The 72,089-nt window shown below is 42.5% G+C and overlaps 1 protein-coding gene across 7 annotated transcripts; it reads right to left on the bottom strand.

Moving 5' to 3' along the window:
• Positions 1–29,305: 29,305 nt before the first annotated feature.
• LOC147612218 (uncharacterized) lies at positions 29,306–58,487 on the bottom strand. 7 transcript variants are annotated; one of them, XM_086784106.1, is made up of 5 exons: positions 57,774–58,487; positions 57,433–57,512; positions 56,462–57,165; positions 56,154–56,245; positions 29,306–29,708 (listed from the first exon to the last, which is right to left on the bottom strand). In XM_086784106.1, the coding sequence occupies exons 1-5, from the start codon at positions 58,398–58,400 to the stop codon at positions 29,547–29,549; spliced, it is 1,665 nt and encodes a 554-aa protein (XP_086640232.1). In that variant the 5' UTR covers positions 58,401–58,487; the 3' UTR covers positions 29,306–29,546. The 7 variants fall into 7 exon arrangements, with proteins under 7 accessions (XP_086640232.1, XP_086640233.1, XP_086640234.1 ...); XM_086784107.1 differs by having other exon boundaries at positions 29,306–29,705; XM_086784108.1 differs by having other exon boundaries at positions 56,462–57,160; positions 57,437–57,512; positions 57,774–58,486.
• Between the last annotated feature and the right edge of the window lie 13,602 nt (positions 58,488–72,089).

The raw sequence follows: 72,089 nt of genomic DNA, 5'->3' as shown, positions 1-72,089 counted from the left end.
GTTGTTTTCTGAATTCGGGCATGGATCTAGTTGATTGACCTTGCTGGTCCTCAACAATGGATGAATCCATGGTTCTTTTATATGGATCTATTGGTTGATCTTGCTGATCTTCAATGAAGATTCCATTTTGATATGTGAATATTGTCGAGTACTATGAGCTAGGAACCATCGAAAAGGCCCCTGAGTAGACAGGTGGTGAGTGTTCTGGTTGCCAATGATGCCATAGGTACACCGATGAAAGAATATTTGGAAATAAGGATTCAATCGGAGATTTTGAGGATTATGATTAGTGACACAATGGTTTCATTAAATGATTGTTTTTAAAGATAGCTGATTTTGTGAAAAAGGCAATCTCATATTGGGTGTGTAAGTGGTGTGACTAGTTTTAAGTTTGCATGAATATCCGGCTAGGGGGCCTGGGAACTCTTTTTCGTGGTACCGAGATAACCAAATTCTTAATTGGATCCCATCACTATAGTGGTTGGGCGGTTGGCTAACCCACGGGACTAGATGGGGTTAGGCTAGACTGATGGATCCCTAATTTGAGACTCAATTCTGTTATAGTACGATAGATGAAGTAAATCCCAGACAAAAATTGTTCTATGGAAAAGAATCAACGGTTGTGCCTCTCAATGAGGAAAAAAGTGTTGGTCTCTATGATCCAAGTGCAATCTTTCCCTGATCTGACTATGGGACTTATGGGTTTGGTCAAATCAGTTCAGTTAGTTCAAACTTTTTGACTACGTTAGAGAAAAATTATCTTGGAGGAATCGCCCGTGCTTTTCGGGCAATGGGAAGTTTTTCCGGGTTGTTCTGGAAGAACCGATGGATTAGTCTCTTGTCCGGATATCCGTGGGCAAGGTCCCGAGTGAGGGACCCTGGCCCGTGTAAGAAGTGCTACTTCCACTGCTAGCGACCCTGAATTCATTGTGCAGTGGGGATAGGGACCTTACAGGAGGAAGAAAGAGGATAGATTTATGTGGCCATTGAACATCAAGGGTAAAATTGTCAGTTCTCCATCATTCACACTCCAGAAAAGCACAAGGATAAGCACTTTAAGCTTTTGATTGATTCAAGTAGTACACATTTTTTTATTCCCCCACAGGATGTTTGCGTAAGTTAGTCCTAGATCAGAAAACAGGGAAACCTATGCAAGTAGAATTGGCCAGTAGAGGAAGATTCTTTTCACACACCATGAGATACAGACCCTATTCAATTTAATCTAGATGTGAATGTAACAAACTACCAATTCAGAGTCTTACCTTTGGGAATCTATGACGAAAACCTTGGAATCGATTGGCTACATAAGAAACAGGCTAACATTCACTGTCATAATGGAACCATCTCTTTCCTCGACCTTCACGGGAATCAAGGTTAAGGAACTAGAATTTCTGGATCCTCAGTTCTGCAGTTAGTCAAAGCTTCTGAGTTGCTAAAGGGACTCAGAAAGAAGCAAGCTCTCTATGTCGTTAAAATGAATCTAGTAAATCCAAGGATAAGAAACCGGAGTGGCTAAGTGAGTATGCTGATGTATTCCCAAAAGAGCTGACTGAGATGCCTCTGACTCGTGAAGTAGATCATGAGATAGAGCTAACTCCCAGAGCTCAGCCCACCCGATAGCCCAGCGTGCATACAAGATGCTAGTCCCAAAAGCCATAGGAGCAGTTAAGACAATTGTTAGAGCAAGGATTTGTATGACCCAGTGTTTCACCTTGGGGTGCACCCATTCTCTTTCAGAACACGAAAGATGGAACGTTAAGACTTTGTATTGATTACAAAGGATTAAATAAGTACAGTCAAGAATAAGTATCATATCCCTATGATTGATGAGCTTTTGGATCGGTTAAGTGGAACCAAATGTTCACAAAGATAGATCTCAAATCTAGATATTACCAGATCAGAATTAAGGATCAAGATATCCCCAAGACAGCCATCAATACTCGCTATGGGCATTATGGATTTACAGTCATGCCGTTCGGATTAACAAATGCCCCAGCAAAATTTAATCGCCTCATGCAGGACATTCTCATAGAATACTTGGATGAACTTGTTCTTGTCTTCAGACAATACTTCCAAATAGGCACCATACAAATAATGACGCCACTTTTTAAGAGCATGCACAATTGCAAATTGTTCTTTTTTCATAAGTTGAATAGTTACTCTGAGATTTGTTCAAACTTTTACTTTCAAATAATTTAGATTTATTTAAGCAAAAATAATTTATTTTTCCTCAATAATTGAAATACTTTCTAAGGTGCTCAATATGTTCTTGTTTATTTTGACTAAAGACTAATATATCATCAATAAAAACCACCACAAATTTTCCTTATTGACCCTTCTTTAAGTGATTCCTTTCAACTACTATCTTCTTTAAGTGATTCCATTGAACCACTATATTTTTAAAGTGATACCCTTTTATCACTAGCAGTTGCATTTTCTTTACTTTCTATTTGAGAGTTATCTTTTTTAATCAAGTAAGTCCAAAGTAATTGATAGCTAGGGTCATTAGCGCATTTTCCTTTTAATTGAGCCAATAACTCACTTTCTAGAGTTGAGTAAAACTCAACTCATTTATCATGGGTGCTCGACTAAGAGCATCTGCCACATGACCTTAAATTTTCCTTTTTTATACCCAATTTGACAATCAAACTCTTGTAGGATTTTAGACCACCTTTTAACTCCTTTTGAGTACTTAACCATTTAAGACTTTCATGGTCAGACAATACTTCAAAATTGGCACCATACAAATAATGATGCCACTTTTTAAGAGCATGCACAACTGCAAATTGTTCTCTTTCATAAGTTGAATAGTTACTCTGAGCTTCGTTCAACTTCTTACTTTCAAATAATTAAAATTTTTTTTAGCAAATAATTTATTTTTCCTCAATAATTGAAATACTTTCTAAGGTGCTCAACATGTTCTTATTTATTTTGACTAAAGACTAATATATCATCAATAAAAACCACCACAAATTTTCCTTATTGACCCTTCTTTAAGTGATTCCTTTGAACCACTATCTTTTTTAAGTGATTCCTTTGAACCACTATATTTTTTAAGTCATACCCTTTTATTAATAGCAGTTGCATGTTCTTTACTTTCTATTTGAGAGTTATCTTTTTTAATCAAGTAATTCCAAACTACTTGATAGCTAGGGTCATTAGCACATTTTCCTTTTAAGTGAGCCAACAATAACTCAGTTATCATGGGTGCTCGAGTTAGAGCATCTGCCACACGACCTTAAATTTTCCTTTTTTATACCCGAATTGAAAATCAAACTCTTGTAGGATTTCAGCCCATCTAGCCTTCCTACCTTTTAACTCCTTTTGATGAGTACTTAACCATTTAAGACTTTCATGGTCCGACAATACTTCCAAATTTGCACCATACAAATAATGACACCACTTTTTAAGAGCATGCACAATTGCAAGTTGTTATTTTTCATAAGTTGAATAGTTACTTTGAGCTTTGTTCAACTTTTTACTTTCAAATAATTTAGATTTTTTAGCAAATAATTTATTTTTCCTCAATAATTAAAATACTTCCTAAGGTGCTCAATATGTTCTTGTTTATTTTGACTAAAGACTAATATATCATCAATAAAAACCACCACAAATTTTCCTTATTGACCCTTCCTTAAGTGATTCCTTTGAACCACTATCTTTTTTAAGTGATACCCTTCTTTAAGTGATTCCCTTCTTTAAGTGATACCCTTCTTTAAGTGATTCCTTTGAAGTACTATATTTTTTAAGTGATACTCTTCTTTAAGTGATACCTTTCTTTAAGTGATTCCTTTGAGGTACTATATTTTTTAAGTGATACCCTTCTTTAAGTGATTCCTTTGAAGTACTATATTTTTTAAGTGATACCCTTTTATCACTAGCAGATGCATTTTCTTTACTTTCTGTTTGAGAGTTATCTTTTTTAATCAAGTAATTCCAAACTACTTAATAGCTAGAGTCATTAGCGCATTTTCCTTTTAAGTGAGCCAATAACTCACTTTCTAGAGTTGAGTAAAACTCAACTCATTTATCATGGGTGCTCGACTAAGAGCATCTACCACACGACCTTAAATTTTTCTTTTTTATACCCGATTTGAAAATCAAACTCTAGTAGTATTTGAGCCCATCTTGCCTTCTTACCCTTTTGAGTACTTAATCATTTAAGACTTTCATGGTCAAACAATACTTCCAAATTGGCACCATACAAATAATGATGCCACTTTTTAAGAGCATGCACAATGGAAAATTGTTCTTTTTCATAAGTTGAATAGTTACTTTGAGCTTTGTTTAACTTTTTACTTTCAAATGATTTAGATTTTTTTTAGCAAATAATTTATTTTTCCTCAATAATTAAAACACTTTCTAAGGTGCTTAACATGTTCTTGTTTATTTTAACTAAAGACTAATATATCATCAATAAAAACCACCGCAAATTTTCCTAAATAAAGATGAAGTATCGTGTTCATCATGGTCATAGAAGTAGCGAGAGCATTAGCTAGACCAAAAGGCATAACTAAAAACTCAAAGCTCCCAAAAGATGTCCTAAGTGCTATTTTTGGCACATGTTCAATTATAATTCTTACTTGATGATATCTAGACCTTGAATCTATCTTACTAAAATATTAAGTACCTTTGAGTTAATCGAACAACTCATCTATCCTAGAAATATGAAATTTATTTTTTATTGTGATTGTATTTAATTCACAATCATCTATGCTCAAGCACATATACCCATCTTTTTTTTTCACCAATAATATTGATGAAGTCTAGAGAGACTTAGTTGGCCTAATAAAGCCTTGTTCTAAATATTCAGCCAACTTTGTTTTCAACTTCTTGTCTTTCAATCAAACTTACTCTATTAAGTGACTTACTATTTGGCTTTGAATCCTTTAACACTTCTATGGGATGATTTATCCCTCTATTCGGAGTTAAAACTTTTAGCAATGTTTTCGAAAAAACATCTTTAAATTATTCTAATAAATTGTTCAAAAAAGAAGAATTAACTACTTCACAACAAATACTTAAATCAAACTTTTCACAATGGTTTTTAAATTGACGCATTGCATAACTGTAATGAAAGGGACTTGAGTTTGTACATAAGGAGAGACTCACGGGCATGGTTATGGCCAGTCAAGTATGAGGCCCAACATTAATGAGTGTGAAATGGTGGGCAAGTATATAAGTGAATATTGTAACTAAGGTCATAACACACTTTTACTAATGAAATCGTACTTCTTGGAGCTCCATGCTTGTATGGCTATGGTGGTACTCTATCATGAGTGCATGTGGTCCTCCATCATGAGTGCATGTGTGTGGTACTCCATTATGCGTGCTATCTTTCCTTCTGAGTGCAATCTTTCTTTCTTTCTTTTCCCCATCATTACAGTGGTATCAGAGCCTTGTCTTTGATACAAGATTTCTAAAAAATTTTAAAATTTCTGCATTTTCTTGATTTTCTTGGAGTTTCTTGGAAATTTTCTTGATTTTGACTGATTTCTTAATCAAGAAATGGGGCATGGGGAGTGTGGAATGCTCGAATTCTCTTGGATTTTTTTAACTGATTAATGTTTTGAGGGGCTATGGGTCACTGTGGACCAAAAATTGGGGCAACCGCTCCAAAATTTGAGGGACAAGACCAAAATTGGGAGAAAATTATGTTAATTATGATTAACTTTTCCTAATCAAAATATTTAGGTTTTCCCTCTTCCTCATGTTTGATCTTGGAGAGAATAGGGCTTCAATCCATAGCCGTTTGATGCCATGAGATTAGGGCTTTGATTCATCTTCTCCTCATCTTTCAAGCTCTTCAATGGAGCCTTTCATATGGACATTGTCACCACTATTTTGGCTATGAATCAAGCATCTATTTGACTCCAAATCGAAGGCTGATTTCATCACATTGCAACATGGGAAACTTGTGTAAGCTTAGATTAGTTAGGTTGTGATGAGTTGTGGCTATTTCCATGTCGATTGCAATGCTGAATCTCGCATTAATTGATGGAGTTGCTGAGCTGCATTATTGCACTTTCATAGCCATTGATTCAAGCTTAATCATTGCAAAGCTTAAGCATGGTTATAAGGTTTCAATTGCTGCATGTTTTTTCTAAGCGTTGGCGTGGGATGCGGCCGTGGAAGGAGACGCCTACCAACTATGATCTCATACGACTTGGATCACCTCTTCAAGATTTCAACCATCTCAAGCCTTCTCAAGACTTCAATTCTTCAAATCTTCAACAACTATGCAAGGAGTAAGGAAGCTTATGCTTTTGAACACCATTGATGGAAGCATTGCATGAAGGCATTTTTAGTTTTTTAATTACTATGGCTTCAAGCTTTTTGAAAACCTCTCTTCCTTTGAACACCATTGAAGGAAGCATTGCATGAAGGCATTTTCAGCTTTTGATCACTATGGCTTCAAGCTTTTTGAAAACCTCTCTTCAAGCTATTTGAAACCAAAGATTGAAGCCTTTGATTTGTCAATGCTTCAAACACTTGCATGTTAATTACAATGGTGGAATGCTCATGAGATTTAGAAGCTTTTGCATGGCCATTACATACACCATTAAAGGGAATTTTTGAATGCATCATATGAGTCCTTGATTTGCTTAAGCATTAAGCAAGCATCACTCCTTTGGTGTTCAATGAACCAATTGGAGTCTACTTGCCATATGATTGATTGTTTGGTTCATTGATGAGGGCCATGGAGTAAAGGCAAAAGGGATTGAAGTGATGCAAATAAGTGAGTTGTGCTTGTGAATCACATGATTTTGGACGCTATGTGGATGTTGGTTTTGTGGTGATTGATGTGATGGAGCTACTTTGGATGAATGGGGAAAGCATGAGTACATGCTCTTTGTAATGATGAAATGAAATAGCATGAGTCATGCTAAAAACATTGTAAGTGCTCTTGTCTTATCCTTTTGAAGCTAAATCCACATACACTTCACTTGTATCCCACTTCAATGCATAGTATCTAGTATGCTTGTGAGGGTACCTTGGGCATTGGAGGAGAGGCCCAAGGGGAGCATAGCATGAACTCTCCTTGTCTCATGAGTGCTTTTGGTAAAGCGGCAAGGAGGAGGATTAGGTACTTGGATGTGAATACTTGGCCCCAACTTGTGCCTAGAATTGGACTAGGTATGAGGGTGGGAAGGCTTGGCCGGGAGATCAGCAACAAGCATAAAGCTCTTCTTCGACACACAATCGACCATATTGCAAGCATGCCGAGGCTATGGAAGCCATTGGTCACTTGATTGGGTGTGCCATGGATGTTTATTAGTGGTCGAAGCATAAGGGTTACATGAGCAAGCATATTCTTTTGATGATGATCATTTGGGGCATTATATCATGAGTGGATATTGGGCAAGTGCTTTTGCATCACTACTATAAGGAGCTTCCCAATGAGCCAATAAGTTCTCAATTCCGTGACCGTATGGATGGTCAACTCTCATAGTTGACTTTCAACAAAAAAAATAGAGAGGTATTGGGGTGCTCAAAGTGGTGATCCAGGGTGATAGAAGTGTTTGTCTCGTCAAAGCGAATGCGGAAAACTAAAGAAATCCAAATTTGGTTGTCGTTTGCTATATTAACCACTTGGTAGCATGGAAAACCGGGAAAGGCCATCGAGATCTCAAGCGCAAGTGCCCATGGAAGACAACCAAGCTCATGATGATGCCAATGAAGTTGCTTGTGTGATGATTTGGTACAAGTGGGTGATACTCCATTGAGTGAGAATCCACATTCCAATGTTGAACATGGGCAAAGTTCAAGGACTATGCAACAAGATAGAGTACCTCTTAATGACATTAGTGGGTGAATACTCAATGAAGGAATGCCGACGCACACTAATGGACAGGATCAAATCTCATTGGGTAACATTACTTTGGATATGTTAAGGATTGCTCTTACCGATGCAATCAAAGATGCGTAAAGGGATGCTCAAAAAGAGGTGCTCTACATTAGTAGTAGTGAGATTGTGCGGCAAGGGAATGAGAATGCAATGTTGATGCATCAAATGGTGGACCAGTTGGATGAAAGGTTTGCAACTCTTGAAGACCGGATTTTAGGTGTACAAAGGGGTGTGGATAGGTTTGATCATGCACCGAATCCACTGGGGAATCTTGGTGGTATGCAAGGCAAGTCCAATATGCCTTCAAGAGACCATCAAAGGTGGGCATGTCACGGGTTATAGGTTGGGGAAACAGCCCATTGTAACATACCCATCTTCACTAATAAAGAAATGTCCATGTAATAGATAAATTTATGAGTTTTTATGGTATAAAAATTAATGATTTTGTTATTTGTCATTTCTACTTAGAATCTTTAAATTTTGAGCCCAAATTTAGAATCTGCGCGTCATTTTATCCTAATATAGGATTTTATAGCATCCAAAAAAAACGGACACCGGATCAAGCTTAGATGTAAGTTATTTTTAGTTAAAAAGCGACGACCTTTAAACCTTAATAAAATACACGACCGGGTGTCCGATTGACGAACGGTCTGAACCCCAACGACCAGGAGAATCTCTTGGACAAAAAAAAAATCGCCCGCGAGGCGGTCCGGCATGCAAATCGAGGCCGGTGCCCTAAATTTGGAAACCCCACCCCAAAATTTGGACCGTACACACTTACTAGGGTGCCCGTACGATGGCCGTACAAGAACCAAAGGACGGCCGCCCACTGTGTGGTCCTCCACACGTACCGCTACTACGTGGACACCCATGTTGCCCCCCTGACCAGATAAGGTGCATGCATACCACTCCTTTCCCTGTTAATATCGACACCGTACCTTTCCCCTAGACCCATGAAGGCCACTGATCTATAGCCTTTGCTGGTACACCGTCCTTTCATCCTTGCTTTGTGCAGTGCCCATACCCATACCCCACATTTATATAAACCCCCGGGGTGCTCCATTGGGCAACACGCATGTCTGCCTATGCTCTGCTATGCCGCCATCTGTACCGTCATCCATCCCTGTGTAGTGTACTTGTTGTAGTACAGCCACCCCTCTCAGACCCCCTCATTTGCCGCTTTTCAGATAAGGCAATTTTCCTCTATCCCCCTCTTGCTAGGAGGCAATGTCCTTAACTCTTCTCTCCCCCCCCCGCGGCGCCCGTGTGAAGAGATTTACAACAGCCCTTAGCCCTTCTCCCCTTTTGCAAAACGTTTTTGTGTTAAGGACATCTCACAATCCCCCCCCCCCTTTTTCTTGTACTTTAGTAAAAGGTTTTTGCCATAAGAGAGGGTTCATGCACTGTGGTCTTTTGCTCATATGGTGAGCAAACGTTCTCAGAATTGAGATCCGACTAGAGCGTTTCGAGCACGACAACGAGCCCTACAAGACGACGTCTAAGATGGCCCCTTCTCGAAAACGTCAGAATATTGCCTCGGGAGGAGTGCGCAACAACAAGATTAGAGAAGATGCTCCAACCCTCCCTTTACAAGCTCCTCAAGGAAATGGTGGCCACGTTAGTTTGGTTATCTTTTAAAGAAGAGTTTTTTTTAATTAGTGTTAATAAATGTGTATCTTTTCCTTTTAAAATAATGACATAAAATTGTATGAAGTTACGAATTGTGTGATATTGTACTCAATAAATTGCATTGAAATTGTTATCTTTAAAGAGTGCAAGTTTTTCCTGGCTTCGACGCTAACTCCGTTCCGTGCTTGTGTATCCGAGCAGCGTCGTTAGTAGCAAAGCCCGAGAATGGCCCAAGGTATCCCTCATACCATTGGGAGAATAAGGTTCGCCGATTGAGGCGAGAGATTATGATGCTGTCTAGTTCTGAGGGCCCAAGCTAGTGCGGTGAATAAGCCCACCCTAGTGTACAAACATCCCTCTGAGGGGTGGGAGAATCAAAGCGATGGAGCTTGAGAGGGCGAGAGGCTGGCTTGAGTCCTCGCCAGCCGGTCGACGATGAGGTGTATGGTCCCATAGGGTTTTGCCCAGTATGTAGAGGCTGGAAGGCCGAATTCTAGATCATCAACAGTATAAAGGAAAAGAATAAGAGAGCCAGTTTGGCTTGTATGAAATTGATTCATGTATAAACTTTTTTATAAATCTTGTCTTTGGCATTATTGTACTGTGGAAAAAGGCTGTTTTAACAAACCTTGTGAAAAGGGCCTTAACTAAGGAACATGTTTATTTATGTCAAACAGTGTGGTAGGATTAATTAAAAAACAAATTGACGCATGAGTAGGGTGGAAAGTGGGAGGATGGAATGCCCCGACATGGCACCATTCTACGGACAGGTGGACCTGATTAGTCAGGTAGCTTTCCAATAGATTAAGTGAAAGCCCTACGTTGGATAAATAGGTTCTTGGGCAACTCTATTCTAGAAGACTAGGCCAGCGGCGGCTGTGCCTTGCATGGGTGAGGAAAAAAGCATTGCCTCTAGAAATCAAGTCTAGTAGTTGCCCAATTTTTGATCAATTACCCTATGGGTGATTTGATTTTTAGAAGATCACGCTCCCCCTGCAGGATAGGACTAGGTCTTACCTATGAATCGTATCCTTGAATCTCTACATGGTCAAGGTGTTGATAAATAGGAAATTTTCTCCAAGTTAAGACTTAGTGGACTAAGTGTTTCCCCTATTTTAGAAGGGGTGAACCTTACAATTGGTATCAAAGCCAGGTTCTTAGCTCCTAGGAATTGCCAGTTAAGGACTATTTTGCAATGAATGTTTTACCCAACATAATGCTAATTAATAAAAACATCGTACTAAAACCAAACAAGTTGAATTGACGTTTGAATGATTGTAGGAAGAGGAAGATGCCTACTCGAAGTTTCTAGTTTTTCAATGCATCTTCGAGACTACTAGTCACTCCTCAAATTTTGAGTTCCGTGACACCATGGTGTAGATACTAGAGAAGATGTCCCTCCCTCATTTCTCTCATATTGAAAGAGGATGGGGTAGAGATTTCTGGAGTCGTGGGACGACGAGATATTTCTTCATCCGAGCAGATCGAATTGGAAGCCTTACCACCGACCTAAAGCAGATTCGTTGGATTGAAAAGTTGAAGATGATCCGTTTATTTTGGTTCGTTGTTGGTACCCCAGGGCCACCGACACCTCTGTGATTATAGATGGGATTCGCATACCTCAAGATCGCTGGGTATATGACTAAGTGATGCAGGTCTTACCTACCCTTAGACTCTAGTGGGACCTACCCTAATCGATAGTCTACCACCCTTACCATCAGTTTTTAGAGTCTTAGAAACTACAACGGAACCCCCATATTTCACCTATGTGGACCGCTCTACCCTTATGTCATAGTCAAGCCTAGGAATTTCCTTTGATGGAAAATAAGACTAATTATATTAGTCTCAGATCTTTGTAATAAAACTCGTCCTTTGTAAATATTTGAAAATAAAATGATTTCAATGTTTTACTCTACAAAATAAGCGTTGTGCAAATATGAATCTTGTAATCTTAAAATTGTTTTTACAATGATGGCCAGGATGATCACCGTCCACTTCCCAATGCGCTTTACACTGATATATCCAGGAGAAGAAGCTCTTGCTCAAGCAAATGCAACCTCCCTCCTTTAAAGGAGAAGGTTCAAAGATTGAGAAGGATGCTGGTCTGGATTGAAGCGATGGACGATTATTTCTCTGTCGTCGGTACTGGAGTAGCAAATCAGTCTATGCTTGCACGGTTTCGCCTCATCATCAGAGATGCTAAACTCTGGTGGAAACAGTGGTGCCATGACAAGGGAGTCACCGAGCATTCTCAAACGTTGGAAGATATCAAGCAGGCCGTGAAGGAAAGATATCTTCCCCCTTCCCATGAATCCATAAAGATGAATGAGTTTTTTTTTTCTTAGGCAGTGCAGCTTAACTCTTGAGGACTACTATTCCAAATTTATCACTCTTCGGAAGTATGCCCCAGCTATGACTACTTCCCAGTAAGTGGCTCATTTCTGCCAAGGGTTAAATGAACCCTTAGACTCTGGTGGAAACAGTGGTGCCGTGACAAGGGAGTCACCGAGCATCTCAAACGTGGGAAGACATCAAGCAGGCCGTGAAGGAAAGATATCTTCCCCCTTCCCATGAATCCATAAAGATAAATGAGTTTTTTTGTCTTAGGCAGTGCAGCTTAACTCTTGAGGAGTACTATTCCAAATTTATCACTCTTCGGAAGTATGCCCCAGCTATGACTACTTCCCGGCTCATTTCTGCCAAGGGTTAAATGAACACTTAGATTCTCGCCTTGAAGCAATGAGACCAAGCTCATTACAGGATGCTCTCATATGAGCAAAGCCCCTTGTGAAAGAATTGAGGACTGACAAACCTAAGCCTCAAAAGAGATCTTACCCTGAGGCAAATGCTAAAGATCAACCCTACAAGAAACCCCAACAGAATTTTCCCTACTACAACAGAGGGCGACAAAGCAACTCTTTTGTCCCCCGCTCGTATGCTGCTTCTTCCAGAGAAGGCCCTATGTGTTTTGAGTGTAATGAGCCGGGACACTTTAGGGCCAACTGTCCCAAGATGGCAACATCACTTCCCTAAGGTGGCAGAGGAAATCAAGGCCGTGGAACCCCTATCCACCAAGGTGCAAGAGGCGGTGGACGTGGTAGAGGCCGCGGAGGAGCAGTTGCTAGGACCGCCTGTATTATAAGTGAAGAACTGACCTTGGAAATGGCTGAAGAAGAGCGCGCCACCATCCATGCGGCAGTAGAACACCAAGATCCGAATAAACAATTTGGTGTAATCCAAACCCTAGCCACTCATCACGATAACCCTAGCCACTCATCACGGTAAGCCATTTCAGCTTTTGATTGATTGTGGCAGTACCCATTCATTTCTTTCTCCTAGGTGTTTACAAAAATTAAACTTGGGTCAAACAATAGCTATAGAAGAATGACTGTAGAGTTAGCCAGTGGTGGGAAAGAAGTATCTCGCCACTCTATAGGAAACCTTGATTTTGAGCTGGGTAATGAGCAAACTCATGGCCACTTTAGAGTCTTGCCATTAGGAATTTATGATGGAATCCTTGGGATGGATTGGTTAATTGCAAACAAAGCTAGCATTCATTGTAACTAGGGGAGTATCACTTTTGAAAATGAGCATGGCTAAGTAATATCCGTTCAAGGGATAACAGGAAAGCCTAAATCTAGCGTAGTCAAGGCAAAACATCTTCTCAAGGGAACACGTAAGGGTCAACAAGTTTTCTTATTCAAGCTCAACAAAACCATTGAACCTAGTAAGGAGACAGAACCGTCTTGGCTCCAAGAATTCTCTGACATCTTTCCTAACGAGCTTACAGGGCTACCGCCTCCTCGAGAAGTCAAAATCGAGGTGATCCCTGGGGCTCAACCCATCTCAAAAACGCCCTATAAAATGTCCCTTCCTGAAGTCATTGAACTTAAAGAGCAACTTTCCCAACTCATTAAGCAAGGATTCGTGCGCTCCAGTAGCTCTCCTTGGGGGACACCTGTCCTTTTCCAAAAAAAGAAGGACGGAACTCTCCGCCTTTGCATAGATTATCGAGGGCTGAATCAAGTCACTGTCAAGAATAAGTATCATATCCCTCACATCGACGAACTTCTTGACAGGCTTCATGGGGCCAAAGTCTTCTCAAAAATAGATTTGAGGTCTGGTTACTACTATCAGATCAAAGTTAAGGAAGCAGATATACCCAAGACAGCTTTTAATACCCATTATGGTCACTATATGAGTTTATTGTAATGTCATTCGGGTTAACCAATGCTCGTGCAACCTTCAACCGCCTAATGCAAGATATATTCCATCCTTACTTGGATGAATTTGTGCTTGTTTTCTTTGATGACATCTTAATCTACTCTAAATCAATGGGAGAGCATGAGGAGCATGTGCGTAGAGTTCTACAATTGTTGCGCAGACACAAACTCTATGCCAAGAAGAGCAAATGTACCTTCTTTACTCGTCAAATTGAGTATCTTGGGTTCATCATCTCCAAAGATGGCATTTCAGTAGATCTTGCCAAGGTCAAAGATATTCTGGAGTGGCCATCCCCTAAATTAGTTCGTGAAGTTCCTGGGTTTTTGGGAATCACGGGATGGTATAGGATTTTTATCAAAGATTATGGCTTGGTAGCTACACCTTTGCCGGATCTTCTTAAGAAGGATTGCAAAATAGTGTGGCTCTGCCAATCCATCAAAACAATTTTGATCAGCTCAAGGTCATTATTACTTCTATCCCAGTCCTGAAACTTCCTGATTTCACCAAAGAATTTGAAGTGGTTATACTGATGCCAGTAGTCTAGCACTTGGTGGTGTCTTAGGCCAAGAAGGAAGACCAGTGGCTTATACTTCCCACAAGCTGAAGCAATATGAAGCAAATTATACCACCACCCACCATGATTTGGAGCTCTTAGCAGTTATTCATTGCCTCAAATTATGGAGACATTATCTCTTGGGGGCCAAATTCCAGCTTGTAAGTGACCACAAAAGTCTAAAGTGGATCTTCACCCAGCCTAACCTCAACATGCGGCAAAGGAGATGGATTGAAATTCTACAAGAATATGACTTCGACATCAAATTCCGCCCTGGGAAAGACAATGTGGTAGCAGATGCACTTAGCTGCAAATCTTTCTTAAGTGCAATTTCAATGCCAAATAATCCCATACTGGTCAAGGTGGAAGAAGTCTATCCAAATTATCAGAGGATGATGAAGTTAGTAGAAGAAGGGAGAAAATTAGAGAAAGAGAAGAATCTAATCAAGGGATACTCCACTCATGAAGGAAGCCTCTACTTCAATCACAGGCTATGTATCCCTAAGGATCCTGCTTTAAACAAACTAATCCTCCATGAAGCTCATGATAGTCCTACTGCATGACACCCAGGCTATGCAAAAACATTAAATGCCATAAGAAGGAGCTTTCATTGGGCAGGCTTGAAAAATGATGTCCTTCGGTGCTTGAAGCAATGTCTCTCATGCCAAAGGATCAAAGCTCAAAGGGTCAAGATGCCTCGGAAACTTCAACCCTTAGATATTCCCCAAATGACGTGGGAGTACATTAGTATGGATTTTGTCACAAGTCTCCCCACTGTTCAAGGAGGATATGACTCCATTCTGGTAGTAGTGGACTTACTTACCAAAGTAGCTCACCTTATACCAGCAAAGAAGACCTTCAAAGCTTTTGATGTTGCTCGAATATTCATCAAGGAAGTCCTCAAACTTCATGGTCTCCCAAAAAGGATAGTAAGTGACCGGGATTCTGAAGAGGATGCAACTTGGAAAGATGAAGCTACACTCTTAAAGTATTATCCCCAATTCATGACGAGATGAGGACATCTCGATTTCTTTAAGGGGGGAAGGATGTAACATACCCATCTTCACTGCTAATAAAGAAATGTCCATGTAATAGAAACATTTATGAGTTTTTATGGTATGAAAATCAATGATTTATTATTTGAGTCATTTTTACTTAGAATCTTCAAATTTTGAGCCCAAATTTGAAATTTGCGCGCGATTTTACCCTAATATAGGATTTTACATCATCCAAAACTGACACCGGATCAAGCTTATACGTAAATTTCAGTCATTTTTAGTTAAAAAGCGACGACCTTTAAACCTTAATAAATACACGACCGGGCATCCGAATAACGAATAGTCTGAACCCCAACGACTAGGAGAACCTCCCGGACAAAAAACAATTTCGCCCCTCGGGGCAGTCCGGCACGCAAATTGAGGTCGGCTTGGGGACCGCGACCCAAAATTTGGACCATACACACTTACCAGGGTGCCAGTACGATGGCCACACAAGAACCAAAGGACGGCCGTCCACTATGTGGTCCACATGTACCGCTACGTGGACACCCATGCTGTCCCTGACCAGATAAGGTACATGCGTACCACTCCTTTCCCTATTAACCGACACCGTACCTTTTCCCTGGACCCATGCAGGCCACTAATCTACAGCCTTTGCTCATACATCGTCCTTTCGTCCTTGCTTTGCGCAGCGCTCGTACCCGTACCCCACAGTTATATAAACCCCCGGGGTGCTCCATTGTGGGCAACACGCATTTCTGCGTAGCCTATGCTCTGCTGTGCCGCTGTCCGTCCCTTTGTAGTGTACTTGCTGTAGTACAGCCGCCCCTTGCAGCCACCCCTCTCACACCCCCTGATTTGCCACTTTTCAGATAAGGCAATTTTCCTCTATCCCCCTCTTGCTAGGAGAGGCAGTGTTCTTAACTCTTCTCCCACCCCCCCCCCCACCTGTGAAGAGACTTACAACATCCCTCAGCCCTTCTCCCCTTTTGTAAAACGTTTTTGTGTTAAGGACATCTCACAATCCCCCCCCATTTGTGTGAAATTTAGTGAGAGGTTTTTGCCTTAAGAGGGTTCATGCGCTGTGGTCTTTTGCTCATACGGTGAGCAAACGATCTCAGAATTGAGATCCGACTGGAGCGTTTTGACCGCGACAGTGAGCCCTACAAGACGACGCCCCTTCCCGAAAACATCAGAATATTACCTCGGGACGAGCGACAACAACGAGATTAGAGAAGATGCTCCCAATGTGGCTCCAACCCTCCCTTTACAAGCTCCTCAAGGAAATGGTGGCCAGGTTAGTTTGGTTATCTTTTAAAGAAGAGTTTTTTTTATATTAGTGTTGATAAATGTGTATCTTTTCCTTTTAAAATAATGACATAAAATTGTATGAATATACGAATTGTGTGATGCTGTATTCAATAAATTGCATTGAAATTGTTATCTTTAAAGAGTGCAAGTTTTTCCTGGCTTCGACGCTAACTCCGTTCCGTGCTTATGTAGCCGGGCGTGGCGTCATTAGCAAAGCCCGGAAGAAATGGCCCAAGGTATCCCTCATACCATTGGGAGAATAAGGTTCGCCAATTGAGGCGAGAGATTATGATGCTAGTTCTGAGGGCCCAGGCTAGTGCGGTGAATAAGCCCACCCTAGTGTGCAGTCATCCCTCTGAGGGGTGGGAGGATCGAGCAATGGAGCCTGAGAGGGCGACAGGGCGGCTTGAGTCCTCTGGTCCCGTAGGGTTTTGCCCAGCATGTAGATGTTGGAAGGCCGAATTCTAGATCATCGGTAGTATAAAGGAAAAGAATAAGAGAGCGGGTTTGGCTTGTATGAAATTGATTCATGTATAAACTTTTTTATAAATCTTGTCTTTGGCATTATTGTACTGTGGAAAAAGGCTATTTTAACAAACCTTGTGAAAAGGGCCTTAATTAAGGAACATGTTTATTTATGTCAAACAGTATGGTAGGATTAATTAGAAAACAAATTGACACATGAGGAGGGTGGAAAGTGGGAGGATGGAATGCCCCGACAGCACCATCCTACGGACGGGTGGACCCGATTAGTCGGGTAGCTTTCCAACAGATTAAGTGAAAGCCCTACACTAGATAAATAGGTTCTTGGGCATCTCTATTCTAGAAGACTAGGCCAACGGGCTGTGCCTTGCATGGATGAGGAAAAAAGCGTTGCCTCTAGAAATCAAGTCTAGTAGTTGCCCAATTTTTGATCAATTACCCTATGGGTGATTTGATTTTTAGAAGATCACGCTCCCCCTGCGGGATAGGACTAGGTCTTACCTATGAATCGTATCCTTGAATCTCTACATGGTCAAGGTGTCGATAAATAGGAAATTTTCTCCAAGTTAAGACTTAGTGGACTATCTTAAGTGTTTCCCTTGTTTTAGAAGGGGGAAACCTTACACCCATAGTTTTGGATCCCATGGAAGGTCCTTCAAGAGGTGTTTACAATGTTAGTGGGAGATGGAATATTTCGCACAATACCCTTGGTCGTTCTACATTAGAATCACCAAGATCCGAAGATGTGAAAGACAAGATTACACTTCCCAAGTTCAAAGGGGTGAATACAACCACCGAGGAATTGGAAGAATGGACTATGTACCTTGTGCAAGTTTCACTCCAACTTCTACTCCCATATATATACAAGGATACCCTAGTGTGTATGAACAGCCAAGGAATGTGAAATGGAGTGGTTCTATTGCTAAACCGCCTCTCAAGAGTGATGCCAAATCTTCTTCCCTTCAAGGCAAGGTGATTAAGAAATTGTCACACAAGCGGAGATGGAGGAGAAAAGAAAGAAAGGGATTTGCTTCCTTTGCAAAATAATGAGAAATGGAATCCCGAGCATAAAAAGGTTTGCAAGCCAAAGGAGGTGAGAGCCAACATGATATTTGAGGTGGTGGAATATGAAGAGGTACTATTGGATTATGTGAATGAGGCTGAATTTCAAGATTGTGAAAATGAGGTGATAGAAGAGCCTACTCTTGATCCTTCTCAAGAGTTTCCTTTTGATCCGGGTGGAGAGGATTGGGTAGAAGTTGAAACAAAAAAAAAAAGATAGCCATGCTTTGTGCCATTTCACAAGAAGCTAAACCGGGGTGAAAAGGTTCCAACACTTTGAGGTTTATGGGAAAGATTGGGGGCAGATCCATTCATATACTTGTTGATTCAGGGAGCACACAGTTTTGTGAATTCCAAATCAATACATTCTTTGAAGCTATAACCAATAGAGATGATGAAGGCTCTTAAGGTGGAGGTTCCAAATGGGCAGGATGAGCTGAGCAATAGTTGGGTTGCAACAACAAGGATTTCTTTGTCTTCCAAATATGCCTATGATGCCTGTTTGATTATGCTTAATATGGGCCCCATTGATGTGGTGCTTGAATGTGATTGGTTGCACTCTTTGGAAAAATTATCAATGTGGCGGATGCACTTTCTAGGATGTGGGCTTGCACTCTACATGCTATTTTGGAGGTGCATTACGATTGGATTCATGAGATATAAGAGGAGTATTTGGTGGGTTACATGGTTGGTCCAATGTTTCAGAAATTACAGCAAGGGTTATGTGATGAATATCCACATTTTGAAGTGCGCAATGAATTGTTTTGGTAAAAGGAAAGGTCTATTTGGTTCCTCACTCATCCTTCAAGCTGAAAATCCTACAAGAGATGCACTCTTCACCAATGGCGGGTCATTTGGGAGTGTTCAAGACTTATGATAAGATACAGAAGAGTTTCTTTTGGAAAGGACTTTCGAAGGATGTGCATGACTATGTGCAAAAGTGTTTGCCTTGCCAACAAAACAAGGATCCAAATCAATTGCCATGTGGATTGTTGCAACCATTGCCTATTTCGGAAGGAAAGTGGACCCACATAGCTATGGATTTCATCACCGGGCTGCCCACTACTAAGCAAGGGTGGAATAGCATCTATGTGGTGGTAGATAGACTAACAAAGGCGGCTCATTTCATACCCACAAAGGTGCAATATACAGCTTCTATGGTGGCTCAACAATTTATGGAGCATGTGTTTAGATTGCGTGGACTGCCAAAGCAAGTGGTGAGTGATAGGGATGCCAAGTTCATGAGCTATTTTTAGAAGAGTTTCTTTGATTCCATGGGAACTACACTCACTCCAAGTACAGCCTATCATCTACAAACGGATGGCCAGACCGAGAGGGTGAACAAGTGGCTTGAAGTCTATTTGAGACACTATTGTTGTGACACTCAATCTTCATGGGACAAATGGTTACACTTAGCTGAATTTTGCCATAACAATACCTAATCACATGAGTATTGGTATGTCTCCATTTGAAGCCATCTATGGGTATAAGGTGCATGTACCTTTCATTGCATTCAATGAGGAAAAGATGAACCCTCAAGCCAAAGAAGAGATTGAGAAGATGTGTGCAATAATGCAAGGGTGCAAGGATAACATGGCTAAGGCACAAAACCAAATGAAGCAATATGTCGATGAATCGAGGAAGCATGTGGAGATGTGAAGTAGTCTATCAATTGTTGTTACCTTCTACCACAAGGATCCACAATGTATTTCATGTCACATTTGAAGAAGTATGTGGGTCCTCAATTGGAAGCAGTTGATGAATTGCCTCCAATGGATGAATAGGGAATGATTCTATATGTGGCGAAGAAGGTGATTGGAATGAGGAATGATTCAATATGTGGCGAAGACACCTTCGTTAATAGGTCTATTATTGAGTACCTTGTGAAGTAGAGAGGCTTGCCTAATGAAGATGCTTCTTGGGAGTCCGAAGGCTTCATGAAAGACCATCCGGAGCTTCTATAAGCAACGAATCAAAGTGGATAAGGTGTACAGCTGTTGATGTTTTTGGATAGCATGATTTGCATGGATTTGGATGATGATATGAAGGATGCCTTTGCTATAAATTTACTGTATGGACAGCCATGTTCATTGGTATACTTCATTACTCATCAATCAAGTTCAACAAGACTCCGCGGGCTGATCAAGCTCTCCTAAAGACATAACATCTACCTAATGATAAACTAATCCTACACTAATCTACTCTAATTACATTGCTAATCTAAGGTGGATAAAAATGAAAGAGACTCATTATGATGAGTGTGTGCTAATTAAGTTTAGACTTCAGTTAGGTTACAAGATAGAAACTTGTACTCATAAAAAGACTTAAGATGTTGTGCTTGTATTCCATTGTTTGAAATGTCCCCCTTTATATAAGGAGAGTACAACATGGCCTTTCTCTTGCATGTGGGATAATTCTCACTTGGTGTGGCTTCTCACACTCACTCCATATTTTCCTTGTGATCCATGGTACCATATTTCTCAACACCCCCCGTTGGTGCCAAATCTTTGGGCTGCTCAAGGTGGTTGGATATTGGTTACAAAGTTTTGTTTGACTTTTTACTTTCTACATTCCCCTATGTGCTGTGAGCAACTTTGGCCCATGTGCTACTTTGGCACTTCCCCCCCTTAATGCTACTTTGGCTCTTAGGTGAGGGATGAATTTCTAGCTTTTGTACATCATCGGTCCCAGAGGCTAGATACAAGCACTTTTTTTAGGAAGTAGGATTTTTTCACAAATTTTTGTTTGAGAGATTGGTAGTGAGATGAATTTTTTATGTGACTCTTTTGCAGCTCCTCTTTCTTCTTCATTGTACCTTTTCTTGTTACCTTCATATTTGTTGCAACTCATGCTTTGTTTGTGCACACTTACGCTTGCATACTCATTTGGTTGTTGCAGTGTTTTTACCAAGGTTGTACTCTTCTCTTTCACACACACACTAGCGTGCTCATTTGACCCCGCTGATTACAAGCACTTTTGACTCATGGTCAAACACAAAGGAAAACCCTCTTAAGGAGGATAAGGCTTTTTTTAACCTTTGGAGATTTTTTTATTTTTTATTTTATTTTATTTTTATAGCGAAATGTTATCCTTTCGCTTGGACGTGTGGAGCTCACTCGTGGTAGCACTGGTGGTGCTGCTCAATGTGTGTCCACAGAAGGGGTTGCCATCACTGCTGCAGTTGCCATGAGACACCATGGGCGTACAAACCTGCAACAAGGAGCATGTTGAGGGCCAATGCGAGATGGTGGCCCAAGCTGGAGGTTTTAGCTCTCATCTACATATGGACCAATCTCAAGCCCCACTTCCAAGAGGAGCTCAGCTCTGGGAGGAGGTGTCTGCCTCTATGGCCTGTTTGGGCTTCAGCTGCCGCAGTGCCAAGCGCATGTTTATTGTCTGCTTATTGCACTTTTACTGATGACTGATTTTCATTCTTTTCTTTCTTGCTCTCCCTCTCACAGAGCGCAGAATAGTTGCTTATGCCAGCTTGCTTCTCTATCGTGATGGTGCTATTGATGATGGAGTTTTTGTGTTGATGCAAGTCTTCTATCTTGCCAGGCACACCTTCTAATAGAGCTTGTGTGAGGCTAGGTCAATACACTTAGCCTCCTTCTCCAACTTTGTCGGTAGTTCAACTTTTGCCTACCTCTCGTGGTATGTGAGAGAGAACTTTCTTTAATAGAAAATGAAGCACCTAATGCTAAGGTGAAGCTATCTTTGACCAGGTTGGCATTAATGGCAATCCCAGACTCCCACATGAGACTTTACAATGCTACACACTCACCCTTGTTGTGTTCACTCTCTTTGATCCTTAATGCAAGAAATCAAAAAACCCTAATCACAAAAAGAGAAGCTTAATTTTTCCTAACTTGTTCACTAAGTGAACCCTGATGAAAAGGAGAAAACAACTAAGCTAGGAGAGCAACACCTAAGCTCTGATACCATGTTGAAATTATGGATCAAGCTCTCCTAAAGACATAACATCTACCTAATGATAAACTAATTCTACACTAATCTCTCTAATGACATTGCTAATCTAAGGTGGATAAAAATGAAAGAGACTCATTGTGATGAATGTGTGCTAATTAAGTTTAGACTCAAGTTCAATTAGGTTACAAGATAGAAGCTTGTACTCATAAAAAGACATGAGATGTTGTGCTTGTATTCCATTGTTTGAAATGTCCTCCTTTATATAAGGAGAGTACAACATGGCCTTTCTCTTGCATGTGGGATAATTCTCACTTGGTGATGTGGCTTCTCACACTCACTCCATATTTTCCTTGTGCTCCATGGCACCATATTTCTTAACAGTGATGATGTGGCATGTAACATGCCATGTCATCTCACCAATTTGGGAACTTCTTAAATAATCAAAATTTTCCATCATGCTATATATCATTGGAAAGGTCTCTGATGAGTAGATTCCAAATGTGCAATCTCCGCCAATTTTTTATTTCATTTTATTTGCAAAAATTTAACCATGAGCCCATTTTTCTAGAGAAAGAGAGGAGGTGTGGAAATCCTTAAGGGACAAAAATGAGAGTCCATGTTTCGTCTAATGTTACTCTTTTACATCTGCCTGGATACTACCTGTTGGCCATATCAGTTTTACAAGGTTGTTACAAGAAAGAAGATTCATGCCCGAGAGTTTGTTACCCAAAGGATACACTGGGCGGCGAGGTTGGCGGGGCGAGGCTAGGCGGCATCCATGGCCACCAACAACCTCACATGGGCTGCCTCCGGACCTCGCGCCTTCTCACTCGATCCTACAACCGTCTCGATAGTATCCTCATCGAGCGTCTCAGTAGTATCCTCATCACGCATCTCCTTCGGCCATCGCATGCCTCATTCTTTCAATATTAATATCACGGTTAGGACCTCACTAGGCTTTCTCTGTACCTCATGTCTTCTCATTCAATCTTACAAATGTCTCGGTAGTATCCTGAGTGGAGCATCTCCTTCGTCCCTCTCATGCTTCACTCTTTTAATATTAATATCATTTTTTCATTAACACTACTTTTCAAGACATTACTTCAACAATTGATGTATTTGAATTGGCCAATTACTTACCATTCAAGTTCATCAGGTCGTCCACCCTGAGTTTCCCACGGAGGTGAAGGATGTGTCCCATGTACTCCATGCAGTAGGCATAGATGAGCTAGATCATCAAAGCCAACATGTTGTATGCCAAATGTATGCTTCTTTTAATGTGCTCCTTTAGATTTTTAATTGTTGCCTTCTTTCTTATGGGATTTAGGCATGCAAGATTCCTGTGAACTCATTCTCCAATGATAGTGCTTTCACAAATAGAATTGATAATTTTTAATGTGGTTATCCTTGTCGTCCGTGCTTCCTCTCGGTAGCCCTCGAAGATCCCTGGATTCTGGTCCAGGTAGCCATGATGGTGTGACACTTTCTCCCCATTTTTAGTGTTTGATTTGATCAAAGCCCCCACAACTAGTGTACCACACTAGTGCAAGACCAAGTGTGCTCCCAAAAAATAGAGCTTGGTGCAATACCAAGGTTCTTGCTGTTCACACGCAAGGTTGCTTGATCTTAACTTTATTTAAAAAAACCTCTTGCATGTATGTGTATTTCCTGTGCATGGAAAGGCATTATAGCCCCATCATTCCAAGGTGCCCAAGGAATCATAATAATTGTGTCATCCTCAATGACGTGAGGGTCATTATCGACGAGTAGCCCCCATGTGCATCATCAAGCATGGCTACATCTCCATTAAAGAACACATCATCATCATCCTTAACTATGTGAGGGAGAGCATCAAGTAGCCCATGTACATCATTGGCCACCATGGCAACATCAAGTAAAACATCTAAATCCTCAATAAGGTGAGGGAACCCATCTAGTAGACCATGTGCATCATTGGCCATGGCTACATCATTACAGATAAACATAACAACATTAGCAAGTGAGGTGGTGGAGTGTTCTTCACCCCCCTCATCAATCCCCACCATCCTGGTGTTTGTGTACCTCACTCCAAACTACCTTTAACTATTCCTCAACGTTGTGACCCCCTAGACCCCCCATACAAGAAGGGGTCGTGCCTAATAGTAGGTGGAGGACATCTCCCAACCCATGGAGAAACCAAAGCTCTTTAAGCATCAAACAACAAAGTAGATTGTGGTGTTGCCCATCACTATCATAAGGACATTCCAACAAGAAATGGCCCATTTCCTTGCATTGAAAATAGTGACAAGCAAAGGCACCCAATTTCAACTGATAAACCAATGAATGCATATGTTGAGACTTAACTTTACGATGACTAAGACTCGGCTTTCCAATATCCCACATCATACATACATGATTACAATTGCTAGAAGCCACTCTGGGCTCCTCCGCCAACACTTCTCCAATGCTGTGTGCAACAACAACAAAGGCAACTTATGCGAAAGCATAGGTGGGAACTACAACCTCAAGGTTTTGTGGATTTCTTGTTGTTTTATAAATGCTAATATTTCTCCCCCATGTCAAGCAACATGTTTGCTCTCTCGCATCAGCCCAGCACCACATGCTCAATCGCCTTCAAGACATGCTCGTCAAGACCAGCACCACATGCTCATCAATCACCATCATATACCCGAGCCTTGATGAGCCCATCAAAAAGCAGGCCCCTAGCTTGAGCATGCCCCCGTATTGTAAAAGAAAACCATGTGCCATGTAGCGCTTCAAAGCATCGAGTGCACCTCGACAACAGCCTGATACCCTCGCGTGGCCACGCAGAGTCTGCCATGTCATTAGCTATTGCATGACTTCTCTCTCACACACACACACACATTTGGCTATTGCATGACTTCTCTCTCACACACACACACACATTTGGCTAAGAAAATCAAGAAGAGCACCAAGGCAAGCCAATCTCTCTTTTATGGTGATTTTCACATGATTCAAATCTAGGCCAAGAGAATTAATAAGATTACAATAAGATTTAGAGCATTGTTAAGAATTAAGTTGTAAAATATTATCAGACCTTTAGATAATTAAGAATAAAACTCCTAATAATTTATAATATAATCTCAAAAATCACCAATAATCATGATAATATATCTTCTTGTGGGGTTTTGAGAGAAAAGATAAACATTATTGGTAATCTATAATCAAGAAAATCAAGAAAGAATTATTCATGTTACTAAACTCTCTTTCGGTACGAAATGCTTAAGGATTAGGCATTAGACTTCTAATTGAGAACTTGTAGGCAAGGTGAAGATAGAAGCTTCTCATCCCGTCGTGATGGCCAAGTGTTGGCATCCTTGCTAACATGGTGGAAAAACACACACAGTCTCATGGAGTACACATGTACACATGAGCATGGAATAGGAGACATGGATCAAGAACAAGATAAAAGACACAAGATAAAGATACAAGTAAAACATAATAGTGTATTCCATATCCATCATCTTGAGTATTTTATATCACATATCCAATTTGCATACAAGAGGGGCTTTATACAGCCATCCAACCATGTGACTCTTGGGATACCCATGTGACTATTTGGCTCCCATAACCTCCACAAGATCATAACTCCCCACTAGCCCTCTTCTTGATATGACTTCTTTTAATAACCAAATCCTACAACTCATTAGCTTGAGCTAATGCTACTAATGCTAGGGGTGTTGACACCCGTCAACACCATGACCTAAAGTTGAGTACTATAGGGTATAAAGCATAGGTATACATGGCCGTATAGTGTGTAATATATAATAACTTCAAAATACTTGCCAAACTCTAATAGCTTCAAAACAAGATTTGTTACCAATGTAACCTTTAACTTATCAAAGGCACTTAGCATATAGGCGTCCTTCAAAATGGAGTATCCTTCTTAAGAACTGTAATTGAGGGAGAAGGAACATTGGCGCTTAGCATATAGGAGTCCTTTAAAATGGAGTATCCTTCTTGAGAAGCGAAATTGAGGGAGAAGTAATCTTGGAATATCAATGGATCAAAATACGATACCATCTTGATAAGCCTAACTTTCTTTACCATCTTTGGCTCTGACTAGTCATATCAGTGTATAAAAATTTGATACCATTCTGTTAAGCCTAAAAATCCTTGTCATCTTTGGCTTTGGCCAATCAATAACATCTTGCACCTTTTCCAGGTCAGTTGAAATTTTATTGACAATTTGAACCCTAAATATTCAATACAATCATAAAGAAGATCCACTTATTCTTCTAAGTGAAACGTTTGTCCAGAGGGTCTCCAAAACTTTACACGCATACTTCTCATGGTTAGTAGAATTTTTAAAATAGACCAAGATGCCATCAAAGAAGACCAAAACAAAATTATCTAGCTGTTCTCTAAAAATCTCTTACAACTAATTAAAGGTAGCAGGGACATTTGTCATTCCGAAGAATGATATTATTGTAAATTCATGATGTCTATATCGAGTAAATTCAGTCATGGGAATATCCTGCCCCTTAATCCTAATTTAATAGTACCTTGGCTTCAAGTTGAAATTAGTAAACATCTGGGCACCATCTAGTCGATCTAAAATCACATCTATGCCAAGAATGAGATACTTATTTTTTATGTTTAACTGATTTAATTGTCATTAATCAATACACAACCTAAGAGAACCTAAGAGTTTCATCTTCTTCTTTTGGAAAAAGTACGGGCACACCCCATGGAGATACATTGGGTTGAACAAAGCCCTACTCCAAAAGTTAGAGCTACTCCTTGCGTTTAATTACTTGTGGAACGGTAAATCTTATGCACCCTCTTTTTAGTTGCTTGAGCTGTACGTATTAACTCAATCTCATGATCTACTTCACTTCACTAGTTGAAAGAATTTTAGTCAAGTCCTCGGGAAATACAACGGCATGTCACTCCACCATTCAAGTTCCTTAGCATTTGATTCCTTGCCTACAGGATTTAGCTTGACAACATATTTTTTTTTTCTAAGTCCCTTAAAATCTTAGATGACTTTATAAGCTGGTAAGAGCTCTAGTTGCTCCAATTCCTTGCACCTTGTTACTGTGAAGATCCACAAAAGAAATAGTTCCTTTGTGGTAGTGGATGTCAGCCTAATTTTGGGTAAGCCAATCCATCCCAAGAATTCTCTCATATACTCTCAAAGCCAAAATTCTAAACATATACTTGGTCAAGTTTCCATCTAGAGAGAACTGAATCATGTCTCTCTCATGGCTTGTGAAAAGAATTTTCCCACCAGCCAGTTTCACTTGCATTGGTTTACCTTGCCTTTGGTCAGTTACTAAATTACGCATGCATCGAGGCAAAATGAATGAATGAGTGCTTCTTGAATCAACCAAAAGCTTAGAAAACTGTTAATTTTGACCGTGATGAAAATATGAATCATGCCTCTCTCTTCTTTCTCCCAGTCACACAGTAGTTGTATGCTGTGCAGTGAACTGGTCGAAAATTATCTTCTTCGATTTCCCCAATTCTGAGGTGGGGGTCCTTGATTACTGCGGCAAGGGGTTCTTGATTACTCTCCACTGAGGTTGCAGATTTTTGGTGTCAAGGTACTAGGGCACTTTGAGCTGTAAAAGTGACAACAACAGAGAGCTCAAATAATCACTCATCATATGTCCCGATTGTTAGCATCACAGCAATTGTGTTCTCTCTTGAATTGGTATTGCAATTCTGACAGTTATTCTATAGCATACACGCAAGCGTTGCTATATGCAAGCGTGAGTACGGAAGAGAAGATCTCACAAGTATTCTATTGCAAGGGGATGAATGTTTAACTTTATATGTTTGTGGTGGTAAAAAATGATAGTAGCACTGGGTGGAGATGGAGGCCCGAGTATTCAACTAGCCAATGGGAAGCAGCCAGTTAATGCCACTGAGGATGATACGGTCTCTTGGTTCGGGGCCTTTCGGAGAATCAAAAGGAGAATCTAATCCAGAATTGTAATGATGTGATGATTCACTCTCAGGTCAGGTTTTTGGTAGAGATGCCCCCTGGCCCATAAGCTTTCATATGCTTCTCGTGGCTTCCGCTGAGAAGGCTGAACAGGCTGTCCCCTCCCTGGCTGATTTACCAGATGTGGTAGGAATAGATCACGTTAAGACCAAAAGGAAAACTTCTCTCCATTTGTACATTTGGATCATCCTGCAGTCCCCCGTGTATTTCCTTGTGCTATTCGAGCATATTGAGTGCAGGAATCCGCCTGAGATCTTTGAGCAATGCTGAAAACTCAACAATGGGCTGACCAGCTTGATAAGGAGACGGCATACAGGGTGCAGGCTCTGAAGGTATAATGCCAAACTCATTTACCAACAATCTATTTCTCAGTCTAATTTGGGCTTTGATTTGGTTGTGCAGATGTCCTCGATGAGGGTTCTATCTTCACAATAGACTGTCCACTTGCCTTCTTTGCGAGCTGCTGGAACCCTGGGTAGTTCTATATTATTTTGCTTGAGTTGTCATGAAACCAGTTCCTTTGCGATCCATACCTTTGTGCCTTTAAGTTTGTCAGATTGTTTGAGAACCCCAATTATATCAGATTTCTTGCAAAGGAATGATTATTACATGATTGCCTTGCCATGAGACATAGGCATATACATCCCATTCAATCATTGGCACATCTTCACATAAGCGGTGTAAATGCCCATGCGAATCTGGAGAGTCTTTGATTACATTAAGTCAATTTCCTGGACTTTGGTTGACTTGTGACTTAATGTGTTCTTTCAAATCTTCCTGGACCACCATTTTGATGCTAGTGATCACCTCTTCAAGATCTTTCAACATCTCATCTCACCTTCCTGTTGCCAGAGCGGCCGTGAAACTCAATTTCTAAATTTCTTTGGCAACGAGTATTACCAACAATATACTGTGCTTCTTTGAAGGATGGAAGTATGACCATTGCTGCAAGTTGCTCCATATTCTAGTTCTTATCCCTGGACATACCATATGACTCTAGAAGTATGGCATCACAATGCAGTTGTTCCTGCACCTCTATCTGCGTGAATTAGGAACTGAAAACCTTCAAATCCAACCCACCATGGAAGAGCATAATCCAACCCCCACTATGGTCTCAAATGCAGCTCATCTCCCACCCATTTCAAGAACAGGAAATAGAAGAGAAGGGTATAATCCAAGAACATTACATGGCCAAACACAACAATACTCGGGCAATTTTGCTTTTCCGCTTTCCACCATAGACCTTGACCAAGCCACCAGAACAGATGATTGTATATGATCAAAAGAGAGCCTTTCTTGTTGCAATATATCACTTGATATTGCTTAATGATAAGCAAGAGTCAACAAAACCAACTTTGTCCAGCAGTATCATGGATCCTGAATCTCAGAGGTCTGGGGAGGCTTCCATTTTTCAAAAAAAAATAGGTACCTATCAAGAACATCAAAGTCTTTATGTCCAGATTAAGTGACTGGTGCTGTCATTTTCTTTCAAAGGAGAAAAGATACACTTTGTTTTGAACTCTTGACTCGCTTTCATCCAGTCCAATCCTGCTCCAAATTACCATCCTCATCGCTTGTCCAATCACCCACAACAAAAGAGTTTGCAGATCTATCGTATTCCAAATCATTACCCAGGAGTTCGTGAACTATTTGCGAAGTCTCAGAAACATCATCGGCATTCTCACCAGGATACTGCTGCATGATAAAAGTCGTGTTTTTTCAAAGAAAATAGTTTTGCATGTTTCTTTGAAGTGCATTATGCTAGCTAAAAGATTAACCATAATTTGATGCCACAAAAAATCCTCTCTCTCTCTCTCTCTCTCCCCCTCCCCACCAGTGTTGCCAGATGTTTCAGAAATGGCTGGAATGAAACGTTTCAAACAGGCTTCTTATTTGAATGAAATGTTTCATGAAACCGGAAGAAGGGGAAGGAGGGGGGGGGGGGGGGGGGGGGGGGGGGGGGGGGGGGGGGGGGGCCTTGTTACGACCCTGTGTTTTTTTCCGGACAATATGCAGGTGGGCACAGGCACGGGATGGACAGTATGAATGGCATCTGTTTGGATTTGAAAAGGAAACCCATGTGTGGCCAGCCCAAGTATGAAGAGGACAAAAGGATTTAAAGTTTATAAGGTTTTAAAAACCTTTGATGATATAATAATATTATTTTAGTAAGGATGCGTTTTTGTTATTTGCTTTTGGCCATTCTGGTTTTATAAAGCGAAGGGTGGTGGACATTCGTGGTGGTGGCGTGTAGTGGTGTGGCGCATCATCTTGGCGATCACAAAAACTGAATCTCGCTCTCAGGCGACTCGCAGGTCTGCAGGATGAGAAGCGCACGTGGGCTGCTGTTGTACGTGCCTCTGGCTGTGGGGGTGTTGTCGCCTGCTGTTCTATGGCCGTGTTAGTGGGATTGTTGTTTGGCTCTTCTTTCCTTGTATGGCCGGTCGCCAGAGAGCACAAGTGACACGTAGAGCTACCACACACAACCCTTTTATGAGCTTTTATAGGCAACAGGTTGGCGGGAGTGTTGCAGCTACACGCATGGTGTTTCTTTTTGGCGACTGGTGAGCTGCACACGGTTGGAGGAGGGGAGGCGCAGGACTGCACTTTCTCTCTCTCTTGTGGAAGGCTGCATAGGACTGCAGGTCTCTCTATCTCTCTATTTCTCTATTTCTCTTCCCAGGCAGCTGCAGCCAAGAAGAGACGTTTTTCCCTCTTTATGAGGACTGTCAGGGCTGAACTGTGTTTTCTCTTGTTTTGGAAGAAGGGTGGCCAGGCTACAGGCAATGCACAGAGATTAATAGGCCTTTCTCTCTCTCTCTCTCTCTCTCTCTCTCTCTCTCTCTCTCTCTCTCGTTTTGGAAGAGGGGCGGTGTCACGTGCATCCCGCACTTGGATGCCACGTCGACATATCTGTACAGAAGGTGCACGACCTGGGATGGTAAACTGGTCCCATGTGAGCCCAGTCCGGGACGAGTCAGCCAGGGATCCATCCCAGGCATCCGAGGTCACGTGTGCATTGTCCTGCCCAGGAGTCCAAGGTTAGGTGTGCACTGTCCTGCACATGAAACAGTGCCAGTCCGCGCTGCGAGTCTCCCTCTGGAATGATGTCAGTGATTCTGTGTATCTGGTATGGTACTGCATGCCAGATCATTGTGTAGGTAGTTAGGGTTTGCTTTTGGGAAAAGCCCATAGGGCTACCCCAAGTCTTTGTGTGGGCATGGGGATAGTGTGAAACCACCCCCATGAGGGCCAGGAAGGCCCTGGCTGAACCCACAAGCCATGGAGGGGCTGTAGGCATAGTTACCGCGGAACGGGAACGTTCCAGGAACGTCGGATGCTAGAACGGGAGCGGGAACGGGAACGAGAGCGGATCGGGAACGCCGCGGAACGCCACGTCATATGACATGTCAGCATATGACACAAAAAAATGTAACTTTTTGTATACGGATAGCCAAATATGCTTCATAATATTTGCTCCCCCAAGACATGAACATACCTTTCTGCAAGCAAAACTTCTTCTTCTTCTTCTTTTTTCGGAACGTTTCGGAACATTCCGGGAACGTGCCTTCGCCCGGAACGGCGTTCCGGCGTTCCAGGAAGGCGGAACGACGTTCCGTGGTAACTATGGCTGTAGGACAGCTCTAGGGGCATGCCAGGGGCAGCCGACTGCACATCAAGTATTCTGATGGCTGTAGGGCAAGTATGGGGCAGCCCATACAGGCTCACCAGCCCCCAAATTGCGTGCGAAACAGTGCCCAGCCCTCTGTTTTCAGGCGCCTAGTGTCCAGGCCTCAAGGGAAGAAAAGCACAGATTTTATTTGAATTAATTCAGCATTTAATGCTGAATATCCAATCGTGGGACAAAATATAGCTGGCCGCCTCGATATAATGCTGGCCGACTGCTTATTTGAAGTAGTATAAATAGGAGAGCCATAAACCATTTGTGTTATCTCATAATTCACCAAGAGCTAAAGCAACCAAAGCGCCAGGACAGCCAAGGGCTTGCTAACGCAAAGGGGTGAAGGACTGCAGGTCAAGGGCAGAGTTATCTCAGCCAAGAAAGGTCAAGTTTTCCTGTATTTTCTTTCAGATTTCTCATCATTCTAATAAAGCAAATACACCATCCGTCGTGGGGGCCCTACAGAGGGTATTCGGGACCCAATACTGTGTCCTCTCCTCTCTCCCTCTCTCTCTCTATTTTCTGCACATCTTCATTCAGTTTTGTGCGTTAATTCCATCGCAAAAAGTGTGCTGATTTCTGAGCATTGAAGTTACCGATCTCCCCCAAAGCTTCCGCATGTTACGGTGGTATCAAAGGCTACTTCAAGTGCAAAGATTCAGCAACAAAACCAAAATTTTTTCTCGCTCGTGTGGTTGGTTTTCAGACGCCGGTGGACTACCCCTTTCGGAGTGATTCCTATCCCTCGAAGGACGGTTGGTTTTCAGCCTCCGAACGTCTCGCACACACACAGTGGATGGTCAGATTGCGCTCCGGAAAGGAAGTGCGTTTTCCTACTATGGCGAGCTTCGACGATGAGAGAGACCAAGAACCATGGGACCAGAGTGCACCAGGCAGCCCAGCTAGGGCACCAGACTCGAGTGTAGCAGAGACGTTCCAGCAGATGATGCGAGCAATCGTAGACCAAACAACCAAGATTGAAGAGCAGAAGGCGCAGATTTTGGCTCTGGAAGAACGTACCCGTTCTCCAGTGTCGCGTTTTCCATCTCCTCCTCCCACTCCTTCCGTATCCCAGATTCCACATCCTTGACACAGGGACCCTCTCGCGGGGTCACAACCGCAGCCGAGCTCTTTGCTTGAGTTGCAGATGAGTGCATTGGAGATCCGACAACGTGAAGACAAAGCCATGCGACGCGTGGAACATGAGCACTACCTCAAAGCTTTGGACGCCAGATTGACACCAACGGCGCTCTCAAATCATTTTCCTGAGAAAATGAACTTCAGTAAGTATAATGGTAAACTCAACCCACAACTCTCTACTCATGGTTGCATCAGTTTGAAGCTTACTTTGCCGCAGTTAGGAAGACAGATACTGACAGAGTGATCTTAGCCAGTTGGTACTTGGAAGGTGAGGCCATTCCTTGGTGGACTCAATGGGCTCATGCCCACACCAGATTAGGTATGGCACCTTATGTGTGGGACGAGTTTGTCCGCGACCTTAAGCAGCGGTTTCTACTGCCCCACTACCTTGAGCGACTCGAAGACGAGTTCAGGGGAGCGCGTCAGAACGCGCAACTAGTCCTTCAGTTTGCCAATAGAATTTCGACTTTATGTCTGCAATTAGGCTTTTCTGATGCGAACAAGAAAGGGCAGTTTTTATATGGTCTTGACACGAGGTGCGTATGTTTAGGCCAGCCACCTTCGAAGACGCACTCTCGCTTGTGTAGAGTGCAGAAATGAAGCATAATGGTGCCAAGCCCAACACTTCCCAGCCGGCTTCTCCCAAGGCTACCGCCTCGAGGGGAAAAGGCCAGAACCAGATAGAGTCTTCCCCAGGACAGAGCCCAGGAGCCTCTGGCTCCAAGAACTCGAACAATGCGTCTAAGCTTACTCCAGACCAGAAAGTGGAGGCAAGCAAGACAAATGGCAAGTTGAGTGTTGAGGAGCTTTCTCAGTACAAGGAGGAGGGTAGATGTTTCTTTTGTCATACAAAGGGACATACTTCTGGGGAGTGTCCTAAGAAGCCTCCAAAGCCTGCCGCCGCTGCCTCCACAGCTTCCGTGGTGAGCACAGCTCCCACTCAGACCCCAGTGGGGCTGCTCCTAGTTCTTCAAACCCCGGTGCTTCAGTCGAAGCAATTATTAGCCGGGAGCTCGAAGATACGCACAAGGGCACACATGACCAGGAGTATGAGCGCAACGAATTGCTCAAGTCCTTTGGCTACATAGGTGGCCAAAGAGTCATTGTCTTGTTTGACAGCAGCAACACGGAGGATGTGGTCACAGAACAGGCCGCTAGGCGTGCCCATTTCGTCGGGCGACTTCGGTGGACAAACAGGTTGAGGGTTTTAGCACAGGCATGACAACGAGCATCAAGTATGAAGCTCTAGGTGCTAAATTAGTTATTCAGGGCATAGAATTTGTGCGTGATTTTATGGTTGCCCCTCTTGTAGGAGCAGACATAAGTTTCTTCTCGATGTCAAGTGGGACAAGCACACGTTCCAGATCAATCGGAATGTGTCAAACGCCCTAGTGACCATTAAGTGTGAGCCAGGAATTCCGAACTTTCCGCTCATAAGCCACTTGCAGGCTGAGCCAGCAGTCAAGAAAGGCGCACATTGTGCGATGATATACATCCAGACAGCCCAGACGGTGGCGAGTGCTTCCAAGAAGTACTCGGCTCTCCATGAAACGTTCCAGAAAATTTTTCTTCGGGACGGTCTCCCTCCCCAGCTCCCCCCGTCCAGACCGGAGGACCACAAGATTGACCTCCTCCCAGGCTCGGAACCCCCGAGCAAGTTTCCGTATTGCCTTTCCAAGGCAATGGAATCGGAGTTGGACCGCCAACTCCAAGAATTGTTGCAATCTGGCTTCATCCGCCCCAGCTTGTCGCCATTTGCAGCCCCGATCTTATTTGTCAAGAAGAAAGATGGATCTTCCCGTTTGTGTGTCGATTATCGTGCACTCAACAAGCTGACTATCAAAAGTAGATTCCCGATGCCTCGAATTGATTATATTCTCAAGAGGCTGAATGGAGCTAAGGTGTTCTCAAAACTTGATTTAAAGAGTGGGTACCACCAGGTGCGGATTGTGGAGGGGGACATCCCCAAGACAGTCTTCCGTATAGAACGGGCCCACTATGAATTTGTGGTCATGCCATTTGGCTTGACGAACGCCCCAGCTACATTTAACCACATGATGATGCGTGTTTTCCAGGATTTGATTGGCAAGTGTATGTTCATATTTCTGGACGACATACTGGTATTTCAGCTACAGTTGAGCAGCATGACATTGATGTGGAGAAAGTCCTTAAGTTGTTGGAAAGCAACGAGCTCTACGTCAATGAAAAGAAGCCGGAATTTTATCTGTTCCAAGTGCATTACTTGGGATACATAATTAGTGCCGAAGGCATTCGACTTGATCCGGCTATAGTGGCCGAGATTGTCAATTGGGAAGTACCTCAGACAGCCTATGACATCAGATCCTTTGTGGGTATATGCCAGGCATACTCCACCCACATAGACAAGTTTTCTGATCTCTTGACAGATCTCACCGATCTGCTAAAGGGTGTGAAGACAAGAAGGCAAAAGATTCGAATGACTCCACGAGCGTTGGAGGCATTCAAGAACCTCAAGGTGGCTTTTTCAGAAGCACCTTGTTTAACACTTGCCTCGTGGGATGAGCCATTTCAGGTAATCACCGATGCAAGTAATATTGCAATTGGCGGTGTGTTACAACAGAATGGTCATCCAGTAGCTTACATGTCTCGTAAGTTACTACCCACAGAGAAAAATTACTCAGTCTACGATCGCGAACTTCTAGCAGTTATACAAGCCTTGAAACATTGGAAACATTTTCTGTATGGCTGCGACTTTGAGGTTCGCACTGACCATCAAGCATTACGCTGGATTCAGACAATGCCAAGTGCACAGTGGAGTGATCGACAACGCCGCTGGAGTCGGATATTCCAGCAAACCCTCAAGAATTGGCAAGGGTTGTAACAACCCTATCTTCTTTCCACGAGGAGCTTTCACCTTTTGACAAATATCAAAGCGTTGTACATATGTAAACACATCTCACCTTATCTTTGGCCAATAATATTGTTGTTCCAATTTCTCCGAAGTCGAATTCATCCCTATGACCACTAATAATGGCGTCATGGGCATCATGGAGAAGAGCTGCCTTGAACGACTTCATGACACACACTCGGCCTTTGTAGAAAAGCCAACCATCACGTATCAAAAAGTGGCATGGTCCTGTGACATCCAATGCTTGTTCCCACTGTGTACCGAATTCCTCGGAATCCGCATACGTGTGCTTCATGTCATCTAGTCCTGTACCAACAAGATCGAGTCTAGTGGTCTGAATCGAAGTCACTTGTCCCTTCCTGCTCAAAGCATCGGCCACTGGATTGGCCTTTCCTAGAAGGTACTCAATCATACCACTGAATTGCTGGAATATCCGACTCCAGCGGCGTTGTCGATCACTCCACTGTGCACTTGGCATTGTCTGAATCCAGCTTTCCAAGATATTTCAATGGACTTTGTCACGAATCTGCCTCCCAGTCCGAGTAAGCGTAATATGCAGTGCTCAACTATTGTTGATAGATTTAGCAAATTTGTTGTGCTTATTCCTTGCAGGGCCAATGTGACTGCCGAGGATGTCGCCCAGTTGTTCATTCGGCATTGCTACCCGATTGGCGGGATTCCTAGGACCATAGTGTCAGACCGAGATGCAAAGTTTACCAGTTATTTTTAGAGAGCATTGTTTGATAACTTTGGTACTAAATTGAATTTTTCCAGTGCATTCCATACACAGACGGACGGCCAAACAGAGATATACAGCCAGTTGGCCTTTGATGTGCTGAAGTGTTATGTCCACGATCAGCAAGGTAAGTGGAAATCTTATTTGCCTTTAGTTCAAGCTGTTTGAATGATTCTTTTTCTTCAGCTATTGGCAGGACACCAAAGAGGCAACGTTTGGAAGACCTTTCCAGTCGTTTTTGACCAGGCCCTCGTCTTCAGTACCTGAAGCGAACATAGTTACGGAGTCTTACCAGGAGATTTTAGAGTCAGTAAACGACAGGTTGGCTAAAGCGCAAGAGGCCTACACTCAACAGACCAATAAAGACCGAAGGGATATGAAGTTTTCGGAAGGCGATTGGGTTTATCTTCGGATTATGAAGCAAAGGTTAAAGCAGGTGGGCAAGAGATGCCCAAAGTTGTCTTTCAAGAGCTTCGGACCTTTTCCCATCTAGAAGAAGATTAATGAGGTGTCTATGCAGTTAAAGCTGCCTCCGAGTTGGACTATGCACGATGTATTTCACGTCAGTTGGTTAAAGCCATATGCAGGTCCTATCCCTTCAGAAGTTAAAGACGAGACGGAACCAGATATTGTTGATGAAGCAGAAGTTATGGTTCCAGAACAGATCCTTCTGCACCGTTTCAAGCATGGCTCAGGCCGAAGACAAAGACAGTTTCTCACGAAGTTTCAAGACCGAGGGACCAACGAAGCGGTATGGCTTGACAAAGAGTTTTTCGAAAACTATCCGGTGTTATTGACGGATTATTTGGAGGCTATGCAGCTTCCGTCAAGTTAAGCAAAAGGGGATGTCACGTGCATCCCGCACTTGGATGCCACGTCGACATATCTGTACAAAAGGTGGAGGACCTGGGATGGTAAACCGGTCCCATGTGAGCCCAGTCCGGGACGAGTCAGCCAGGGATCCATCCCAGTCAACCGAGGTCAGGTGTGCAGTGTCCTACACAGGAGTCCAAGGTCAGGTGTGCATTGTCCTGCACATGAAACAGTGCCAGTCCGCGTTGTGAGTCTCCCTCTGGAATGATGTCAATGATTCTGTGTATCTGGTATGGTACTATATGCCAGATCATTGTGCAGGTAGTTAGGGTTTGCTTTTAGGAAAAGGGGCCGGCCCATAGGGCTACCCCAAGTCTTTGTGTGGGCATGGGGATAGTGTGAAACCACCCCCATGAGGGCCAAGAAGGCCCTGGCTGAACCCACCAGCCCCATAGAGGGGCTGTAGGACAGCTCTAGGGGCATGCCAGGGGCAGCCGACTGCACATCAAGTATTCTTATGGCTGTAGGGCAAGTATGGGGCAGCCCATACAGGCTGCCCAGCCCCCAAATTGCGTGCGAAACAGTGCCCGGCCCTCTGTTTTCAAGCGCCTAGTGTCCAGCCCTCAAGGGAAGAAAAGCGCAAATTGAATTAATTCAGCATTTAATGCTGAATATCCAGTCGTGGGACAAAATATAGCTGGCCGCCTAGATATAATGCTGGCCGATTGCTTATTAGAAGTAGTATAAATAGGAGAGCCATAAACCATTTGTGTTATCTCATAATTCACCAAGAGCTAAAGCAACCAAAGGGCCAGGACAGCCAAGGGCTTGCTAATGCAAAGGGGTGAAGGACTGCAGGTCAAGGGCAAAGTTATCTCAACCAAGAAAGGTCAAGTTTTCCAGTATTTTCTTTCAGATTTACATCATTCTAATAAAGCAAATACACCATTCGTGGTGGGGGCCCTACAGAGGATATTCGAGACTCAAAACTGTGTCCTCGCCTCTCTCCCTCTGATGGCGAAGTCTCAGAAACATCATCGGCATTCTCACCAGGATACTGCTGCATGATAAAAGTCGTGTTTTTTCAAAGAAAATAGTTTTGCATGTTTCTTTGAAGTGCATTATGCTAGCTAAAAGATTAACCATAATTTGATGCCACAAAAAATCCTCTTTCTCTCTCTCTCTCCCCCTCCCCACCAGTGTTGCCAGATGTTTCAGAAATGGCTGGAATGAAACGTTTCAAACAGGCTTCTTATTTGAATGAAATGTTTCATGAAACGGGAAGAAAGAAAGAGGGGGGGGGGGGGGGGGGGGGGTTACGACCCTGTGTTTTTTTCCAGACAATATGCAGGTGGGCACGGGCACGGGATGGACAGTATGAATGGCATCTGTTTGGATTTGAAAAGGAAACCCATGTGTGGCCAGCCCAAGTATGAAGAGGACAAAAGGATTTAAAGTTTATAAGGTTTTAAAAACCTTTGATGATATAATAATATTATTTTAGTAAGGATGCGTTTTTGTTATTTGCTTTTGGCCATCCTGGTTTTATAAAGCGAAGGGTGGTGGAGATTCGTGGTGGTGGCGTGTAGTGGTGTGGCGCATCATGTTGGCGATCACAAAAACTGAATCTCGCTCTCAGGCGACTCGCAGGTCTGCAGGATGAGAAGCGCACGTGGGCTGCTGTTGTACGTGCCTCTGGCTGTGGGGGTGTTAAGTCGCCTGCTGTTCTATGGCTGTGTTAGTGGGATTGTTGTTTGGCTCTTCTTTCCTTGTATGGCCGGTCGCCAGAGAGCACAAGTGACACGTAGAGCTACCGCATAGAACCCTTTTATGAGCTTTTATAGGCAACAGGTTGGCAGGAGTGTTGCAGCTACACGCATGGTGTTTCTTTTTGGCGACTGGTGAGCTGCACACGGTTGGAGGAGGGGAGGCGCAGGACTGCACTTTCTCTCTCTCTTGTGGAAGGCTGCATAGGACTGCAGGTCTCTCTATCTCTCTATTTCTCTTCTCAGGCAGCTGCACCCAAGAAGAGACGTTTTTCCCTCTTTATGAGGACTGTCAGGGCTGAACTGTGTTTTCTCTTGTTTTGGAAGAAGGGTGGATAGGTTACAAGCAATGCACAGAGATTAATAGGCCTCTCTCTCTCTCTCTCTCTCTCTCTCTCTCTCTCTTGTTTTGGAAGAGGGGCGGTGTCACGTGCATCCCGCACTTGGATGCCATGTCGACATATCTGTACAGAAGGTGCACGACTTGGGATAGTAAACTGGTCCCATGTGAGCCCAGTCCGAGACGAGTCAGCCAGGGATCCATCCCAGTCATCCGAGGTCACGTGTGCATTGTCCTGCCCAGGAGTCCAAGGTCAGGTGTGCACTGTCCTGCACATGAAACAGTGCCAGTCCGCGCTGCGAGTCTCCCTCTGGAATGATGTCAGTGATTCTGAGTATCTGGTATGGTACTCCATGCCAGATCATTGTGTAGGTAGTTAGGGTTTGCTTTTGGGAAAAGCCCATAGGGCTACCCCAAGTCTTTGTGTGGGCATGGGGATAGTGTGAAACCACCCCCATGAGGGCCAGGAAGGCCCTGGCTCAACCCACCAGCCATGGAGGGGCTGTAGGACAGCTCTAGGGACATGCCAGGGGCAGCCGACTGCACATCAAGTATTCTGATGGCTGTACCGAAGACCGAGAAGGGTGAAGATTCCTCAGCAGCTATCATGAAGACTCCCGCTTTTGTGCACCTGGAGGTGATGGACACCGATGTTTCATTCTCTTCAGGCAGGGAGGAGATTGGAGGACTCTCCGCAACGGATACTCGGGAGTGGATTCTCGATAGTGGTGCTTCCAGGCACATGACTCCTTCCCGTTCCGGTTTACAGGATCTCTACAGGCTTTCTGGTCATATTCTTACTGGGGATGAAGATAGTTCCCAGTTCACAGTGAGGGCAGGATGAAGATAGTTCCCGATGGTAGAGGGGAGAAGCATTCCTCCCAGGTGTTGTATGTTCCGGCACTTGGTTTTCATCTGTTGTCAGTGCATCAGGTTTGCAAGACTGGTGTACGGGTGGAGTTTGATGAGCATTTTGTTGCTCTTCGGGACAAAGCAACAGGCCAAGTGGTTTGGGAAGGCGGAGTGGAGAATGGAGTTTACAAGCTTTCAGCACTCTCTCCCCCATGTCCTCAGGGTTGTGATGAGTGACAGTCACTTAAGTGTGGATACGCTGCAGGTGCAGGCTTTCCGAGACCCGATGGTGGATAGCTTGCCAGTAGATGGCAGCAGTTGGCAGGAACTTTCCAGTACTGATGTTGGTGGTTCTTGTGTTCGTGAGTCAGAGGAAGCATAGAGTTTGTGCGTGACTTTATGGTTGCCCCTCTTGTAGGAGCAATCATAATTTTGGGTATTCAGTGGTTTCACAAGTTTCTCCTTGATGTCAAGTGGGACAAGCGCACGTTCCAGATCAATCGGAATGTGTCAAACGCCCCAGTGACCATTAAGTGTGAGCCAGGTATTACGAACTTTCCGCCCATAAGCCACTTGCAGGCTAAGCGAGCAGTCAAGAAAGGCGCACAGTGTGCAATGATTTACATCCAGACAGCCCAGATGGTGGCCAGTGCTTCCGAGAAGTACTCGGTTCTCCATGAAAAGTTCGAGAAGATTTTTCTTCGGGACAGCCTCCCTCCCCAGCTCTCCCCGTCCAGACCGGAGGATCACAGGATTGACCGCCTCCCAGGCTCGGAACTCCCGAGCAAGTTTCCGTATCGCCTTTCCAAGGCAATGGAATCGGAGTTGGACCGCCAACTCCAAGAATTGTTGCAAGCTGGCTTCATCCGCCCCAGCGTGTCGCCATTTGTAGCACCGATCTTATTTGTCAAGAAAAAGGATGGGTCTTCCCATTTGTGTGTCGATTATCGTGCACTCAACAAGCTGACTATCAAGAGCAGATTCCCGATGTCTCGAATTGACTATATCCTTGAGAGGCTAAATGGAGCAAAGGTGTTCTCAAAATTGGATTTAAAGAGTGGGTACCACCAGGTGCAGATTGTGGAGGGGGACATCCCCAAGACAACCTTCCGGACAGAACGGGCCCACTATGAATTTGTGGTCATGCCATTTGGTTTGACAAACGTCCCAGCTACATTTAACCACATGATGATGCGTGTTTTCCGGGAGTTGATTGGAAAGTGTGTGTTCATATTTCTAGACGACATACTAATATTTTCAGCTACGGTTGAGCAACATGACGTTGATGTGGAGAAAGTTCTTAAGTTGCTGGAAGCAATGAGCTCTATGTCAATGAAAAGAAGTCGGAATTTTATCTGTTCCAGGTGCATTACTTGGGATATATAATTAGTGCTGAAGGCATTCGACTTGATCCGGCTAAAGTGGCCGAGATTGTCAACTGGGAAGTACCTCACACAGCCTATGACATTAGATCATTTGTGGGTATATACCAGGCATACTCCACCCACATCGACAAGTTTTCTGACCTCTCGGCAGATCTCACCGATCTGCTAAAGGGAGTGAAAACAAGAAGGCAAAAGATTCGAATGACTCCACGAGCGTTGGAGGCATTCCAGAATCTCAAGGTGGCTTTGTCAGAAGTGCCTTGTTTAGCACTTGCCTCGTGGGACGAACCATTTCAAGTGATCACCGATGCGAGTAACATCGCAGTTGGAGGTGTTTTACAACAGAACGGTCATCCATAAGTTACCGCCCGCCGAGAAGAACTACTCAGTTTATGATCGTGAACTCCTAGCACTTATACAGGCTTTGAAACATTGGACACATTTTTTGTATGCCCGTGACTTCGAGGTTCGCACTGACCATCACGCATTACGCTGGATTCAGACAATGCCAAGTGCACAGTGGAGTGATCGACAACACCGCTGGAGTCGGATATTCCAGCAGTTCGGTGGAATGATTGAGTACCTTCCAGGAAAGGCCAATCCAGTGGCCGATGCTTTGAGCAGGAAGGGACAAGTGTCTACGATTTAGACCACTAGACTTGACCTTGTTGGTACAGGACTAGAGGACATGAAGCACACGTACGCGGATTCCGAGGAATTCGGTACTCAGTGGGAACAGGCATTGGATGCCACAGGACCATGCCATTTTCTCATACGGGATGGTTGGCTTTTTTACAAAGGCCGACTATGTGTCATGAAGTCATTCAGGGCAGCTCTTCTCCATGATGCCCATGACGCCATTACAGGTGGTCATAGGGGCATGAATTCGACTCTGGAGAAATTAGAACGGCAATACTATTGGCCAAAGATGAGACGTGATGTGTTTACATATGTACAACGCTGTGACATTTGTCAAAAGGTGAAAGCTCCTCATGGAAAGGAGAGTGTGAGAGACGGTGTGGAGCACACGAAGAAACAGAACAAAACGTGTGGAGGCAAGGAGCAAAACGATGGAGCTCAAAATAATGAAGATTAGTTTGTTACAAAACTTAGGGCATATAATAACCCTAACTGGTGCCCGTTTCACATAACGGTAAGTTGGGCGCCTTATTGGGCGCGGGGAAAAAACCTCACTTAAAGTGAGTAAAAAGTGCCCGGCCGGTCCTAATACATTGGCCACTGCCCATAATAATGTCAGGACATTATTTCTAACACCCCCCTGCAGTGCCAATGTGGGTACAAGGCATGATGTCAATCACCAAAAGGAAGTAAGCCTAAAGCTTTGCGGAAAGCTTCAAACTTTTCTCGAGGTAAAGCTTTGGTGAAAATGTCTGCGACATTGTCATGTGTTGGACAATAGATCATGCTGATCTCCCCTGCATGAAGTCTTTCTCTGACATAATGATAATGTATCTCTATGTGTTTCGTTCGTGCATGAAACACAGGATTCCGTGCTACTGCAATAGCACTCTGACTGTCAGTGAGAATCGGAGTAGGCTCCTCCAATAAAGGATGAAGATCTGCCAAGAGTCTGCGTAGCCAAACACATTCCACTGTCGTTGTGAAAGCTGCCCTGTACTCAGCCTCACAAGACGAGGTAGCTACTGTAGATTGTTTCTTGCTCAACCATGAAATGCATGAGTGTCCCAAAAAGAAACAATTACCACTGGTAGACTGCCTTGTGTCGAAGTCACCAGCCCAATCTGAATCACTGTATGCATGTAAATGCAAGTCACCCCCCCTGGGAAACATCAAGCCATAAGACTTGGTGCCTTGCAAGTAACGAAACACACGCTTTACAGCTTGCCAATGAAGCATCCGTGGGCTGTGCATATATCTACTCACCTGGGATACTGCATACTGAATATCCGGTCTGGTGTTGCACAAGTAAATCAGGCACCCAACAGCCTGACAATAGAGAATAGCATCAAAAGATTCACTGCCATCATGTACTGTAAGTTTCAGCCCTGGTTCCATAGGAGTGGAAATAGGCTTACAATCTTGAAATTTGAATCTTTCCAACAGTCTCTGTACATACTTCGACTGTAACATAAAGATACCCTTCTCACTTTGTATGAACTGTATGCCCAAGTAATAGTGCAACATACCCATATCTGACATCTCAAAAGCAGATTTGAGTTCGGACTTAAAATCTGAAATTTTATCCGCATCAGTACCTGTGAGCAACATATCATCTACATAAAGAATGATTATCAAAATATCCCCCCCATCTCTCTTGATGTAGAGGGTGCTTTCAGTTGGACTGTTGGTGAACCCCTGGCTAGTCAAAAATGCATCAATCTTTGCATACCAGGCACGCGGTGCTTGTTTTAAGCCATACAAAGCTTTCCTCAACTTGCACACCTTGTGCTCTTGACCAGACATAGCAAAACCAAGAGGTTGTATCACATAAACCTCTTCCTCAAGATCACCATTCAAAAAGGCTGTTTTTATGTCCAACTGATGTACAAACCAGCCATAATGAGCAGCCATAGCAACAACAACACGGATGGTGGTCATCCGAGAAGTGGGGGCAAAAGTTTCTTCATAATCTATGCCCTTTTTCTGAGCATAGCCCTTAGCAACCAGCCTTGCTTTGTACCTGTCAATGGTACCATCTGGTTTGCGTTTAACCTTATAAACCCACTTTGTACCAATTGCCTTCTTGCCAGGAGGCAAATCCACCAAATCCCATGTATGATTCTTAACAATAGAATCCAATTCAGCTTGCATGGCCTGCATCCAATGCTGATTTTCACTTGCATCTTCAAAACTCTCAGGTTCCTCTTCATCCATAATAGAACTCACCCAAGCTGACTCTGAAAAATGAGAGCTTTCAGCCTCACGTGTACTCCTACGTGTCCTACCTGGTAATGGAGCAGCAAGTCTACTCTCTTGAAGAGTCTGTATAGCCCAACGAGGAATGGTTCTAGCTTCTTGCAAAGCTGTCCTCTCTTGTACAACAATATCCTCTTCTGCTTGCTGTATGTTAGGCTCAGCCTGGGGCTGATTTAAAGCATCAAACACACGAGGTGGTGGCTGCAAATTCTGAAATTCAGCCGGTATATCAGCTGTGGTTCCTATGCCAATGGGTATCAACCCTTCAAATACATCAAAAGACTCCTGAGGTTGCTGAAATTTAAATTCAGCAATGGGTTGTGCTGAATTCTCTGCAAAAACAACATCTCTGCTCACAAAAATCCTGCGTGTGACAGGATTATAGAGACGGTACCCTTTACTTTGACTGCTGTAGCCAACAAATATGCACTTTATGGCTTTATCATCAAGCTTCCCACGAAGCTCCTGTGGTACATGTGCATAAGCCAAGCAACCAAACACACGAAAATAATCAACACTAGGTTTCCGATCAAACCAAGCTTCATAGGGTGTAACAGATCTGAGTGCCTTTGTAGGGCACCTGTTCAACACATGAGTGGCACACATAAGAGCTTCCACCCAAAACTTATGTGGCAATCCCTTTGCTTTCAGTATACACCTGGCCATCTCCATGAGTGACCTATTTTTTCGTTCGGCCACACCATTCTGCTGAGGTGTATATGGTGTAGTACACTGGTGTACTATGCCCTTCTCTAAACAAAAAGCATCAAATACTTTAGATAAGTATTCCCCCCCTCTGTCAGTTCTGAGAGTCTGCACTTTTTGTCCTGTTGCATTTTCAACCATGTTGACATAATGTCGGAAATGCATAAAGACATCAGATTTGTTCTTCAAAGCATACACCCAGGCATATCTGGAAAAGTCATCAATAAAAGTAACAAAATACCAATGACCTCCCAAGGATTGTGTCCTCATTGGACCACATACATCACTGTGAATGAGCTGCAATTTGCGGACAGCTCTAACAACTCTATCCTTTTTGAAAGCCTGACGATGCATCTTTCCCAAAATACATCCCTCACACACATGTCTAGGAGGAGTCTCTAAATTAGGTAGAGCATCTACCATTTTCAGCTTCTGAAGTGCCATGAGACTGCCATAATTTACATGCCCAAACCTGGCATGCCATAACTCTGCATCCTGCATAGCAGATGTAAAGGTAGAAACAACACATGCACTATGCCTCTCATAAGGATCAAGACGGTACAAACCGCGACATAAGGTCCCTGTAGCAACCAAAGCAAAGTCACTTTCCCTGTCACGGACCATACATTTAGTATCCTCAAAGGAAACAACCAGCCCTCTCTTTGCAAAAGAAGACACTGAGAGAAGATTCTTCTTTATCCCAGGCACATACAATACATCCTGAAGGAGAAATTCGGAGCCATTAATGGCTGTAAGCATAACATCCCCTGTGCCCTGAACTGGATAAGAAGCATTATTTGCACACGTAACCTTTCTGCCACATGAAGAAGGTACCATCTTGCCAAACAAATCCTTTCTGGACGTGATGTGCCTTGAGGCACCACTGTCAAAGAACCATACATCACCACTTTCACTCACACTGAGTGAATGCACCTCATTTGATGGACCATAGCTGCAAGTAAAGAAGCACCAATCCTCTTCCACAAGATTGACTGTGGCATCATCTTTCTTGTTATCCACATCTGAAGAGTCTTCAACTGAATTACCAGACTCTTTCTTCTTTTCCTTGGCTATCCTCTTAGGACATTCATGAATATAGTGACCTGTTTTCTTGCAGTAATGGCACTTACCCTTCTTTTTAGGTTTCTGTGCATCATCCTTCTCTTTACTAGATGGCTGTCCTGATTCTGACTTAGGCTTATATGCACCAGATTTTCCTTTGCCCTTGTTCTTGGCAAAGAGTGCTTGCTCACCACTTCTTTGCATGACATTTTTCCGAGTCTGCTCTTCCTGCAGCAAAAGTCCAACCAAATCCTGAAAGGATAGAGGGACTGGATTACCCCTCATGGACAAGTGAAGAGATGTATGAAAACCCAAATAAGAGCTCGGTAAAGAGTTAAGTGTAGTGGTGACCATCTCAGCATCAGAAATGATTTCATCAATATTCAAGAGCTGTTCTCTCAAATCCTGAATCTTCGTAAGATGATCCTGCATAGAATCACCCTCATCCATGCACAAGTGTGATAGTTCCCGCTTCAAAAAGGCAACTCTAGCCTCATTGCGAGCCTGATACATGTGCTCCAAAGTATCCCATGCAGCCTGAGATGTCCTGCATGAACGGATATGCGGAATAATGGACCTCTTAACTGAAAGTGCAATCAAAGAGAGTGCCTGAGCATCCCTGGAATCCCACCTAGTTTGTTCCTGTGTAGGTGCCTGAGGAGCTGGTGGTACAACCTGCTGCCTGCCATGTTGTGGAGGGGTAGCTGGGGCCACATGCATAGGCCTTGCCTCAGCTCCACTTACATAATTCCACAAATTCTTTGCAACTAGCAGATTCCTGATCATAAAGCTCCACAGGGAATAGTTGGTTCCATCCAACTTATCTTCCTGGGCTAAAAACCCAAACACATCAGCGGTGTTCTGTGCCATGAGAGCAAACTGTAACCTGCAAAAGAGACTGACTGCACAAGAGTCCACAAATATTGCTCGAGACTGTCTGTTTCACACAGATAGACAGCACAGCAACAAAAGCCCCAAATTTCTGGTGGCTCAAATTTCTCTGATTCCCACAAAAAACCTGTGGGAGCTATCACAGATTGTGCAGCAACACAAAAACAGCAAAAGCCCCAAATTTCTGACTTGATTTGCTGACAAAATTCACAGTTAAGCTCCAAAATTCAGCAGGTAGACTCACCCGAGTTGCTGCTGCAGATTGCTGAGGTAAGAACTGATGCAGAAGACGGTACAGAAGGCTGTACGGACAGCAAACAGCAACCAGCAGGTGCTGTACAGAACTGTACGGACAGAAAACAGCAGATAGGGCTGTACGACTGCTGTACTATCAGAAAACAGCACCAAAACTGGTCGTACAGACCTGTACGGACAGAAAAACAGCAACCAGCAGCCACACGTGCTGCACAGATGCTGTACGGCCTGTAGAAAAACGACCAGCACTGCTTTTTGCACCAGAACAGTGCCCGAGACACACAGAAAGCAGTCGCCCAGGTCTGTAGAAGGAGGGCGACCTGTTTTTCAGCACCAGAAGCAGGCGACCAGCACAATAGACCTGTTTCTTCGCGACGAAAGTGCTTCACCAGCAGTAGGGAAGGCGGGAGCAGGAACAACAACCTGCTCTGATACCAATTGTGAGTGTGAGAGACGGTGTGGAGCACACGAAGAAACAGAACAAAACGTGTGGAGGCAAGGAGCAAAACGATGGAGCTCAAAATAATGAAGATTAGTTTGTTACAAAACTTAGGGCATATAATAACCCTAACTGGTGCCCGTTTCACATAACGATAAGTTGGGCGCCTTATTGGGCGCGGGGAAAAAACCTCACTTAAAGTGAGTAAAAAGTGCCCGGCCGGTCCTATTACATTGGCCACTGCCCATAATAATGTCAGGACATTATTTCTAACAGATAGGGTTGTTACAACCCTTGCCAATTCCTGAGGGTCCTTTCCAAGACATTTTCATGGACTTTGTCATGAATCTGCCTCCCAGTCCGAGTAAGCGTAATACGCAGTGCTTAACTATTGTTGATAGGTTTAGCAAATTTGTTATGCTTATTTCTTGCAGGGCCAATGTGACCGCCGAGAATGTTGCCCAGTTGTTCATTCGGCATTGGTACTCGATTGGCGGGATTCCTAGAACCATAGTGTCAGACCGAGATGCCAAGTTTACCAGTCATTTTTGGAGGGCATTGTTTGATAATTTTGGTACTAAGTTGAATTTTTCCAGTGCATTCCACCCACAGACAGATGGCCAGATAGAGATATACAACCAATTGGCCTTTGATGTGCTGAAGTGTTATGTCCACGATCAGCAAGGTAAGTGGGAATCGTATTTGCCTTTAGTTCAAGCTGTTTTGAATTACTCTCTTTATTCAGCTATTGGCAGGACTCCATATGAGGCAGCGTTTGGAAGACCTTTCCAATCGTTGTTAACCAGGACTTCGTCTTCAGTAGCGGAGGCGCAGAGTAACGGAGTCTTACCACGAGATTTTAGAGTCAGTAAAGGACAGATTGGCTAAAGCGCAAGAGGCCTACACTCGACAGGCCAATAAAGACCGAAGGGATATGAAGTTTTCGGAAGGAGATTGGGTTTATCTTCGGATTATGAAGCAAAGACTGAAACAGGTGGGCAAGCGATGCCCAAAGTTGTCTTTCAGGAGCTTTGGACCATTTCCCATACGGAAAAAGATTAATGAGGTGTCTATGCAGTTAAAGCTACCTCCGAGTTGGACTATGCACGATGTATTTCATGTCAGTTGGTTAAAGCCATATGCAGGTCCACCCCCTTCAGAGGTCAAAGACGAAGCGGAACCAGACATTGTTGATGAAGCAGAAGTAATGATTCCAGAACAGATCCTTCTGCACCGTTTCAAGCATGGCTCAGGCCGAAGACCACGACAGTTCCTCACGAAGTTTCAGGACCGAGGAACTCATGAAGCGGTATGGCTCGACAAAGAGTTTTTCGAAGACTATCCGGCGTTATTGACGGATTATTTGGAGGCTATGCAGCTTCCGTCAAGTTAAGCAGAAGGGGATGTCACGGGATGCCGCGTAGACATTTCTGTACAGAAGGTGCAGGACCTGGGATGGTGAACTGGTCCCATGTGAGCCCAGTCCGAGACGAGTCAACCAGGGATCCATCTCAGTCGTCCGAGGTCAGGTATGCCTTGTCTTGCACATGAGTCCAAGGTCAGGTGTGCACTGTCCTGCACATGAAACAGAGCCCGTCTGCGCTGTGAGTCTCCCTCTAGAATGATGTCAGTTGTTCTGTATGTTTGGTCTGCCACCAGATGTCAAACAGCTGTGTAGATGTAGGTATGCAGCAGGTTTGGACTTGGGGAAGGCTATGGGCCACCCCAAGGGGGGCCAGGCAGCCCCAGGACTTGCCCACCAGCCCAAGGAGGGGCTGGGCACGCTGTCGGCCAGCCCAAGAGGGCTTGGCCAAGGAGCCGACTAGCTTTTGGGCCAGCCCAGCCAGTTGGCTAGCCCATAGGGCAGCCTGGACTGCAAGTGGCCAGTGCCCAGGTGCTGCCCAGCAGCCTGCGCTGGCCTCGAGAGCAGCCCACAGAGCCAGGACAATCCATTGTGAACGTGGGAATTTTCAGCTTTAAATACTATTAAAACAGGTCGTGGAGGGAAAAGTGAACCAGCCGACTGCGCCTAATGGGGTAGTATAAATAGTGGAGGCCACAATCCCATTCACCATCTCATTATTCACCAAGAGCTCCAGCAAATCAAGGGCTAGACAAGCCAAGGGAATTGCTAAGCAAAGGGGTGGAGAACTGAAGGTCAAGGGCAGGGTATTCCCAGCCAAGAAAAGGTCCAAGATTGCTGTATTTTCTTTCAGATTTCTCATCATTCTAATAAAGCAAATACACCATCCGTGGTGGGGGCCCTACAGAGGGTAACTGGGACCCAATACTGTGTCCTCTCCATCTCTCCCTCTCTCTCTATTTTCTGCACATCTCCTTTCAGTTTGTGCGTTAATTTCCGTCGCGAAAAGAGTGCTGAATTCTGAGTTTTTGAAGTTACCGAAGCTTCCGCATATTACAGCATGGAGGACTTGAAGAAGGGACTGTCAGCTGCATGAATGATGACGTCAACTGTACTTGTGGTGAGGCGGCTGCAAGAGCTGCGTTTTATGGAAAAGATGCCCAGTCAGCCAGCTCTCCTTGTGTCCAAAGGGCCTATAAATAGGCAAAGGTGCTCATTGTTGTAGTCATTCACTCCCCCTTTGGGTGTGGGTCTAGACTAGGACTGTTTTGGATGTATTCCACCTTTTATGAAGGCAGCCTATGGCTGTAGATTAGGGTACCTTTTTGTACCATATGAATATACTGAATTTCCAGCATATCTCTCTCTCTCTCTACTCTCCCTTCTATCTGCGTTTTTGCATCAGCATGTTCTCAGTGGTGTTTAGGGCTGAAAGAAGACTCCCAGAGCTTCCACGTGTTACATCCCCTCCTGCTTATCTTGGAGCAAAGAGGGGCATGTCATGTGCCTTGCTTAATTCCTATGGGTCCTTCCCATAAGCTCGGGTTATATGCCAAAGTCACCAGCTCTATCTTCAAGCTTTCTGGCTTGGTCTCCAATAGCACCCCTACTGGTTCTTAGCCTCAACTTCCTCCTTACCAAATTCGGAGAGTCTATCTTAAAGCTCCTCCAAAATTGACATGCGGACCTCATTCTCCTCATGGGATTCAGAGAGATGCGCCTCTATGACATAGTGAAAGCCTTCATGTCTTAATCACAGCCCTTAAGCACTCTGTAGGAACCTTAAAGTAAAACGCATGAGAGAAGAGAGAGAGAGACTGGTTTTCAGTATATGTATTTATGTACATGGAAAAGGTTACATGTATGCTTGGCCATAGGCCTTCCCAAAAGGGCTACTGACTACTTCTACTGACTATACATGATCCAACTCCAAGAGGGAGATAGATTAAATGATATACAATGATGCCTCGCCTTATATAGGCCCTAGAAATGCAAGTCGGCCAGGCCAATATATATGCTGTCGGCCTGTTCTTCTTGTCCACGACGACTGACATAAATCAGCATTAAATGCTGCGTTTTCACACATTTGCAGGTTGCTGACATGGCATGTCCACATGCTACCGACTGTTATATGACCTACAAATGCTCTAATATTGCTGCCAAAGGTAGGATTAGATGAGGTTTAGCCATGTCCACGTGACATCCCCTCTTGCTTAGCTTGATGACGGGAATCCAACTTTTTCTGTCTTCTCACTTTGGATGACTTTCATCATCCCTTAACTGTACTGGGACTCCAACTTTTCATACTCCTTCCCTGGCAACTTACCTGAAATCCTTGTTATACATCTAAATGCGCTCCATGACTGGCGTTAAAAATCTGCATCTTGTTCCAATGATGTTCCCTTTGCCTTCATAACTGTGTCCCTTAACACACTGATGATTTATGACTAAGGTTGATCATGGCACCTAACTAAGGTTGCACCTCCTGTTCTCAGGAAGCCACTGAGGTACTCCTTTGAGGACCTAACTTCGATGGGCTAAATGCTGAGGATTCACCTAATGCATGCCTGACCTTCCTAATGCTTCTTAACTACTTGCGTTTACCTTGCTTGGACCTATGCACCCCTTATGGCAATGCCCTTGTTGGGGTGGAGGTTGGTCCTCACGCGATGAAGGTAGGGTGGGTATGGCTACTAGTCAAGGCATGATCCCGGTATGGGAACTTTACATATTCTGATGTGAAGCTGTGGGACCTACAGGGCTTGGTGATGCGGCTACACGTGATGCTCTAATACCAACGTGACATAGCGCAAGCCTTCATGTCTTAATCAACCACGGCCCTTAAGCACTATGTAGGAACCCTTATGCAAAACACATGAGAGGAGAGAGAGATAGTGTCACAATCCTCCAGAGCTGTGACATGCGGGAGGATCTCCAGGATGTTGTCTTGGGAGTATGATGGACTCACTCATGGAAAGGTGTTAACCCTGGTGACTGCATGTGCATGCATGACTTTTTTTGATTGCTTGGACATTGCCTGTTAACCCACGAGCATCAGAGACGCCTGGACACGAACACGTATGTACACACATGTCTGGTACTAAGGCGGTGGTTTGATGTGTTTTGCAGGTGGTGAGTTTGCACACTCAACGTTATTTAAATATTATTGAGTAGCTTTAGCACCTTGTGAATCATGAGATGGTTTGGACTGAAATATGCCTTGGGTTTATATACCCTTTCCTAGACCTGGTTGGCTGGTTTATCAGGGGTCGGTTTGCTGAAAAGGACCCATGACTAGTGAAATTAGCATTTAATGCTAATAAATGCCAATCCTTGTTGCGGGTGTGCCCGCCCAGGAGCTTTGCTCAATTTTTCCCATTTTTCCATATATTTTTCGTATTTTACTGGTCGTGGGGGGCTGTCAGTTCTAGCCGGCTGTTTTGTACCTGGCCGACTGCGTGTATGCAGTCGTGGAGATCCCAAGTAGCCAGTCGGTTGTCTTATGGTGGCTGGCCGACCAACATAGAGGGGTGGTATAAATACCACCCCTACCCCCACTTCAGTGTATTGTAGCGAATCTATTGTATAAAGCAGAGTTTATACAGCTTCTCTCTCTCTTCTATGTCTGCTATACCACACTCAGTTCTCCGTTTTCAGGCTGGTGGTTCTCTCTTGCGTTTGCTCATCTTCATCGTGGAGTCTTGTTGCGTGTGCTCTCAATTGTTTGTCTCATATCCGTTGCGTATTCCGACAGACCAAGCATTGACACCCAATTGGCACGGAAATGTTGGTTTGAGCATACTAGTCCCGAGAGGCACTGGTGGTTAATGTAGCAGTTCTAGGAAGTTGAGGGTTACCGTTTGATTCATTCCTCGACAGGAATGGGTGGGATTTTTGGAAGCCAAGGATGGTGGTCCATATGCAAAGTTTCATAGGTGGTTGGAGAGTGTTCTCTACAAGAGGCAGTTTTGCCAGATCTTGGATAGGACAATATTCTACAGTTGGAGGAGCAGTCTGACGGTTGCTTCAACTTCGGGGCTGGTACAAGAGGACTCTTCTCACCTGCCGTTTGCATTGGGTGGAGTTACTTCAATGTATGGTGTCACGGATTAGAGGACACGCCACCGGATTTGTCTTCACCTTGGGAGGATATTCCAATGGGTGTGTTTTCACAATGCATAGATTTCTTGAAGACCATACCAACAACAGCCAGACTTTTGACTTCAGTATATCAACGGATGTTCCCATGGAATTTGTACAAAATAAAATACTCCAATAATATACATCAATATTGAGGGGAGGTCGGCCCTTTCCAGGCTATTTTCAGATTTGTACCTTGTCTTGTGTTGTTCCATTTAAATTAAGTGTTTGTGTTAACTATTTACGAGACGTGCCCAAGAGTGTTTACACCCATCCGGCTGAATTACAGGCTGCCAATTGATATCTTTACACTCTTAGCCATCTTTTGTACCAGAGATTCAGTTGTAACACTTTCTTGTACATACTACAAACAATAGTTTAGGACTCGTGTGTGATGTATGTCTGTCATGTGATTCCGATGCACTCTTTTCTATCTCTGAAAATCCTAGAACATAGGCACGAGTGTTCTACATGGTCTATGCTCTGACCTTTTCATTTCTCAGCCATCTTCATTTGTACTTGGATTTCAGTTGCATTACTTTCTTCATGTACATAATACAGAAAGTAATTTAGGACTCGCATGTGTGTGATCCAATCGCACTCTTCTTTTTATCTCTAAAAACCCTAGCACATAGGCACAAGTGTTCTACAATAGGCACCCCAACCCCCCCCCCCCAAAATGGCAATCCCCTCAAGGTTGTGGGCCTCTACAAGAATCTCCCTCTAGTGGTCTTCTTGATTGGGCTTGTCAGTCGCCTAATCCCTGCCTTGGATGCCAAAGAAGATATTTAGGCTCCACTACAACAGATGTGACTTTCGATCACATATGGTAGATTGATCCTTCGCCACTCCAGGTGCTATAGGACCCCTCCTAGCACTTATGGATTTGGGAGAACCACCCTTTGCCCCACCTATATCGGGACCCAAGGGAGGGAAGGGGGAGGAAAGGGAAAGGAGGGAGCACGGGAGGACGGGAGGACGGGAGGGGACTAAGGGGTCATGGCAATTGGAACCCATGGCCGGTGTCAAAAAGTGGATGAATGCTCAATTTGCAATCTAGTATGTTACCTCAAGACTCTTTGACATTGGTATCAAAGTAAGGCTTACACAACAACGTTCTGGGCTAAAAAAATTCTCCAAATCTTGATGGTGGTGGTTAATCATTTTGCAAAAGCAAGAGTCATCGAGAGGCTTGATGTTCATAACCAACTTGGAGATGATCAATGACCCAAGGACCAGATGCCTGGCCCAATTTTATGCCATCTCTCTACCACCATCAGCCATTACAGATTTGACTGCAAACAATGAACCAAAAGATAAACGAGGAACTGAAGGACCAGGATGCAGATTAGAAAGCCTAAGCTGCAAAATTGGCACTACAGCAAGCCCAATTTAAGCACGAGAGGTTGAGATCAGCAGAGATATTGGAACCATAGTTGTTACGAGGCGCGCCTCTAACAGTTCGAGGCGTTCGAGGCATGACTGCCTGATCGAGGCGTCCACCAAAAAAAAAAAATGGCTGGTTTGAGTCTTTAGATGGGGGCTTTAAGGGCCCAAGGCAGCCCCTCTCACACGCACTCTCTCTCCCTCATTCTCTCCTCCCTCCCTTAAACCTTTCTCAAGACCCAAAGTTCAAAGTTCAAACTTCAAACACACTAGGATGATCATGTTTTTTATGCCCACTTTTGGAGCTCTCTCTATACTCTACCGGTTCATTTCAGTTCATTTCATTTTACTTTGTACCCTTGAATCTTGATGATGTATCCAGATGATGAGGATGGACTATTTTGGTCTCATGGGTCATTTTGGCCTTTTGCAGACGTTTAATACAGCTTTCTTTCTTTCACACACACACTCTCTCTCCCTCTCTCATACACACCCTCTCTCTCCCTCCCTCAAGGCTCATACATACACACTCTACTCTCTCTCTCTCTCTCTCTCAACTTTCACTATATATTTTATATCTACCTATCACATATATATATACATACATACATACATACATACATACATATATATATATATATATATATGTATGTATGTATGTATGTATGTATGTATGTATGTATGTATGTATATCATAGGTAGATATAAAATATATAGTGAAAGTTGAGATATATATATATATATATAACAGACGCCTCTAGCACGCCTCTAACGTCTCTAAAAAATACGAGTCTTTCGAGGCGCGTACCATACCCGCCTCGTACCAAATGCCTCTGACGCCTCTAACAACCTTGATTAGAACCAAGAAAAGGAAGAAAAAGTGTTTTTGCAAGAATAGTGGGCACGTAAATCTCAAATAAAAAGCATAGTTCAAAAGGTTCTACGGAGTCTTCCTATGCTTTGTCTATCCTTCTAGATTTACAAAAAAATTTAAGGCATATGCTAGAGATTTTTCCCCATCCAGATACTAGTAACTACTCGTACCACTTAAGGAATGGCTTTGGCAGGAAATGACCACATCAATTCAGACAAGAAAAAGAGCTGAGAATACAACAAGAAGCTGAAGACCGTTAATGCGGACAGGTAGACACAGAAAGACTTCAGCAGGAAGCTGGGGGAGACAGTGAATACAGGCACGAAGAAGCAGAACTCTGAGCATACGAGCATGCGAGAATGAGATGACCTACACCATGCTTTGTCCCATTGATTTAAAAAAACTCCCTTTCTAGATTGTATACGTTATGTACAACAATCTAAACCCGTTACCCACCAGACAAGTTTTTATACGTTTTAATGAGCTTCTTAAACAATGTAAATTATTGAATTGATAGATTACTTACCTGGTCATAAGCCTGAGAAAACTGTTGTTTGTCCGTGCTCTTTTTTTCAGAAGTATAATTTGGTGTCTTCTTATTTCGCAAGTCATTCATTTCTAAGATATAAGTTTATGGTATTAGATCCATTATGCCCACATGTTTGTGCTCACAAGACTTCGAAATAAAAACCTTCAGACGTGAAGTCTAAGTTCCTTGTAGTAGTTACATAGCTCCAAAAACAAGCGTGAAATTTAGATTAGATGGAGTCCATGAGATAAGACAACTCAAGAATCCTTCTCGTGTGTAGATCATATAAAGCCAGGCAGGCATACCTTTACGCAGCAACATGTATCTCTCATGTGCTTCTGCAAGTGCCTGTTCCAGTTTCTTCATCTTCTTGATACTCCAATCATCAGAGCTGAACCAACGACTAGACAAGTTCTGTGCTCTCTCTTTCTCCAAATCAGTCTCAAGAGCTGCATTAATTTGTCTAAGCTTCTTGATGGTTTCAGCATCTTCTTGTAGCTGATATTTGGCAGCCTCAAGTTTTGCAACCGCATAGTCAGAATTAGCACCCACCTCTCTCTTGACAACAAGACCTGGTCTTGCTTTTATTTCCAGATTGATGTCAGGAGAAAGTTGAGTTAGAGTCTTCATGTTGGAGTCCCGTGATGACTTACTACCCTTAGTATCCCTCTCCTTTTGTAGGTCACCTTCTAAAACATAGATTCTAAGCCTTAAGACAGAGATAGCTGCTTCTCTTAGCTGTGCTCCTGCCTCTGCTTCTATCTTCTCCATCACATACTCTAAGTTTTTCTCCTTCAGTTCTTGAACCTCACCCTCCAGTCTTGAAACAATCCCTTGCAAGTTGGAGATGGTAGCATCAGCTTCATTCAGTCTCGAATCGGCCAATTCTGCCCTCCTATTTGCACACTCAAGGTCGCTTTCAAGCCTTCGCAGTCTTTCTTGAAACCCTTGATCAATCTGGTTGGCATAATGTAGCTTCTTTCCAGCATCTGCTAATCCTTCAGCTGACCTACAGAAAGTAGTTATTTAAGCCTACAGTACTGGATGGGGGGCCAAAAACCTCCACCACATGGTGTAGGCAGGTGCTGAAGGGTTTTGCCTCCCAAGGTGAGGACCTGAGTTCAATACCCGCCAGCCTACACCCATCAGATGCACTACACCGAAAGACAAAATAAAAATAGAAATAAAAACGATCACATAATGTGAGCCAGTAAGCCATTAGAACTTAGACCAACTTGTCCTTGAAATTTCAATAAATCAGCATCAAGGGAATTACTTGCCAGTACTACTTGTTGGAGCTTCCAACTGTTTCATTCCCTGCAGCTCCTTCATCACGTGCTCCTTCTCTGAAGAAAGCTGAAACTTGCATAAAGAATGCACATTCTTAGAATGTATTGATAGCAGCACGGCTGCAAGCAACAATTTTATTACATCATTACGATGTTGCCCACAACTGTTATTGGTGGGTGTAATGCTTTCCACCCACCAATTGAAGTGCATCTCATTCAGAAGCCTAAAGGTGGTATCGGATTCCCATGCAACTGCTCAAAATGTATGCCATCACCAGGTACATTCTATTGAAACCTTGTATGTGAAAAAGTTGAGGGAATCCCCAACCTGGGTGTTTGTATTGTTAAATTCAAGGAGGTTCTTCTCAAACATCAGCATGCTCTGCTTGACCCATTCCAACTCATCCACGGCACGGCTCCGGGTCTCGACGATCTCCTCTGTCTTCTTCTGAAGGTCCTGGTGGTACTCATGGAGCTTGGCAATGAGGGCGCATATCTTCTCCTCCAGGTACCTGGTGTAGCCCCTGAAGAAGTCGAATTCGCTGGCGAGGTGGCCAGCACGGGCCTGGGAGTCATCCCTCTCCTTCTGAAGCCGCTCCATCGCCTTGTGTTTGCCTTCAAGGAGCAATGCAGCCTCATTCTGAGTGTCAAGGAGGCGAGACTGGGCCTGTTGCAGCTCTTTTTCGGCCTTCACCAGCTTACGGCGGCAGAGGGCCTGGGTGGCCTTGACCTGGCACTCCAGCAACTCGCGCTCCTTCTCCATGGATGAGAAGAAGTCGCGGAGCTGCTCGATTTCCCTGCGCAAGGACTCCTTTTTGCCCTCGTAAACACACTGCCGCTTCTGCGCCAGGTGCTCCAGACCCTCCTCGATCTCGCTCGCCATGTCATTTAGCCCCCCCTTGTGGTGTGCAGAGTTATCTTCAGAGGAGGAGATGCGAGGAGAGAGCGACAGCATCCACAACACCGCATGCGAACGAGCGAGAAGGGAAGGGGAACGACAACCGGTTCGCACACTTCGAACCGACAGAAGTGCGATAACGATATAGCATTTAAATGTAGCCGGGCGATATTCCTTAATCACCTTAACATCGTATAATAATAGAGCATGAATGATGCCATCGGTAAGCACGAATGATAAACATATTCTTAATCATGAAATGAGAGCTTGCAAGTGTTGTATTATAGGAGGGGTACGGAAAGAGATGTCAAATAGTCTTTGCACCTCGCACATGCAGAGAGCACGGATCCTTAACCAACCCACCACAATACTTGTGAGTGAGATTCTTAATCATTGATGGATAAGAGGGAGAGAGAGAGAGAGAGAGAGAGGGCACACGTCACAAATTGACAAAAGTGTGTGTTCCTTAACCAACCCACCACAATACTTGTGAGTGAGATTCTTAATCATTGATGGATAAGAGGGAGAGAGAGAGAGAGAGAGAGAGAGGGCACACGTCACAAATTGACAAAAGTGCAATAATGTTATAGCCCATGCATTTAGATATAGCCTGGGGAATGCAAGGAGCAGCACTTACCTCTGATGCTTGAAAACCAATTGTTTGAATTAAGGTTATTTCCGCACTTTCTATAAGGCTCTTTCCCAAATATAGAACCTTGATCTTACCGGATTTTGTTGGCCTCTTGGCTTTAAGCTTCTTCACAAGTTGAGAAGAAGGGGGGGAATCAAGTGTAACTTCCTACTCCTCAACAAGATTTCACTTCATTTCCTTCTTGTGCCACTTGATTTCTTGAGACATTTTCTTACTTGTACCCCAAAAAATAAAAGTGCCATGGGGCAAGGTGGCATCGGTAGAATCATACAAGGTGGGTAGTTAGCAACACAATAAGGTGCCACAAGGTAAGGTGGCATCGGTAGCATCATACAAGGTGGGTAGTTAGCAACACAATAAGGGGGGTTGCCTAGGCCAATAGTAAGGCAGGCTTCACATATGTTTGTGCACATGCATGAACTAGAGGTAGCCATCAATCATAACCACTTATTGTGAGAGGTTCTTGCTACTTGACTTCACACATCCACGAACGACTAGACATTCAATTCTCATTGGCATGCTGAGTCATGGACTACTTGTTGCAATTTTCGTCCTAGGAGGTTAAGCACACTCGAGCATGCAAAGAAGGTAACAAAAGAGTGGGTCCAAAGAGAATCAAACCAAAGACCTTTACCAACTAGGTTTAATTTCTAACTATTGGACCCTCCATTGCATTGTAGTGTATTACAAATATTATTATTAACTAAAAAGGTGTCTAATCTTTGTGGAGATCATGTGATGATCGGGGTGAAGAAGTATTTTCAAGCAGACATGGTGGGCCGGGGGCTTCACTTGTCTATGGACATTTATGAAGCCCTGCTAAGAACACTCTAATATTGGTGGGTGTTCACAATCAAGAGCTTACCTTAGCCTTTCCCTAAAATAAGTGTCATCTTCTTAGAGCCATAAATGCAACTTCCCGATATGGGTGTGCTAGCTCATTCGTCGTGTCCTCACTCCATTGTCACACTGGAATGAGGGTAAAGGAAGGGCTTCAATCACCTTGATGGAGGTGAGGATAAGATTTCCTAAACCATGGATCAAATCACACAATAGGTGGATTAAGAGGAGTTCATGCAAGAGAGATCCTACAATTGAGCCTATCTAAGCAAGCATCCATCAAGAAAGCAATACTTAATAGAACACAAGCAAGATTTAATAAAACATAATTAAGAAGGTAGGGAGAAGAGGGAGAGCTCACAAGTATTCTATTACAAGGAAATGAATGTGTATTGCTTAATGTCAATACTGACTTATATTGCTTAAGTTAGTATTACAAGGAAATGAATGTGTATTGCTTAATGTCAATACTGACTTATATTGCTTAAGTTAGTATTCTAGTAAGAAGGTAGGGAGAAGAGGGAGAGCTCATAAGTATTCTATTGCAAGGCAATGAATGTGTATTGCTTAATGTCAATACTGACTTGTACACACATGAGTAGCTTTCACACTAGGCCGAACATAACTTAAAAATAGTACTAGGCCACTAGTTCTAATCTGAAGCAGGTATGTATATGAAGTTGGTAACTTCCCTATCTAGTATTAAGCTCGGGGTAATGCCACTTTATAAATTCCATTGTCATCTTACAAAAGAACGTTATATGTGAGTAACCTAGTGTTCAAGTCAAGAGCTTACCTTAGCCTTGCCAAAGCATGTACCGTTGGGTTTTGCTTTTGAGCTGCAAATGTAACTTCCAGCTCTCAATACCTACATGGAGGCAAGAAGAGATGGTCCTTTTTTGTGATGGTTCTCTCTCACAAAAAGACGAGAAAAGAAAAAGATAATGGAAGAGGGTAATCTATAATCATACCTATTTAAACAAGCATCCATCAAGCAAGTAAGAACACCTATTCAAACAAGCATCCATCAAGCAACTAAGAACACCTTTTCAAACAAGCAACCATCAAGCAAGTAAGAACACAATAGCATGCAAGCAAGCAAGAAGAGGGAAGAGGAGAGCTCACAAGAAAACTATCCCAAAGGGAATGATTGTTTATTGCTTATTGTCAAAAATGACTTATATACAAGTGACTAGTTTTACACTAGGTCGGCCAAACTTAAAAATAGTCCGGCCTCTATTACTAGTCTTAAATAACTATGTACACTAGTTCTACAAACCTTCCTTATTTGACATTAAGTGCAGGATAATGTTGTTTTATATGTTTGAGCACCGACTTACAAAGTTTAAGTGCCCTTTTGAGTGAAAAGAACTTTACGATAGGTTGAGTGGGCCAAACCATATTAACCAATGGAGTGGTGAACATACCTGACCGCATCCTCACATCACCCAAGTTAGTGGTGCTAGGAATTGGATGGTCCATGATACGTTATGGAGTTGGAGAGACCGAAGGTTAAGTGGTAGTTTAGGACCGATCTGCGTATCCAGATGCAGGTTAAGGTGGTGGGAAGCTTTGGGTAGCCCCGATGGCAACAAGCAGCTTGTCGAGCTCGCATGGAAAGTGATAGTAGACGATGCAAAGGTTCTTCATGCCAGGCCTTTGGTGGTTGTGGAAGTGGTGTGGAATGAGTGCCAAGACACCATGGAATGATTATATGGCAGGCCTCTAGTGGTAGTGGTGTGGAATGAGTGCCAGGACACCATGAAATGATTATATGGCAGGCCTCTAGTGGTAGTGGTGTGGAATGAGTGCCAGGACACCATGAAATGATTGGCAAGGGTAGATAGAGGCCTGAGAGATGGCATGGCATGACAGGGTATAATGCCAGATCTTGTAAAATCCTTGATTTTTGTGGCTTGCGCATGTGAACGGCCAACTAAGCCCTCAGCCTCTTGCGCGCATTAGTGCGATGGCCACACCATTCGACCTTCCTCCTCGATATTGGTGTTAGTTGGACCCTCCTTGCATGTTGGCATATCAGCCAGCCCTATATGACTGCTATGTAGATCTCTTCCTTGTCATCTTCTTCCTCCTTGTGCAGCAAGATGGTGTTGACTACTACTTGTCGTCTTCTCTGTCCCACCGGCCAGCCCCATGACTACTACGTAGACCTTCTTCTCCTGCCTTGTCATCTTCTTCCATCGGCTTCTCCCACTGGCTGAACCAAGCATGTGCCATCTTTTGTCTCTTCTCCCACTCTCCCATTAGCCAGCTCCGCAAATCTGTGTTTTGTTTATCTTCTTTTCCACCAACCAGTCATCCCATTACACCATTGAATTCTTCTCTCTCTCTCTCTCTCTCTCTCTCTCTCTCTCTCTCTCTCTCTCTCACCCACGGACATGCATAATAACCCTCCCCATTCTCTCCTACTTAAACCACCCCCTTTCCTGCAGGCAACGACTTACCCCCCCTCTCTACAGTGCACCCCCTCCCCCTCACCCCTCACTCTCATACCCTTGCAGGCAGCCACTCATCCCCCCTCTTAGTCCATCTCCTTGCCAGCCACCCCCTCAACTACTCGCTAGCTCACACCCCCCCTCTAAGGCTTCCCTCGCCCCCCCTCAACTACTCGCTAGCTCACACCCCCACTCTAAGGCTTCCCTCACCCCTCTCTCTTGCTCCCTCATAGCTCTCCTCCCTTGCCAATTCACTCTCTCACTCTCCAGACCCCACTAAAGCCCATCTCTCTCACTCTCCAGACCCCACTAAAGCCCATCTCTCTCTCTCTCTCTCTCAGATCCATACAGCCCCTTCTCGTTCTCTCTCTCTCTCTCTCTCTCTCTCTCTCTCTCTCTCTCTCTCTCTCTCTCTCGTGTTAACATGGTTATGCCAAAGGGTTGTATCGAGAAGAAATGTCTGAGGGTAAGAGGAAGAATGTCATCTGTAAGAGCTGAAGGGAGCGGGGTGGTGACAGGCGTGCCCTAGAGCCTCTCATGAGGATCTCATTTTGGTTTCTAGTCTCTTATAAGGAAACACTGAACTCATCAGGCCCACCCGACCATCCGCTTTCCCAATGACTAGAACTATTCATCTATGAGGTTTTCCTAAGTTAATAAGCACATTGTTTTCAAGCACATTTATTTATTCTTATGTACAGGTTCATTTATACATTCTTTTCTAATCAAGTTATTCTACTCATAGAAAGAAATTCATCATAAGAACAACCGTAATTTCAAGCCCTCAGCGTCCGAAGTTTCATCCACATCCAATCCCTTGGCTCACCAAGTTACAAAATAGTCTAGAGCTTACAACCGTCATGGGCAAAAAATCACTTGCATAATAGAATGAGAAGTGTCCCCTTCACTCTCTTCTTTGTATGGTAGACCTTTCAAGCTCAGGCTTGTAACTTCTAGAAAGAACCCTCGCCCCAGCTCGTGGTGGGTTACCCAATAAAGGCAGTTGATCTCTAAATATTTCTAGAGTTGGTTGCCCCAAACCGATCACTAAAGAGATCAAATTGGAATGGTTTTCCCAAGAGAACACATCTCTATGAATGATGAAAACAATTTAGAAATAGATCTCCATACTCATCATTGTCTTTTATTTCCATTGTCATTTGTAGCAATCCATGTAACCAAAACTTACATGCATAAGATCCTACATCTACCTCTATAATATGTGACTGTATGTATCAAACAATCCATTCAACCAAAATTGCAAATTTACTATTTACGGTTATGCACTTACACGGCAAGGAGTAGATTGACCAAAACTTACAATCATCGGAGTATCGTCACGGCCACTTTCTCTCTGAGGTTGATCGTAGTCAAATGTTCAAGGTGCCTGATCTCCAACTAACCACTCTCACCTCATTTTCAGATTACTCATATCATTTATATCGTCATTTCAAACCCGTCCATCTAATTGAAAAAGTTCATGTAGGCTACTATAAGAGCTACCACCAAAAGATCACTACCATCCATCACCTATCTGATAGGGGAAGAAGCACTAGCCCCATTCGAGCTCCATTAAAGATCATTGCTCCAATGGCCTATTGCTCTCCTTCATCCCCTTCAACAGCATCTCCCACCTCTCGTCTCCATGCTTGGTGTCACATCTACATGCTTTCATTGCCATAATTAGAGATCTCTCATCCCAGTGACTCGGCACAATAGAAGATAATAGAATACACAAGGGGTTTTCAGCTAAGGAATCCTTAATTGACTTTGGCATAGGCCTCCTTGCCAATGTCCTCACCTCTCTCCCTTATAACGGTGTAACATGAATCACTTGTGAAATGATTAACTTTGCAAGGGAAAAAACACCTTTGTCAACCTCAAAAAACACTTGAATCTAACAAAGGGGGTGGCTATCACGATGCACACAAAAGCGAGTGAGCAAGAGAGAAAAATGGAGTATAGAGAGAGTGATGGTCGGCTAGTTGACGTTCTAGGGTTATGTACAAGAGGGTGTTGCCTTTGACAATCTGGTAGGGTGTGGGGGAGGGTTTAAGGGGGGGGTCCAACATACTCATATGTAGGACCCCCAACCCTATGGAGATTGCTTATTATAAATCGGATTATCCAAAAGAGGCACCGACGAGATAGCACTCACAATGGGTTGGGATAGATCTTACCGAGTGAGGTGCCTCCCTATCCCTGGTGATAGGATGGGCAGGTACAGGTGGTATCAGAGCTTTGGTTTGTGGGAGTAAGGACTCTTAAACTTATAGTTTTGAATTGACGAGTACGGCCTTGTAGTACTAGCATCTATGACCGCATTAATATAGTGTAAAGGGCTCGTAAAGGGACCTTCAACCATTTGGTAGTCAAACCATTGTCTAAGGAATAGCCTAGGCAAAATACTTCTTGGACTATTACTAGTAGTGACTAGAATGAATTTTTAATATCCTTGTCTACTCGTTAATGCAAGTAGAAGAAGAAATCTAGATGCTGAAATATACATGCTCTGAGTTTTAGAAAAATTTAGGGTTTTGAAATACTTTATATTTTTGGAGTCCTTGTAGTGGATGAGACCTTAGAGGTAATGGAAAACCAACCCAGGACTACTTTTCACGTGACACCATTAGGGGTCTATAACTGTAATCTTAACATGGGTTAGTTGGAAGAAAATAATGTCAATCTTAATTATGAGAGTGGAAAATCCTCAAGTAGTAGTAACCTTAAGGAGAATTGGCAGACCCAAGTCATAGTTGATAAAAATAGGCAAATTGTAAAAGGACCTTAGGAAAAATCATAGGGTGTTCATAGTAGTTAAATGAAGTCAATGATAATAAAAAGAGGGACCTAGACTAACAACAAGAGTTAGAGAATCTCTTCTTGCAATAGCTTACTCAGATGCCATCCACATAGGAAATTGACCATGAGATAGGGCTTATTTAAGAGCATGACCAGTGACTAACAAACATATAAAATGTAAGTGCATGAGTACATAGAACGCAAAGAACGAATCTGACAAATGTTAAAGTAAGGATTTATGAGGCTGAGTGTATCACCTTAGGGAACTCCGACTTTATTTCAAAAGGAAAAGGATGGAACCTTTTGGTTATGCATTGCCTAATCAACTCACAGGTGAAGACATGTATCTTATTTTTAGGATTGATGAACTTCGAAACTCACTTCACAAAGGTAAAGTCTTCTCAAAGTTTGACTTGAAGTTGTCGATCCAATTATAGGATTAACAAGAGCTACCATCATCATCTTACATCAAGGAGTCACGGTAGATACACCAAAGGGTCAAACATTCAAGATATGAAGCAATAGTGTCCAAAACTACAGCTTGGACGGGCGCCCGTAATGGTGTGACGGAGTATTTATGGTGGCGATTCCCACTTCAAGAGCGTGTGGTAGCAAGATAGAATGAAGTCCTAAGTGATGTACTTCATGGATATATTATGAGAGTAGTCATTGTAATAGCATTAGGCCTCTTATGAACCTAAAGTGCCCGGCTAGCCACAGTTTAAGTAAGTGTGAACGTTTATGGCCATGTATATAAGTGAATTTCTCTCATAATACAACATACTCTCCCATTGTGCAATTGAGTCTTGCTCTTGTTAATCTCTCTCCCTAATGCATGCTAGTGAGCGTGTGTGAGTGAAATGAGGTGAGAGGAGGGACGAGGACCCGTAGTGCAATGTGGCGGTGTGACAACGCTTGCATAGGAGACGCGGTGGAATTGCTTCTTCTCAAGGAGTTATAGAGCTTGGAGACCTCAAGGGTTATGAGCTCGGCCATTGGAAATATCCTTATTACGACAGTTGCGGTTCACTAGGTAATCTCTTTTTGGTTAGGGTGAGCCATAACATTTTTGGTGCCGCTGCCGGGGAGCCATCCCTTGGCTTTTTCCATCGTTTTTCCTCTAATCTACGCATAACCCATTGCCCATTATCTTGATTAATGGTTTCCTATGAAAAAGATGTGGATTTGATGGTGATTTGTGTGAGATTTGGTGTAGAATAGCTCTCTTTTTTGTTTTTGAAAAGAATGCTTTTTACTTAATTTTTAGATTAATTTATTGTTTTTGTTGTTATTTTGGTGGTTTTTCATGTTCTTAGGGCTTGCACATAGTTTGTATTAGGCTTGGTTTGCATCCATTGCATCAAACAGTGCAATAGAATGCAATTTTTACTGAATGTTAGCTCTCTTTAGTTTAAACATAGAACTAAGATCATTAATTTTAGTTTAATTGTGTGTTTTTTGCTGAAATTGTTTGGATTAGAGTGTTAGCAAAGTAGCTTAATCTTTCAAAAAATTTCTTAAAACCATAAAAAAATCCTTGAATTTGACTAGTTTCTCTTAATGGACTGGTTTTTATCATTAAGGGTGATTAATCTTGTTCAAGAGGCTTAAAAAAAAGAAAATGTGTTAATTGGGGTCTAAGTGGATCATATGAGTAGTCGAAATTGGTGTTTTAGAGTGTTTTAAGAGCATCTAGATGCATCAAAACACCTAATCACATCAATTTTTTCATCAATTGGAGAAATTTGACTCTAAAATGAGTAAATACTCACATAAGATGAAAAGTTGACTAAGGACAAGGTTATTAGTTAAAAAAGAAGAGATATTTAGAAGAAATGATGCATTTTTTGACACCTTAGTGTGGGGGAATTCAACTCATGAAGGAGGCGCCTATTTCACATGTGTGGTTGAGTTTTAAACTCACAAATAATGAGATATTTTCATCTCTCCTCTCTCCTGCTTCGACTAGATCCAAAAAGTAAGCTAAACTGACCTAAAAATGGTCAAAAATTGACCAAACTGATCTGAAAAATTCTAGAATCAGTTTGCTTGGTTAGAGGCTCACTTTTCCCTATAAATGAAGCCTCCCCCTTTGTAAATGGTTAATAGTGTTTTATGCACTGTTACTCTACTCCTCCTCCCTAGAGCCAAAAACAGTGAATTTATTGATAATTCATTAGTTTTTGACCATTTTCTCTTCAAAAGAATTGGTGGCCACTCTTGTTACAAACAAGAGTAGATCCCTCAAACCATCAAGCCAAAGGAAAGCTCACAAAAATTCATGTAAGCTAGAAATCCTACTTTTTCTTTATTCCATTTAATGGTTTTCTAATTTTTGTTTTCTTTAAAATGAAAAATGGTTCTATGCCTTGTTGGAAAGGCTTTCCCCCTCTCTTCATTCTTGAATTCAGCCTTTCGTTACTTTCATCAAATTTTGATTTTATGCATAGAAAGATGCATAAAGAAATTTATTTTTATTTCAAAAGAATTATACTCATTAAAAATTAAATTTATGCATAGAAAGATACATAAAAGATTTATTTTTATTTCGAAAGTGTTATTCTTCTTAAAATTGAATTTATGCATAAATAGATACATAGAAGAATTTTTTTATTATAAAAGCGTTACTTTTATCAAATTTGGATTTTATGCATAGAAAGATGCATAAAGAAATAGATACATAGAAGAATATTTTTATTATAAAAGCGTTACTTTCATCAAATTTGGATTTTATGCATAGAAAGATGCATAAAGAAATTTATTTTTATTTCAAAAGAGTTATTCTTGTTAAAATTAAATTTATGCATAGAAATATGCATAAAAGATTTTTTTTTATTTCCTAAGTGTTATTCTCCTTAAAATTGAATTTATGCATAAATAGATGAATAAACGGATTTTTATAAGTGTTATTTTCCACTGAAGTTATTCTTATGCATAAATAGATGCTTAAAGAATATTTACATAAAAAATAAGAATTCTCTTACATTCTATAAATAGATGTGATAAGATATGATATGCATCAGATAGATGAGAATGAATGGATGGATGGATGTGATGAGAATAGAAGTGATGAGAATGAGAGGTAAATAGATGTGATGATATGTGATGCGAATTAGATAGATGGGAATGAATGGAAGGATAGATGTGATGAGAATAAGAGGTAAATAGATGTGATGAGATGGGATGCGAATCAGATCGATGGGAATGAATAGATGAATGGATGTGATGAGAATGAGAAGTACATAGATATGATGATATGTGATGCGAATCAGAATGAATAAAAGTGATGCGAATCAGAATGAATGGATGGATGGAAGTGATCAGAATGAGAGGTAAATAGATGTGATGAGATGTGATGAGATGGGATGCGAATCAGATAGATAGGAATGAATGGATGGATGGATGTGATGAGAATAGAAGTGCCGAGAATGTGAGGTGAATAGATGTGATGAGATGTAATGCGAATCAGATAGATGGGAAAGAATAGATGGATGGATGTGATGAGAATAGAAGTGATGAGAATGAAAGGTAAATAGATGTGATGATATGTGATGCGAATCAGATAGATGAAAATGAATGGATGGATGGATGTGATGAGAATAGAAGTGATGAGACTGAGAGGTGAATAGATGTGATGAGATGGGATGCGAATCAGATCGATGGGAATGAATGGATGAATGGATGTGATGAGAATAGGTTTTCCCTCAAACAGATATTCAAAAAGAAATTTCCAATGTGCAATTGGAATAAATTGAAATCAGGTAAAAAGGACCTTAGCCTAAGGGTCCAGATTTTCTGAAATTTTTGAATTAAGGTTCCTATGGACCAATTAGATTAATTCAAATGTAGGGGGGAGATAAAAAGAAGAGATATTTAGAAGAAATGATGCATTTTTTGACACCTTAGTGTGGGGAAATCCCCTCATGAAGGAGGCGCCTATTTCACATGTGTGGTTGAGTTTTAAACTCACAAATAATGAGATATTTTCATCTCTCCTCTCTCCTGCTTCGACTAGATCCAAAAAGTAAGCTAAACTGACCTAAAAATGGTCAAAAATTGACCAAACTGATCTGGAAAATTCTAGAATCAGTTTGCTTGGTTAGAGGCTCACTTTTCCCTATAAATGAAGCCTCCCCCTTTGTAAATGGTTAATAGTGTTTTATGCGCTGTTACTCTACTCCTCCTCCCTAGAGCCAAAAACAGTGAATTTATTGATAATTCATTAGTTTTTGACCATTTTCTCTTCAAAAGAATTGGTGGCCACTCCTGTTACAAACAAGAGTAGATCCCTCAAACCATCAAGCCAGAGGAAAGCTCACAAAAATTCATGTAAGCTAGAAATCCTACTTTTTCTTTATTCCATTTAATGGTTTTCTAATTTTTGTTTTCTTTAAAATGAAAAATGGTTCTATGCCTTGTTGGAAAGGCTTTCCCCCTCTCTTCATTCTTGAATTCAGCCTTTCGTTACTTTCATCAAATTTTGATTTTATGCATAGAAAGATGCATAAAGAAATTTATTTTTATTTCAAAAGAATTATACTCATTAAAAATTAAATTTATGCATAGAAAGATGCATAAAAGATTTATTTTTATTTCGAAAGTGTTATTCTTCTTAAAATTGAATTTATGCATAAATAGATACATAGAAGAATTTTTTTATTATAAAAGCGTTACTTTCATCAAATTTGGATTTTATGCATAGAAAGATGCATAAAGAAATAGATACATAGAAGAATTTTTTTATTATAAAAGCATTACTTTCATCAAATTTGGATTTTAAGCATAGAAAGATGCATAAAGAAATTTATTTTTATTTCAAAAGAGTTATTCTTGTTAAAATTGAATTTATGTATAGAAATATGCATAAAAGATTTTTTTTTAATTTCAAAAGTGTTATTCTCCTTAAAATTGAATTTATGCATAAATAGATGCATAAACGGATTTTTATAAGTGTTTTTTCCCACTGAAGTTATTCTTATGCATAAATAGATGCTTAAAGAATATTTATATAAAAAATAAGAATTCTCTTACATTCTATAAATAGATGTGATAAGATATGATATGCATCAGATAGATGAGAATGAATGGATGGATGGATGTGATGAGAATAGAAGTGATGAGAATGAGAGGTAAATAGATGTGATGATATGTGATGCGAATTAGATAGATGGGAATGAATGGAAGGATGGATGTGATGAGAATAGAAGTGATGAGAATGAGAGGTAAATAGATGTGATGAAATGGGATGCGAATCAGATCGATGGGAATGAATGGATGAATGGAAGTGATAAGAATGAGAGGTAAATAGATGTGATGAGATGGGATGCGAATCAGATAGATAGGAATGAATGGATGGATGGATGTGATGAGAAAAGAAGTGATGCGAATCAGAATGAATGGATGGATGGAAGTGATAAGAATGAGAGGTAAATAGATGTGATGAGATGGGATGCGAATCAGATAGATAGGAATGAATGGATGGATGGATGTGATGAGAATAGAAGTGCCGAGAATGTGAGGTGAATAGATGTGATGAGATGTAATGCGAATCAGATAGATGGGAAAGAATAGATGGATGGATGTGATGAGAATAGAAGTGATGAGAATGAAAGGTAAATAGATGTGATGATATGTGATGCGAATCAGATAGATGAAAATGAATGGATGGATGGATGGATGGATGGATGTGATGAGAATAGAAGTGATGAGACTGAGAGGTGAATAGATGTGATGAGATGGGATGCAAATCAGATCGATGGGAATGAATGGATGAATGGATGTGATGAGAATAGGTTTTCCCTCAAACAGATATTCAAAAAGAAATTTTCAATGTGCAATTGGAATAAATTGAAATCAGGTAAAAAGGACCTTAGCCTAAGGGTCCAGATTTTCTGAAATTTTTGAATTAAGGTTCCTATAGACCAATTAGATTAATTCAAATGTAGGGGGGAGATAAAAAGAAGAGATATTTAGAAGAAATGATGCATTTTTTGACACCTTAGTGTGAGGAAATCCCCTCATGAAGGAGGCGCCTATTTCACATGTGTGGTTGAGTTTTAAACTCACAAATAATGAGATATTTTCATCTCTCCTCTCCGTGCTTCGACTAGATCCAAAAAGTAAGCTAAACTGAGCTAAAAATGGTCAAAAATTGACCAAACTGATCTGGAAAATTCTAGAATCAGTTTGCTTGGTTAGAGGCTCACTTTTCCCTATAAATGAAGCCTCCCCCTTTGTAAATGGTTAATAGTGTTTTATGCACTGTTACTCTACTCCTCCTCCCTAGAGCCAAAAACAGTGAATTTATTGATAATTCATTAGTTTTTGACCATTTTCTCTTCAAAAGAATTCGTGGCCACTCTTGTTACAAACAAGAGTAGATCCCTTAAACCATCAAGCCAAAGGAAAGCTCACAAAAATTCATGTAAGCTAGAAATCCTACTTTTTCTTTATTCCATTTAATGGTTTTCTAATTTTTGTTTTCTTTAAAATGAAAAATGGTTCTATGCCTTGTTGGAAAGGCTTTCCCCCTCTCTTCATTCTTGAATTCAGCCTTTCGTTACTTTCATCAAATTTTGATTTTATGCATAGAAAGATGCATAAAGAAATTTATTTTTATTTCAAAAGAATTATACTCATTAAAAATTAAATTTATGCATAGAAAGATACATAAAAGATTTATTTTTATTTCGAAAGTGTTATTCTTCTTAAAATTGAATTTATGCATAAATAGATACATAGAAGAATTTTTTTATTATAAAAGCGTTACTTTTATCAAATTTGGATTTTATGCATAGAAAGATGCATAAAGAAATAGATACATAGAAGAATATTTTTATTATAAAAGCGTTACTTTCATCAAATTTGGATTTTATGCATAGAAAGATGCATAAAGAAATTTATTTTTATTTCAAAAGAGTTATTCTTGTTAAAATTGAATTTATGCATAGAAATATGCATAAAAGATTTTTTTTTATTTCCTAAGTGTTATTCTCC

Source organism: Cibotium barometz, chromosome 46, assembly GCF_041138505.1.
Source record: "Cibotium barometz isolate CiBa-2024 chromosome 46, ASM4113850v1, whole genome shotgun sequence".
In the NCBI taxonomy this organism is placed as follows: Eukaryota; Viridiplantae; Streptophyta; class Polypodiopsida; order Cyatheales; family Cibotiaceae; genus Cibotium; species Cibotium barometz.
This window is presented reverse-complemented; position numbering and strand designations above follow the sequence as displayed.

Coding starts and splice junctions, on each gene's coding strand:
- LOC147612218 (XM_086784106.1), bottom strand. CDS start 58,400: ATGCTGTCGCTCTCTCCTCGCATCTCCTCCTCTGAAGATAACTCTGCA. Junction 57,166..57,432: donor CCAACAAGTAGTACTGGCAA/GTAATTCCCTTG, acceptor TACTTTCTGTAG/GTCAGCTGAAGGATTAGCAG. Junction 56,246..56,461: donor ATACATGTTGCTGCGTAAAG/GTATGCCTGCCT, acceptor CTTATATCTTAG/AAATGAATGACTTGCGAAAT.